This window comes from Capricornis sumatraensis, chromosome 7 (genome assembly GCF_032405125.1).
Source record: "Capricornis sumatraensis isolate serow.1 chromosome 7, serow.2, whole genome shotgun sequence".
In the NCBI taxonomy this organism is placed as follows: domain Eukaryota; kingdom Metazoa; phylum Chordata; class Mammalia; order Artiodactyla; family Bovidae; genus Capricornis; species Capricornis sumatraensis.
Window position 1 is genome coordinate 8,897,036 of NC_091075.1, and position 72,089 is coordinate 8,969,124.

Consider the following 72,089-nt stretch of genomic DNA (forward strand, 5'->3'; position numbering starts at 1 on the left):
ATGAAAAGCCTCTCTCCATCATTATTCTTTCTGTACAGGCTAATACAGTGGCACAGAGTACGCATCAATAAAGAGTTATTTGACACCTGAATCTGGATCTACAATATGTCACGGAATGAAAACTTAACAATAAGGCTTTTTCTTCTTTTTTTCTATAAAATTAAAATATGCAGTTACTGAGAGAACAGATTGAAGACACCTGCAAGGAAGTTGTCATCACTCAGAGTGTCTTCTGGAAGTCAGCTGGTCTGAGGTCAGTATTCAGATATGCTCCGCAAATACCCTTCCTTCCTAAGTAGCTTCTCACAATCAGAACCAAAAGTAGAATCATACTATGGCCAATTTAACTAATGTCTGTGAAGTAAAGAGAATCAGTCAGGAAGGAAAAAAAGAAACAAGGATGAATAGTACCAAAAATGATATAAAATTATTTGATCAAACTAAGAAGTTTAGAAGACCTAATGTTTTAATATGTGCATGTCTTTACAAAGCTATTTCAAAACTGTATTTAGAAGTACCTGGTTAATATACATTTTTTTTCAATTAAGAAAATATGTACTGTGGACATATATTGCTTTGTCCTTTCCTGCTTTTACCAGTAATAATAGATCCATACCACTTAACCCCAGAATGGGCATAACTCCATGTTGAGCATTTCATCATTTTCTGGCTCTGGTGATTCGAGTATGGGTGATTTGAGCTAATCAGTATTCTTTCTCAGGAAAGAATTTCTTTCTCAGTTTTCAAATTATTAATAGAGCTTACAGGAAAGATCCTTTTTTTTTCCTCTGTGTTCAAAGCTATAAAACTAAGCTCAGAAGTGCTTGTGGCAATGTGCCTTGTCATTTACAGTATCTGGTCTGAAAGAATAAGGCAGCTTTGGAGGAGAGGGGAAAGAGAAAAGTTCCTAAGGGTTCTCTAGCCTCTTATAAAATAGGTGATTCAGGAACTGAGTGTTCACTAAACTCCTTAAAGCTCTGCAGCATGACCTTTTGTTAAACATCAGAAGGTCAAATTCAGTATCCACAGCATCTTAGCCAGCTCTTCCTTAGGCAAAACTTTACTAGCCTTATATTCCAATCTTTCTTTTAGCCAGTTAACCACATTGAGTGCTTTAACCAGTAACCTCCTTAATTTTGCTGACTTATTGTCAGCTTAAGCAATTTCATTACCTCTGTTATTTCACTTTGAAACATCCTAATTTTCTTATCTGTAAAGTTGGGATGAGAAGTAATACTTATATATGATGTATTTTGATGTTCCCAGATAAAAGCAACTGTAAAGTCTTATACTGTGTTATTATGGCCATTAGTGTTGTTATTACAGTTACCAATACTGCTGTCATCAATGATAATATGTTGCTGTAAGAACCTGTATATTGTTTTTCTTGCTATAATATGTATTTTATTACAGTCTCAAAGATACACAAGGCTTTAGATTCCTTTTGGTCCAGCCTCCTAGTCACTGAAGGATTATCCCTGACAGTAGTTGTCCAACCTCTGTTCAAATATGGTAACAGCAGTAGAAAACTTGATGTTCTGTGAGACATCCTTTTCTTTTTAAGAATTCTTTAACCACTAAGAAATTTTCATCACGGTGAGTTGAAATTCACCTTCTAGTAATTTCTATACACAGATCTTATTTCTGTCCTTTACAGGAATGGAGATCTATGTTCTCTTTTCCATAAGACACTACTGAACTTTGAAAACATGTTTTGTGTTTTCTAGCTAAAAGTTCTCTCAAAAAATTTTTGAAGGCCTAGTAAAATATTAAACTAATCTGTTCATTCATTCATTCATTCATTCATTCTACTTCACCTTATCCCACAAAGATTTAAAGTAAATTCTAAAAAATAAAATAAATTCTAACATATAATATAAAACAATGGTCAAACATAAATAAGAAAAAGAATCAGAACCATGAGAAAGTAGAATATGAGTAGAATGTAAAGAGTGAGAATGAAAGAATAGAAATAAGCATGAGCCTGTGGCTTAAGTTTGTTTGAATCTGATCTGAAATTATAAGTGAATATGATATTTAAGTTATCAGTGACAGGAAACATTTTCCTGTCATCATCTAAAATGCTTTTTCCTGTACGTTGGCCTTCATCTAAGAAGGCTCTTACCTGTGTTCACTGACAATAGACTCATCCATATGTCCCTGGAAAATGCAGTTATAGGATTCATAATCCATGAAACTGACTTCAGGATGCAATTTTGTTGTCAACTTCTGCAAAAATATGGTGACCAAAAGAAAAAAACATACTTCTGCAATTAGCATGCTTATCAGTTCAGTTCAGTTGCTCAGTCGTGTCCGACTCTTTGCGACCCCATGGACTGCAGCACGCCAGGCTTCCCTGTCCATCACCAATTCCTGGAGCTTGCTCAATCTCATGTCCGTTGAGTCCATGATGCCATCCAACCATATCATCCTCTGTCATCCCCTTCTCCCCCTGCCTTCAATCTTTCCCAGCATCAGGGTCTTTTCCAATGAGTCAGTTCTTTGCATCAGGTGGCCAAAGTATTGGAGTTTCAGCTTCAACATCAGTGCTTCCAGTGAATATTCAGGACTGATTTCCTTGAGAATTGATGGTCTGATCTCCTTGCAGTCCAAGGGACTCTTAAGAGTCTTCTCCAACACCACAGTTCAAACGCATAAATTCTTTGGCACTCAGCTTTCTTTATAGTCCAAGTCTCATATCTATACATGACTACTGGAAAAACCATAGCTTTCACTAGATGGACCTTTGCTGGCAAAGTAATGTCTCTGCTTTTTAGTATGCTGTCTAGATTGGTCATGGCTTTTCTTCCAAGGAGCAAGCATCTTTTAATTTCATGGCTGCAGTCACCATCTGCAGTGATTTTGGAGCCCAAGAAAATAAAGTCTGTCACTCTTTCCATTGTTTCCCCATCTATTTGCCATGAAGTGATGGGACCGGATGCCATGATCTTAGTTTCTTGAATGTTGAGATTTAAGCCAGATTTTTCACTTTCCACTTTCACTTTCATCAAGAGGCTCTTTAGTTCCTCTTCACTTTCTGCCAGAAAGGTGGTATGATCTGCATGTCTGAGGTTATTTCTATTTCTCCTGGCAGTCTTGATTCTGGCTTGTGCTTTATCCAGCCGGGGAATTTTACATGTTGTACTCTCCACAGAAGTTAAATAAGTACGGTAACAATATACAGCCTTGATGTACTCCTTTCCCAATTTGGAACCAGTCTGTTGTTCCATGTCCGGTTCTAACTGTTGCTTCTTGACCTGCATACAGATTTTGCAGGAGGCAAGTCAGGTGGTCTAGTATTCCCATCTCTTGAAGCATTTTCCGCAGTTTGTTGTAATCTACATATTCAAAGGTTTTGGTGTTTTCAATAAAGCAGAAGTAGATATTTTTCTGGAATTCTCTTGCTTTTTCTATGATCCTACAGATGTTGGCAATTTGATCTCTGGTTCATCTGCCTTTTCTAAATCCAGCTTGAACATCTGGAAGTTCATGGTTCACATACTGTTGAAACCTGGCTTGGAGGATTTTCAGCATTACTTCGCTAGCATGTGAGATGAGTGCAACTGTGTGGTAGTTTGAACATTCTTGGCATTGCCTTTCATTGGGACTGAAATGAAAACTGACCTTTTCCAGTCCTGTGGCCACTGCTGAGTTTTCCAAATGTGCTGGCATATTGAGTGCAACACTTTCACAGCATCATCTTTCAGGATTTGAAATAGCTCAGCTGGAATTCCATCACCTCCACTAGCTTTGTTTGTAGTGATGCTTCATGAGGCCCACTTGACTTCACATTCCAGGATATCTGGCTCTAGGTGAGTGATCACACCATCATGGTTAGCTGGGTCCTGAAGATAATTTTGGTATAGTTCTTCTGTATATTCTTGCCACTTCTTCCTAATATCTTCTGCTTCTGTTAGGTCCATAGCATTTCTGTCCTTTATTGAGCCCATCTTTGCATAAAATGTTCCCATGGTATCTCTGATTTTCTTGAAGAGATGTCTACTCTTTCCCATTTTGTTGTTTTCATTTTTTTCTTTGCAATGATCACTGAGAAAGGCTTTCTTATCTCTCCTTGCTATTTGTTAGAACTCTGCATTCAAATCATTCTATATTTCCTTTTCTCCTTTGCCTTTATCTTCTCTTCTTTTCACAGCTGTTTGTAAGGCCTCCTCAGACAACCATTTTGCCATTTTGCATTTCTTTTTCTTAGGGATGGTCTTGCACCCTGCCTCCTGTACAATGTCACGAACCTCCATCCATAGTTCATCAGGCACTCTATCAGATCTAGTCCCTTAAATCTATTTCTCACTTCCACTGTATAATCGTTAGGGATTTGATTTAGGTCATACCTGAATGGTCCAGTGGTTTTCCCTACTTTCTTCAATTTCGGTATGAATTTGACAATAAGGAGTTCATGATCTGAGTCACAGTCAGCTCCCGATATTGTTTTTGCTGACTATATAGAGCTTCTCCATCTTTGGCTGCAAAGAATATAATCAATGTGATTTCAGTATTTACCACCTGGCGATGTCCATGTGTAGATTCGTCTCTTGTGTTGTTGGAAGAGGGTGTTTGCTTTGACCAGTGTGTTCTCTTGGGAAAACTCTGTTAGCCTTTGCCCTGGTTCATTTTGTTCTCTGAGGCCAAACTTGCCTGTTACTCCAGGTATCTCTCTTGACTTCCTACTTTTGCATTCCAGTCTCCTGTGATGAAAAGGACATCTTTTTTTTGGTGTTATTTCTGGAAGGTCTTGTAGGTCTTCATAGAACCATTCAATTTAGCTCTTTCAGCATTAATGGATGGGGCATAGACTTGGATTACTGTGATACTGACTGGTTTGCCTTGGAAACAAACAGAGATCATTCTGTCATTTTTGAGGTTGCACCCAAGTACTGCATTTCAGACTCTTATGTTGAATGTGATGGCTACTCCATTTCTTCTAAGGGATTCTTGCCCACAGTAGTAGATACAATGGTCATCTGAATTAAATTCGCCCATTCAAGGTAAATTAGAAGTGGTCAAACAGGAGATGTGAAGAGTGAACATTGACATTAGGCATCAATGAACTAAGGAGAAGGCAATGGCACCCCACTCCAGCACTCTTGCCTCGAAAATCCCATGGATGGAGGAGCCTGGAAGGCTGCAGTCCATGGGGTCGCTGAGGGTCAGACACGACTGAGCAACTTCACTTTCACTTTTCACTTTCATGCATTGGAGAAGGAAATGGCAACCCACTCCAGTGCTCTTGCCTGGAGAACCCCAGGGACGGGGGAGCCTGGTGAGCTGCCGTCTGTGGGGTCACACAGAGTCGGACACGACTGAAGTGACTTAGCAGCAGCAGCAGCAGCATCAGTGAACTAAAATGGACTGGAATGGGTGAATTTAATTCAGCATGATAATGGTTTGAGCAAATTATTTCATCTCTTGGTTCAGCAGTTTAAGTAAGATTGTTTTAAGGTATTTTGTAATGATGTCATTTCATTGGCCAATGTAAATTTGTGTCCAAAATACTAACTTTTTTGTTCCATTATTTGGTCGTTATGAATTGATATTAAGGCACGTTTCACAAATTTTAATGCCCTTAGTTTTTTGGGGCACAAATGCTTTTATTACTTCAGCACATCAGCATCTTCATCATCTGTTTCTTTCATTTCTTTAAAACATCCTATTATTTTTTGAAGTTTTAGTCCGTATTTCTTAAGATTTATATTCTTCCTCCGTTTTTATATTGCCAAAATTAATGACGTCTTATTTGTCTTCAGCTAAATCACTGAGGAAAATGTTGGTGAATGTTGGATCCTTGACATTCAGTTCCAGCCATAGCCCACATTAACCCCTAGTGGTAGCATTAAAATTATTTAGAAAGCTAAGTAGAGACCATGTTTAAGGGCAACAAGGTATCATAAAAAGTATGACCTTGGCACCCCACTCCAGTACTGTTGCCTGGAAAATCCCATGGACAGTGGAGCCTGGTAAGCTGCGGTCCATGGGGTCGCTAAGAGTCGGACACGACTGAGTGACTTCACTTTCACTTTTCACTTTCATGCATTGGAGAAGGAAATGGCGGCCCACTCCAGTGTTCTTGCCTGGAGAATCCTGGGGCCAGGGGAGCCTGGTGGGCTGCCATCTGTGGGGTCACACAGGGTCGGACACAACTGAATTGACTTAGCATGTAGCATGACCTTTAGATTTGGACAGACTTTAGGTTCAATGGCAGCCCACTCCAGTGTTCTTGCCTGGAGGATCCCAGCGACGGGGGAGCCTGGTGGGCTGCCGTCTATGGGGTCGCACAGAGTCGGACACGACTGAAGCGACTTGCAGCAGCAGCAAAAGCAGGTTCAAATCCTAACTTTACCGTTTTTTTGTGTGACCTTGAGCAGTTAGTAACTACTCTAAAGCCTAGTTTCCTCATCTGTACATAGCAATGTTTCCTAGCTAATCCCTAACTGGATTGCTGTTGACAGGCAGGCCACTGCTCTGGGCATATATTTGCTTGATTTTTTTTTTTTCTTGCAGTATTTTGTAATCTGAGGGAAAGAATGAAAAAAAAAACAGTGGAATTGCTTGCGTTCAAAAGGAACGTATATGATAGAAAGAATGGATAAAGAATTAGGGAACTCTCTTGCTCTCAAGTAGATGTGTGCTGTGGGGAGGTTAGTTTACTTCTTAACTTTTCTTGATCCTTAAAAGAAGAAATTGGACCACATGATTCTAAATTCTAAAGCTGTGAAATGAAGGAGTCTTTTCCCAGTTGTTACCTAATTACAGAATATGTCAGGAACTAAGTGGTTTATGCAGAGTATTTTATTTAACTTTCCTAACAACTGTAAAGTGTTAATATTTAGATATGATTAATATCCTGATTTTATTAGCATGTGAGAAGAGTGCAGTTATGCAGTAGTTTGAGCATTCTTTGGCATTGCCTTTCTTAGGGATTGTAATGAAAACTGACCTTTTCCAGTCCTGTGGCCACTGCTGAGTTTTCCATATTGAGTGCAGCACTTTCACAGCATCATCTTTCAGGATTTGAAATAGCTCAACTGGAATTCCATCACCTCCACTAGCTTTGTTTGTAGTGATGCTTTCTAAGGCCCACTTGACTTCCCATTCCAGGATGTCTGACCCTAGGTGAGTGATCACACCATCATGATTATCTTGGTCATGAAGCTCTTTTTTGTACAGTTCTTCTGTGTATTCTTGCCACCTCCTTAATATCTTCTGCTTCTGTTAGGTCCATACCATTTCTGTCCTTTATCAAGCCCATCTTTGCATGAAATGTTCCCTTGGTATCTCTAATTTTCTTGAAGAGATCTCTAGTCTATCCATTCTGTTGTTTTCCTCTATTTCTTTGCACTGATCGCTAAGGAAGCCTTTCTTATCTCTTCTTGCTATTCTTTGGAACTCTGCATTCAGATTCTTATATCTTTCCTTTTCTCCTTTGCTTTTCACTTCTCTTCTTTTGTAAGGCCTCCCCAGACAGCCATTTTACTTTTTTGCATTTCTTTTCCAGAGGGATGGTCTTTATCCCTGTCTCCTGTACAGTGTCACAAACCTCCATCCATAGTTCATCAGGCACTCTGTCTGTCAGATCTAGTCCCTTAAATCTATTTCTCACTTCCACTGTATAATCATAAGGGATTTGATTTAGGTCATACCTGAATAGTCTAGTGGTTTTCCCTCCCTTCTTCAATTTAAGTACAGATTTGGCAATAAGCAGTTCATGATCTGAGCCACAGTCAGCTCCCAGTCTTGTTTTTGCTGACTATATAGAGCTTCTCCATTTTTGGCTGCAAAGAATATAGTCAATCTGATTTCGGTGTTGACCATTTGGTGATGTCCATGTGTAGAGTCTTCTCTTGTGTTATTGAAGAGGATGTTTGCTTATGACCAGTGCAATCTGTTGGCAAAACTCTATTAGCCTTTGCCCTGCTTCATTCCGTATCCCAAGGCCAAATTTGCCTTTCACTCCAGGTGTTTCTTGACTTCCTACTTTTGCATTCCAGTCCCCTATAATGAAAAGGACATCTTTTTTGGTTGTTAGTTCCAAAAGGTCTTGTAGGTCTTCATAGAACCGTTCAACTTCAGCTTCTTCAGCGTTACTGGTCAGGGCATAGGCCTGGATTCCTGTGATACTGAATGGTTTTCCTTGGAAACGAACAGAGATCATTCTGTTGTTTTTGAGATTGCATCCAAGTACTGCATTTTGGACTCTTTTGTTGACCATGATGGCTACTCCATTTCTTCTAAGGGATTCTTGCCCGCAGTAGTATATATAATGGTCATCTCAGTTAAATTCACCCATTTCAGTCCATTTTAGTTCGCTGATTCCTAGAATATCGACATTCACTCTTGCCATCTCCTGTTTGACCACTTCCAGTTTGCCTTGATTCATGGACCTAACATTCCAGGTTCCTATGCAATACTGCTCTTTACAACACAGGACCTTGCTTCTATCACCAGTCACATCCTCAGCTGGGTATTGTTTTTGCTTTGGCTCCCTCCCCCAATTGCACTCATCTCCCACGCTAGTAGAGTAATGCTCAAAATTCTCCAAACCAGGCTTCAGCAATACATGAACCGTGAACTTCCAGATATTCAAGCTGGTTTTAGAAAAAGCAGAGGAACTAGAAATCAAATTGCCAGCATCTGCTGGATCATCAAAAAAGCAAGAGAGTTCCTGAAAAACATCTATTTCTGCTTTAGTGACTATGTCAAAGCCTTTGACTGTGTGGATCACAATAAACTGTGGAAAATTCTGAGAGAGATGGGAATACCAGACCACCTGACCTGCCTCCTGAGAAACCTGTATGCAGGTCAGGAAGCAACAGTTAGAACTGGACATGGAACAACAGACTGGTTCCAAATAGGGAAAGGAGTACGTCAAGGCTGTATATTGTCACCCTGCTTATTTAACTTATATGCAGAGTACATCATGAGAAACGCTGGGCTGGAAGAAACACAAGCTAGAATCAAGATTGCAGGGAAAAATATCAGTAGTTGGACACGACTGAGTGGCTTCACTTTCACTTTTCACTTTCACGCATTGGAGAAGGAAATGGAAACCCACTCCAGTGTCATTGCCTGGAGAATCCCAGGGATGGGAGAGCCTGGTGGGCTGCCACCTATGGGGTCACACAGAGTCAGACACGACTGAAGTGACTTAGCAGCAGCAGCATGCAGATGCCACCACCCAATGGCAGAACGTGAAGAGGAACTAAAAAGCCTCTCTTGATGAAAATGAAAGAGGAGAGTGAAAAGGTTGGCTCTAAGCTCAACATTCAGAAAACTAAGGTCATGGCATCTGGTCCCATCACTTCATGGGAAATAGATGGAGAAACAGTGGAAACAGTGTCAGACTTTATTTTGGAGGACTCCAAATTTACTGCAGATGGTGATTGCAGCCATGAAATTAAAAGACGCTTACTCCTTGGAAGGAAAGTTATGACCAACCTAGATAGCATATTGAAAGCAGAGACATTATTTTGTCAACAAAAGTATGTCTACTCAAGGCTATGGTTTTTCCAGTAGTCATGTATGGATGTGAGAGTTGGACTGTGAAGAAAGCTGAGCACCCAAGAATTGATGCTTTTGAACTATGTTGTTGGAGAAGACTCTTGAGAGTCCCTTGGACTGCAAGGAGATCCAACCAGTCCATTCTAAAGGAGATCAGTCCTTGGTGTTCTTTGGAAGGAATGATGCCAGAGCTGAAACTCCAGTACTTTGGCCACCTCATGCGAAGAGTTGACTCATTGGAAAAGACTCTGATGCTGGGAGGGATTGGGGACAGGAGGTAAAGGGGACAACAGAGGATGAGATGGCTGGATGGCATCACCAACTCGATGTTCATGAGTTTGAGTGAACTCCAGGAGATGGTGATGGACAGGGAGGCCTGGCGTGCTGCAATTCATGGGGTTGCAAAGAGTCGGACATGACTGATTGACTGAACTGAACTGAACTGAATATCCTGAGTTTAGAAACAGTGAAAGTTAGGTACTTAGCACAGTGTCTGCCATATAATAGCCACTCAGTAAACACACTGAATGATTTAATAAAAGAACTATCAGTTAAGTATGACATCAGGTTACAGCCAGGAAATATAGTCAGTCAAAATGAGGAAGGCAATGTGTGTCATACTAATAAATCCAGAAGTAAAGGCCAAAACCATCTAGGTTTTGTTTGAAAGCTAGTGCTAGGATTTTTGTGCGTGAATGTAATTTCTCTTTAATTTTTTGAAGCCAAGTTTTATAGCATGTTATATTTGTATAGTTCTTTAGAATCTTAGAGATGGAAAGGATCTGAGAGATTAGTTTGCCAAAATCCCTTATTTAACAGATGAAAGCACTTAAACTGAGGGACATGCTAGACACTGATAGAAGCAGGACTAAAATTCAATTTCTAGTCACTTGGAATTTGCCTAGTATAAAATATTTTCTGTGATATATTCTGAAATTTCACAGGAGATAGCACTCTTTTGTTCCTTAAAGTACAACCAAATTTCTTCCATATTCAAACACTGTTGATAAACAAAATTGACACTTTTGTCCCTTTCTGAAAGACAAGGGAAGGGAAACAAAAGAAAGAAGTCAAGAGCGTTTCACAGGTAAAGGTTATCTTTTTCTGAATTGTGATATCTGTAGTCGTATTCTGACTTTATGAAAAACAGTATGATGTTCAGAAATTTACCAAACTTAATTTCCTATCTCTTTGGAATGTAACAAATCTAAGTGTCTGTGATGTATATGTGTGCACATGCACACACATATGCCCACACACACATACTATTATATATCTTAGACTGACTTGTTTTTGATGTACTTCTTTAAGAAATACAATAGTGAAATAAGACCATGTCTTTCACTCATTGCATATTGGCTGAAGCCACAAACCCAAAGCAAGTTGCCCTGGAGAGCACTTTGCTTTGTAAAGATGGCAAAGATATTCAGGGCACCAGTGTTTTCAAGTTGAACTTCCTTGTTGAAATTCACTTCACAAAAGAAAATGTTTGTTTTTTAATACAGTAATAAAATTACTGGAAAATATTCAGTGATAGAAATATTACTAAATATTACTATACAAAGAATTATATGTAAAGGCAGAAATTTTAGAGTATTTAATTTCTTTATTTTGTAACTGTTAGTGGTCTTGAGTTTTCAGTCTCTTGTCTGGAAAACAAGCTCTCAAACTGAAATTGTGCTGGAGAAAAAAAACAAACTTTTGGCAGGTAATATCCCTGGAATGTCTTTTTGTAAATTTTTAAATCAAAGTTTCTAATTAAATTGTTTTCTACAAGTTTTGCTCTGCTACAGTTTCAGATTCTTTTAATTCTGAAGAACTCTATCAAATTAGTTATAATAGTTTTGATGTGGTGGAGAAAAGCAATTCCAATTACCAATAACAATGCTGACATTTCTGTTTTAAACAGTATTTAGTGATAGGTAGAGCAGTAATTTTCAAACATCTTAGACCGCAACCTAGAATAAGCAGTATATTTTACATTGTAATCCAGTTTACAAGAACACATATTAAAAAAATATAGTTTCCTGAAATAATACTGTTTCTAGTGGTATGCTCTGATATTTTCTTTTATTCTATTCTATTTCATTTGAAAAACTTCTAATCTATGTTAATTTTTACATCACCTAACAGGACACAATGATAATTTGAAAGACATGGACCAAGAGGTTTTTAGTGGAAGGAGCAACATTTACGCTTTCCTTTAATACTAAAGAGTATGGAATTTTACTCCCTTCTAGTTAGGAAGAATATTATTATATTAACATTTTTTTTTACTGTTTAAAGTAAAATTTTTTAACATTGTTTTCTTAAGAAAACTTTACTCTCTGTTTCTACATTTTACTGACATTATCCTGACTCACAGTTTTATTTCTTTGTGGCTAATAAATAATGTATACAAATTATATAAGCCTATATTTATATAGATGCAGATAAATATGAAATCATGTACAGTATGTTATGTCACAGAAGGTGTGTTGATTGTGCCCGTGTTCTGGATGATTGTGTTCTCCACTGAGATAGGAGATAGAATAAGATAGTGGGAGGAGTGTTATTAAAAGATCAGAAGCAGAACCCTTGGGTTCTAATTTTAGACATGCAATGTGAGACAGTGACAGTTTCTTCTCTGATCTAAGTTTATATTCCTTAAATGAGGGAATTGATATAAAATATTTCAAGATAGAGGCTAATTCTAAAGTGCCGTGGTTCTAAGTAAATGATTGTTTATTTAAACCAAAGAGAGTTAGTATTATGCTAGTAACAGTACTAGTGGCTTGTATTTGGTAAAAGAGTAACTGTTTTCACTATTCTAATTATATATTAATATCTAAAATATTAATATCCTTTTGGATTAATAAGAGGACACTTAAATAAACATCAGTGTATGGATTTGTACAAGCGGCATAGTCTAATACTTTCTGATAATTATGATCATTAGCCATAATTAATATTATATGTAAATGCATCTGAAAACATAATTCTTCTGTGTTGCTATGCATCTTAGTCTGTTCAGGGTACAATAACAGATTGAGTGCCTTATAGACAACAGAAATTTATTTCCCGTAGTTCTAGAATCTGGGAAGTCCAAGGGCAAGGTGCTGACAGATTGGTGTCTGGTATGAATCTACTTCCTGATTTGTATTTGGCCATTTTCTCTCTGTACTCACATGGGGAAAGGGACAAGAGAGCTTTGTGGAGTCTCTTTTATGAGATACTAATCCCATTCATGAGCACTACATGCTATCATTTAATTACCTCCAAAAGGCTCCACCTCCTAATACTAATTATATGGGAGTTAGGATTTCAACATATTGATTTTAGGGGTGCCATGCACCTTGTCTATAGTATTTTAAGTTTAATGTTTCTTTAATAGATTTTGATGAGTTCTTGATAAGTTTTTGATGAGTTTTGAGTTTTATTTTAATAATCATAAATTATATCCACATCCCTTTCTATGTATCAGAAGTAAAGAATGTTTCTTGAATAAATGTGGTCCGTGTTTGCATTTGACTTTATGTTCTGAAATAGCAGCCGAGCCTAGAGTGCTCAGCTGACCCAGAAGACAGCCTGGCGGGAGACCTGCACCTGAGGCAAGTTGGTTAGAGTCTTCATTAGCTCTAGTTTCTCATACAGGTAGAAGTAAGGTAAAATAGGTATTAGGTACTGAGTTTAAAGTTAAGCTTGGAAAGTAGTCCTGCTTTTTCAAGATAAGTTGGAAAAGAAGAAAAAGTTATTTCAGGTTGATTATATTTAGGTAAGTTTTCCATTATGTTAGCATCAGCTCGTAGAGGAATCAGCTCCTTTCCCTGTTTATTACTCTCAGATGCCTCAGTTCTTGAAGCAGCGTGGAGAAAGGACTTTGGGGTGAATGTTTTTATTCATTGTACTACAGAGATGACTGTGCCAAAACGTTAGAATTCAGGGGCGGCTATGTACTTCATGATTTGAAATATTCTAAACAGGTGTATGAATGAAAAGTCATTTTAGTTTTTTAAGAAAATGAAGGATTATGTAGCCATCTGTCCTTGGGAACTCCTTTCTGGTTGTATAATGTAGTTTCTAAAAGAGATAGGGTATACTGCTCAAGAGAAATATCCATCATATTGATTTTTTTAATTCTCAAGTGACCTACAAAGTATGTGAATGCTCACAAGAAATCGCGCTGTTCTAGCAAGATCCTAAAAAGTCTACCCTAACTGCAATTTTAAGTCTGAGAGCAGAGTTGGCATTAATGCTTATGCTAAAAAATAGTCAGGCCATGTTAGTGTTTCTGATTATACGTGTGTTTAATATACTCACTGCTCCAACATATTTTACTTCTAAATCAGGGTCAAATATATTTATCCCAAAGCAGTTCCAGTGTAACCTAATCTAACTTCATTCTAAATGTCTTTGCTTTCTTACTGTGTGGTCTTGATAATTTTTTGTTACTAATAATAGCTAATTATCCCCATAATTAAGATGAATTTATTTATGTAAAAATTTTTTTATTGTTCTTCACTATGTATCAGGCATAGAGGATACAGCAGCTAATAAAAAAGGCAGTCTCTATCCTCAGAGAGCATTCATTCCAGTGGGTGAGATAAATAATAAAGGAGTAAATATATTGTGTGTGGCAGCTACAACTTGTGGGTCTTAAACAACGTGGTTGACTGAGGGCCCCTTACTCTGAGTTGACTAAGTTCTCCTTACTCTGACTTCCATCAGTGCATTCGTGCTGAGTCTGTCTTTCACAGTATGCTCCCAGCCAGTGAGTAACCATGACAGTGACCTTAAGGCAGACATGTTGCTGAGAAACACTGGACCTCTTCTGCAGATGATGTTGGCTCGCAGATCTTCCAACAACCTTGCTGAATTTTCCCTGGACTCTCAGGCAGTCTAGAACATATCCATATACTTCCACCTGAGGTCCCTTGGGTCTCTCCCAGCCTTTCTTTGACCTGTCTCCCCATTTTCCTAATAAAATTGTTACAGATATAACTGCATCTTGGCTTCTGATTCTCAGAGGACCCAGACTAATACATTATGTTAGGAAGTAATAAGGGTTATAAAGAAAAACAAAAGCACAGTAAGGGGTTATATGTGTGCTCTCTTAAGTAAGGGTGGTCAGGGAAGGTCTTAAGCAGAAGTGGCCTGTGAAACAGAAATAGTTGGACAAAATTCCAGAGTAAAGTAAATTGCTTGAGATTATATTATTAATTAGTGATAAATCAGCAAATAGCTGGCACATTTAAATGCAACTGCTGTTTTATATGCAGTTTATAAGTAAGTGATGATAAGGAAAATGAATGAGAGTATCTATTTAGGTGACAGTTCATATTAGACAATTGATACACATAGAGCAAAACTGCTTCGGAAGGAGTGAGGAGAAAGCTCTAGAAACCATAGAATGATGCAATTATTTCTTTTCAGCCTACTTCATTCTGGCATTCCTTTCTTCCCCCTGTTCTTTTATTTTACTAGTGCTGCAGCTTCTATACCAATTCTTCTATACCAAATCAGCAGAATTTACCTTTTTTCTTTCTGACTTTTTCCGGTTCTGTTTCCTGAACTGTCTCCATCTCCTACACTGCCTAAGTTGTTGAAATGTGTTTCAAAATATTACACAATCCAGAATAATAAGCACATTCATTTTGAATCTGAACTATAACCTCTTAGAAATAGCTCCCCCACCACCTGCTCTTTGCCCATATGCACCAAATCTTCCTGTTGAAATCACATTACATTGACAAGTCAGGGAGGTTTGTATCCTGAGTTGAAATCTAGTTCTTTCATTTAAGGAATTTAAATAGGGACACACCTTTTTGTTTTTAATCTAATAATACATCATCTTCAGCTATTGAAATTCTTATACAATTTTACAATTTCGCTTTTTTCTTAGCTCTGAAAAGTTAAACTTTTTAAAGCATTATAATTTTCTAAAAATCCTTTTGTGTATTTGTGAAGTGCTTTGATCAGTTAGTTTGAAATAGATTCCCCTTGCTTGTTCTTTTGGCAAAAACCTGGCATTCTTCCACCTTTCATAGACAGTAAACTGCCCTTCTTCCTACAGAATAGAGCATGTGGAGGTCGAAAGTATTTTTCATAAGAAAAGGGGCATTCAGAGCAATACTTAGCTAAGCTTAATAAAAAGCAGTTGTGACTGAGAAATTGCAATGATGTCATGTAAGTTTTATCTTGCATAAGCAGCAGAGTGAGGAAATTCCAGAATTAATAAGTCTGCTGGTACAGCTGTGCCCTGAGTTGGAAAGTTCAGGATGTACTTTTCACTCTCACTGACTGGACATTTTGCTCCACATCAGCCTTTGTGAAAGTAATTGGCTCTTTCCGTTTCCAAGCTGCTAAAACATTTATAAATGAGTCTATTTAGAAAATGTGAAATTTTCAGTGGATGTAGTAAGTGATCATTTTGACAAAATTATTTTCCATATTTACCTTGATTTAATAATAACCAATAATTAGTTATTTTAAACTATCAAGTCCTTTCAAATATTGAGTTAAGAAATGGAGAAATGATTGAAGGGAGCAAAGAGTTAAAAGCCAAGAATGAGCACTGGTCTAGTTGTTAATGTAGCTCTAATATTATCCAGAAAGCAGCTGACCAACTGATCAACAAGAAATTGGCTAAATAAAATAGATATGATTTTATGACCCAGAATTCTATTGAACAGTATAATACAAATTCTTCTAAAGTTTTGAAAAGTAGAAAATATTTTCATTTAAATGAATGTGTTTGGTGTATGTTATTATACTAGATTTCATTCAGCCTTATGGGTATTAGTGTTCTGTATTTCTGTCCTCTTTATTTCCTCTTCTTTCAAGAGGGGGAAAAAAAAGATTACATGAACAGTCCATGGAATTACAAAAAGAGTTGGACACAACAACAACAACAAAAATTCATAATTAAGCATGCATATTGCTAGTTTGAAAATCTGAAAGTTTAGCTTTTCGTGATTATGAGTACCTGAATGACTTTAATGGATGACTAAAATTCTCAATTTATAGATATATTTTCACAAAGTTAAAATTAATATGATGGAGATTTTTTATTATTTTTTCTAGTAATAAAATAATTTTGAGGTTGAAGTTATTTCTGAAGGAGAAGTTATAAATTATGAGTTCTTAGAGCATATGTTTTAGATTCAGACTCACCAAGTTCTTCCACTTTGGAGCTAGTATTAAGCTAGTCACTCTAGTTCCCTGAGGCTCACTTTTCTAGCACAAAATGGAGATTATTTATAATACAGTTCTCACAGGATAATCACAAAAATAAAATGATGTTAAAAATACAGGGAATTCCCTAGCAGTCCAGTGGTTAGTACAAGGTGCTTTCACTGTGATGGGCTGGCTTCAGTCCCTAGTTGGGAACTAAGATCCTGCAAATCTGTGTGGTATGGTGCAGCCAAAATAAATAAATATAATATTTTAAAATACACATTAGCCTTTATTAGGCTTTTTTTTTTCAAAATACCCACTACACTGTTAAGTAGTGAGTATAGTGCCTGGCATTTAGTAGTCCATCAGCAAATGCTATTTTTATTCATTTTCTTTTAACTTTTTTAACCTTTTTTTCTCTTCTGTTTCATTTTCCATATGTACAAACGTGGGTGGAAAAAAATGCCAGTCTTTCGCTGTTCTGAAAAGGCTATCATATTTCTTCAGACTTAAAAAGATTTAGCTGCTTTTCAGGTCATTGAAAAACCCATTCAAAATTCCTTTCAAATTTTAATTGTGTAGCAACCAGAGTGTGAAATTTGGCATTTCTAAAGGTGTCAGACAGCTGAATTCGAATTAATAGACACTTCCCAGGAAAGGAAGAAATACAATAGTGAGCAGAGAGTTATTCCATTATTTTCTAACCAATTAAAAAAAATACTATAAAAAGTTAAAATTTTCCTTTATGAAATGGAGAATACTGTTCTATAGCTAACATATTTAATTGCTGGTCCCCTTTTGGTGATTGTCGGAGTGGTGACCCTGAGCATAGAGTTTAACTACTTTGAGATAATTATAATAACATAATAAAATTTCAGTGTAATGAAAAATAGCATTTTGAATTGCTAATAAAGAACTAAACCATTTCATCAAAATACATAATAGGACTAATTCTTTTTCTTTTTAAAAAGATTAAATTAAAAAAAAGCATGAAGGTTCTCTGATATCTAGAGTTTATTACAGATGCCAACACTGTTATTTTAAAACAGGTAAACGGGGAATTCCCTGGCAGTCCAATGGTTAGGAATCTGTGCTTTCTCTGCCAAGGGCCCAGTTTCAATCTCTGGTCAGAGAACTAAGATCGCACAAGCTTGCTTGGTGTGGCCAAAAAAATATAAGTGAAATGAGTAAACACCAACATAAAACTAAAATAACTTAAAGATATATTTTAAATAAAACTTTAATTCCCTACAATGATAATATGTATAAGATATATTGATATTGTTCCTTTCTAGAGATTGCATTTCTCATACGCATTTTTTTTTTTTTTTAATTTCTCTGCTTTCAAGATTGAAGATCATCAAAACAACTGTTGCAGGAAGGGGGACCCCTTCCAGGGCCTGAAACTGGACCCTTGTCTAACACTGAGAAATGAATTATCTGAGGAGACACATGTGCTGACAAAGCAAGAGATTTTATTGGGAAAGGACACTTGGGTGGAGAGCAGTAGGGTAAGGGAACCCAGGAGAACAGCTCTGCAGTTTAGGGTTTTATGGTGATGGGATTAGTTTCAGGGTGGTCTTTGGCCAATCATTCTAATTCAGAGTCTTTCCTGGTGGCGCAGGCAGCGCTCAGCCAAGATGGATGCTAGCCAGAGGGATTTTGGGAAGTGGATGGACATGCGGTGTCTCCTTTCGACCTTTCCTGAACTCTTCTGGTTGGTGGTGGCTTATTAGTTCCGTATTCCTTATCAAGATCTCTTGTCATAAACCAACTCATGCAAATGGTTACTATGGTGCCTGGCCAGGGTGGGTGGCGTGCACCACCAGGAAAGACTGAATTAGAATGATTGGGCAAAGACCACCCTGAAACTAATCCCATCACCATAAAACCCTAAACTGCAGAGCTGTTCTCCTGGGTTCCCTTACCCTACTGCTCTCCACCCGAGTGTCCTTTCCCAATAAAATCTCTTGCTTTGTCAGCACATGTGTCTCCTCGGACAATTCATTTCCGAGTGTTAGACAAGAGCCCAGTTTCGGGCCCTGGGAAGGGTCCCCTTCCTGCAACACAACCACCAATTTCAGCATTAAAGTCAAAGAAAGAAAGAAAGTGAAGTCACTCAGTCGTGTCCAACTCTGCGACCCCGTGGACTGTAGCCCGCCAGGCTCCTCTGTCTGTGGGATTCTCCAGGCAAGTACTGGAGTGGGTTGCCATTTCCTTCTCCAGGGGATCTTCCCAACCCAGGGATTGAACTTGGTTCTCCTGCATTGCAGGCAGATGCTTTATCCTCTGAGCCACCAGGGAATCCCATAAAGCCTACAGCACCCAGTATTCCCAGGCTGTCTCCCATCCAAGTACTAAACAGGCCCAACCCTGCTTAGCTTCCGAGATCAGACGAGATCGGGCGCGTTCAGGATTACATACTTTTATAAATATGTGATGTTGCTACATGGCATTTTCATTACTCTGTTGTGCACTTTCCTTCCAGTCTCCTAAATTTAATCTGGTAGGTAGTTTTCTGTGTATGAGACCTTTATTCTCTGATATAAACATCTACCACAGAACTTTTAACTGAATTGAAATGGGAAGAATTGGTATTTATTTCTTTCCAACTCCATGTTGTATATTCAATCATATTTTAAAATATACCTATAACTTTATATTAGAGTCTTTTATACTAATATTTTCATATATTTATGACAGAAATGTGCCGTATTACATTCAAATGCCCTTGTTTTCTTCCATTTCTTGCTTTTGTTTTATGGCATATACTCCCTAGAGCTTAAGGATTTGAGCAGAATTTAAAGATTCAGCAGAGAAAGCTGCTAATTCAAATTACGCACTTGTTCTCTCCTTCATATTCATACTTATTTATGTGTCTATTAGCATGTGTCTTGTTATTACTCTTCTAAAAATGTATTCATGAAGTTGAACCTAAACAACACACAACATTAGGATTTGCAGAACTTGAATTCCAAGTTTACCTTGGTCATGAAAACTACAATAGTACGACGTTCTTTGAGTCATTTTCTCTCCATATTGTTGATTTAATACTAGACAACAATAATAACCCAATTGAACTCTGGAGACTGTCATCTGGAATAATTATATGATGATTCAAAGCATGTTGAAAAATACAAAGCAGTTTCAAAGTTCTAAGAAATTTGAAATTTTAAGAAAGACTATTGAAAAGACTTCATCTAGACAAGTTATTTTATCATGGAAGCTTGTCAGAAAAGAAGAACCCAACCCTTTCTCCATCAATAATGCTTGTATATCAACTTCTATAGCTTTCATCCCTTAAATAAAACTCTGAATTAATCTAAATATTTTGTGCTGTATTTTGATTCTAGATCCATCTAAAAACTTTATTCAGGAATAGCTTATATTAAAGGCAACAAAGATGAAACCCTTTGTTGTCAGTAACTTTTCTGGATTTTCCCAGTGTGGAGACCGGATTGTTTAACCAAGCAGTAACAAGATTATGAGTAAAGACAAGTGAGTTAAAAGTTTTTGTTTCTTTTTTTTAATAAGATTTTGAATTGTTTATTAGATTTTGATCTGAGATTGAAATTAAATGCCATAAAAGGAAAATTGCTAAATTGCTATTAAATTATTGCTACTAATGAAGAGTGTTAGTGGCTTTGCCAGTGAGTAGAATAATAATACAGCAACATTTATATTCAGAGGTTTTTGTCGCACATACAACTTTCTTTTATAGGTCTTCTGATTCTGGTATGGTGTTATCCTCTGTAGGTTCAGTTGTTATAACTATAGGAATATTCTCAGATATCCATCCCTTTGGAGTCCTATTAAAGGACCGTCTGCCAGAAAGAGGATTGGTAAAGGCCATGAACCTGGGATCTGTTAGAAGTAGTAGGTCAAAATCTGGAACCTTGAATTTAACCATTTTTGATGCTTTTTCAAAACCTCCAAATGGGGTGGCAACTCTGTGAGGAGTGAAAAGAAAAAGAATAAATTAATATTCAAATTTATTTGCTAGAAAATAGAAAACAATTTAATGCATGATCTTATGGGGCGTGTTGTCATGTTACAGTCTTACTAGGGTTTCAATTTTTGGCCTCTGAAATAAGTGTTTCCATTCAAGGACCATGCCTTTATGATAAAACAGATATTTGATAATGAATTTGTGTAAAGACCTTTTGTATGTACGCTTAGTTTTGGACTGAACTATTCTGTTCCCTGGACGCTGAGTCATCACAAACATTTCTTGCCTTCCTGCTTTTGCTAACAATGTTATACTTGCTTATTTCCTCTGGGGGAGGAAAAGAAAAAAAAGGTATTTCCTCTGTGCCTCCTTTCCACCTGTATATATCCTGTGGCCTTTAAATTTTAACTTCCCCCTCGATCCCTGGGTCGGGAAGATCCCCTGGAGAAGGAAATGGCAACCCACTCCAGTACTCTTGCCAGGAGAATCTCATGGAGGGAGGAGCCTGGTAGGCTACAATCCATGGGGTCGCAAAGAGTCGAACACGACTGAGTGACTTCACTTCACTTCACTTAACTACCCCAAGCCCTCACTCCCTTTCTTAACCAAATTCCTATAGCATTGATTGTTTTATGTTAGTCTTATAGTGCATCTGTTAATAATATGGCATTTGGTATTGTCAGCTTCTATCTTTCAGAATATGATTTGGTTTCGGTCATCTGTGAATTATAAATTCTTTAAGGGTAAGAAATATATCTTTGCATTTTTCTGGTTGTGCCACAAAAACATCGAAATCCTACTCATCTGAAGAAAGTCCACCTTCCTTATCTTGGCATTCAAGATGTCATGTAACAGTCTAGCTTTTTTTGATTCAGCCATTAATTATTGATCCAGTGCCAGGCACATTTCTAAATGCTGAACATATGGCAGTGAGCAATGTAGTCAGAGTGTAAGGTTTTATATTTCTAGTGAAAGAGATAGACAAAAAATAAACATGTAAGTTAATTATACTTCAATAAAAATAATGATTTTTAATTTTTAATAAAATTTTTAATAAAACACTAAACATACAGACAAACATTCAGTAATAAGAGCTATGAGAAATTTAAAATAGGGTGATACGATAGAGCATAACTGAATGACTAGATAGGGAGAAAAGACTTCTCTGAAGAGGTGACATTTAAACTGCCATCTGAAGGTCAGAAGTTAGCCATGGACAATATAACAGAAGCACTTCAGCATTTCAGATAGAGTAGCTAATACAAAGAATCTAAGGCAGAAATAATGTTGACCTTTTCAGAAATGAGAGAAAGCCTGTGTTGCTAGACAGGTAAGTGAGTGGGATGGTAGAAGGGAGAGAGGACGGAGGGGTAGATTATGTGGAATTTTGGCCAATAAGGAACATGGATTTCATTCTAAGTGTGAAGGGAAGCCATTGAAAACTTAAAAAGGTCAGTTTTCATTCCATTCCCAAAGGCAATGCCAAAGAATGTTCAAACTACTGCACAATTGCGCTCATCTCACACGCTTGTAAAGTAATGCTCAAAATTCTCCAAGCCAGGCTTTAATAGTACATGAACCGTGAACTTCCAGATGTTCAAGCTGGATTTAGAAAAGACACAGGAACCAGAGATCAAATTGCCAACACTTGCTGGATCATAGAAAAATAGAGAATCTCAGAAAAACATCTAATTCTGTTTCATTGACTACACTAAAGCCTTTGACTGTGTGGATCACAACAAATTGTGGAATATTCTTCAAGAGATGGGAATACCAGACCACCTGACCTGCCTCCTGCAAAACCTGTATGCAGATTAAGAAACAACAGTTAGAACCGGATATGGAACAACAGACTGGTTCCCAGTTGGGAAAGGAGTACATCAAGGCTGTATATTGTCACCTTGCTTATGTAACTTATATGCATAGTACATCATGAGAAACGCTGGGCTGGATGAAGCACAGCCCAAATCAAGATTGCTGGGAGAAATATCAATAATCTCAGATATGCTGATGACACCAGCCTTATGGCAGAAAGCGAAGAGAAACTAAAGAGGCTCTTGCTGAAGGTGAAAGAGGAGAGTAAAAATGCTGGCTTAAAACTCAACCTTCAAAAAACAAAGATCATGGCATCTGGTCCCATAACTTCATGGCAAATAGATGGGGAAACAATGGAAACGGTGACAGACTTTATTTTCTTGGGTTCCAAAATCACTGCAGATGGTGACTGCAGCCATGAAATTAAAAGATGCTTGCTCCTTGGAAGAAAAACTATGACCAACCCGGACAGCATATTTAAAAGCAGAGACATTACTTTGCCAACAAAGGTCCATCTAGTTAAAGCTTTGGTTTTTCCTGTGGTCATGTATGAACGTGAGAGTTGGACCGTAAAGAAGGCTGAGAGCCAAAGAATTGATGCTTTTGAACTGTGGTGTTGAAGAAGACTCTTGAAAATCCCTTGGACTGCAAGAAAATCAAATCAGTCAATCCTCAAGGAAATCAGTCCTGAATAACCATTGACAGGACAGATGCTAAAGCTGAAACTCCAATACTTTGGCCACCTGATGCTCCAATACTTTGGCCACCTGATGTGAAGAGCCGACTAATTAGAAAAAGACCCTGATGCTGGGAATGATTGAAGGCAGGAACAGAAGGGAATAACAAGAGACGAGATGCTTGGATGGCATCACCAACTTAATGGACGTGAGTTTGAGCAAGCTCCAAGAGATGGTGAAAGACAGGGAATCCTGGCGTGCTGCAATCCATGGGGTCGCAAAGAATTGGATAAGACTGAGCAACTGAACAACAAAAACAGGAGCAGTATAACTTGAGAAAATTTTAATAAAGAATACTCTGGCACCTGTTACTGTGTGAACAAGTATAGGTGGACAAGAATGAAAGAAGAGATATGGTACCAATTCAGGTGAGAAATGATGATAGCTTAGATTTCATGTGTTTTCCTTGAAGAAGTGGGTGGTTTCAGGATGTGTTCTACAGGTAGGGTCAACAGGATATGCTGACAGATTGGATGAAAATTGTGAGGGAAATGTAAAAATCAATGATTATTCCATGGTTTAGAGTTTCAGTAGCTCACTGGTAGAAGGCAAGGAGAAACAGGTTTGGTATTTGTGTGTGTGGAAAAAAATGACTTTGACATTGTAGTGGAAAGGTCAGTCCTGCTAATTTTACCCTATACACTTTTGTTTAGTCTTTGTTCCAGTCAAACTGATATACTGCTTGCTCTTCACCTTGTTGGAGAAGGAAATGGCAACCCACTCCAGTGTTCTTGCCTGGAGAATCCCAGGGACAGAGGAGCCTGATGGGCTGCCATCAACGGGCTCCCACAGAGTCAGACACGACTGAAGCGACTTAGCAGCAGCAGCAGCTTCTCCCTCTGCTCTCCAACGTCATTGCGTTTACTCACTCATTTTTCTCTGCCTGGAGTGCTCTGACCATCATTACTGACATTTCTAAATCCCCTTTAAGTTTTAAGTATGTTCTTTAAGTAATTTATACTTAAGTAGGAAATGGCAGCCCACTCCAGTACTCTTGCCTGGAAAATCCCATGGAAGGAAGAGCCTGGTAGGCTACAGTCTATGGGGTCACAAAGAGTCGGACACAACTGAGCGACTTCACTTCACATTTGATATTTAATTTTATTCTTGAAGCTTTCCCTGATCTCCCACAGCCAGAACTAAACTCTTTCTCCCTAAGTTTCCATGAACTCTATTTTTACCTCCCTGTAACCTCATTTTCCTTCTTTCATTATATTCAATAGTCTGTCTGCCTAATTTCTTATCAGACTACACTCCAAGAAGACTGGAATTCTCTCTGATATATCTTTATATCTTGCTCAATATATGTAACTGTTTAATGTATTTTGCCTGGACGATCCTCATAAACATTTGGACAATGGAATTGGCAGGACTATAAATTCTCCAGTATTGTGGAGATCATTTTAAAGCCTAGAAGAGATCTGATTTTCTTTGACGCTCAATCACCTGTGATCTTTCTTGAATATCTTAATTTCTGGATGATAATAGTAAGGGACTATGGAGTCTAGTAAAGTAAGGCGGAAATGAATGATGGACTTTGAAAAATGAGATGGCTTTGATGTGTGGACCTGAAGCATGATTGAAATAAGTAATAAATGAAAAAATTAAAGATAAAATGTGGTAGTGAGATGCTTGAAATTTAGATTTTGAAGATGATGCAGATATTGGTCGGCTTCCCTGGTAGCTCAGTGGTAAAGAATCTGCCTGCAATGCAGGAGACCTGGGTTCGATCCCTGGGTTGGGAAGATCCCCTGGAGGAGGGTCTGGCAATCTACTCCAGCACTCTTGCCTGGAGAATTCCATGGACAGAGGAGCCTGGTGGGCTATAGTCCATGAAGTCACACAGAGTCAGACATGACTTGAAGTGACTAAGCAGCAGCAATAGCATAGATATTGGTAATGGCAAACTTTAAGGAAAGTCAGTAGTGACTAAGATGGGATTGAGAGAGAGATCCTTTAAAGCAATACAGTCAAGGACTTAAAAGGGCTGAGAATTCAGTGAATCATTTAACCCACCAAAAAGTGATAACAGGAATAGTCCTTGGGAAAAAGACTGAGACCCAGATAAAATCTTCAGTGTCCACAGGGTAGATAGGTGACCTCAATGATGGCTATAGCACATGTAACTGTGTCATGTATTGGACTGGCCAAAAATTTTGCTCCTTTAGGGTTTCCATAAGATGTTACAGAAAAACCTGAAAGAATGCAGGTTTTGGCCAATGCAGTAATAGTATAGAATCTCATGTCTTGCTATGTGTGATTAGTTGCTCAGTCGTGTCTGACTCGTTGCAACCCCTTGGACTGCAGCATGCCAGGCTCCTCTGTCTATGGGGATTCTCCAGCCAAGAATACTGGAGTGGGTTGCCATGCCCTCCTCCAGGGGATCTTCCCAACCTAGGGATCAAACCCATGTCTTCCACATTCCAGGCAAATTCTTTACCATAAGTGAAAGTGTCAGTCACTCAGTCATGTCTGCTGTTTTCTACCCCGTGGACTGTAGCCCACCAGGCTACTCTGTCAATGGAATTCTCCAGGCAAGAATACTAGAGTGGGTAGCTATTCCGTTATCCAGGGGATCTTCCTGAGCTGGGGACTGAACCAGGATCTCCTGCGTTGCAGGCAGATTCTTTGAGCCACCAGGGAAGTTCTCATGTCTTATTGGCCCATAATTTTCTTGTCTTCTAGTTGTTTTTTTTTCCTGAAGAACAGTATGTTTTACTTTCTGTTGCATCTTTTCTCAAGATGGCTGGCCTCTTAAAATATTTCCCCAAATCGCTGTGGAAAATATGGATAACAACAGATCAGTGAGTAATGCAGTAACCTCAGTCTAATGGAGGATTTCAGCAATCATATCAGTAGAGTCTTTCATGTCTAGGGCCTAAAACCATTACTCTGGGGGTGAGAGAGATTGGTTAGGAAAAGAACTTTAAGAATTTAAATGATCAGTCAGGTGCTTTGTGATCATTAAACTTCAGAAGACATAGTAATAATGAAAGCTAATACGTATCTACAGTGCTGTGCACCTGTTCTGTTAGTATGGAAATCACCTTGTGATCTTGTTAAGCTACAGATGCTAATTCAGTCAATCTAGTATGTGTCCTGAGATTCTTCATTTTTAACCAGTTCCCAGGTGATGCCAGCACAACTGGTCTCACCACACTTTGAGTACCAAGGCTTTACATGATTGTCTCATTAAATTCTCAAAACAACTATTTGAGTTGATTATTTTTCCATCCCCTTTTAATAGATGAAACTGAAACACAAATAGTTACATGAGTTACCCAATGTCACCCACCTAATAAGGTATAGAATCAGAATTTAAACCCAGGTTATTCAGACTCACTGAAGCCTGCTCTTCTATACTACCATTTGTTGTATCCCTTGGACATAATTCTTAAGGAGTATTGGGCCTTCTGAGATTGTTTCTAAGTAGAGAAGTATATTGAGGACTCACATCTGTGATATAAGTGAGTGATTTAATGTCCCACATTTTGTTATTTGATTTAGTGGATTGAAGTCATTAAGAGTCAAATTTGACTCACTGCACAAGTAAAACTTCATATTCTTGGATGTTCAAGATGTCCAAGACAATGTTTTGTCATTTTGGAAGTTTACCATTATAAACCTATAATTAGTTCATTTGTTGGTTCATTCGCTTACTCATATAAAAAAGTTGCATGTGTGTGTGCTCGGTTGCTTCAGTCGTGTCCGACTCTTTGTGACACTGTGGACGATAGCCCGCCAGGCTCCTCTGTCCGTGGGATTCTCCAGGCACAAATACTGGGAGTGGGTTGCCATTTCTTCCTCCAGGGGATCTTCCTGAGCCAGGGATCAAACCCACATATCCTGTGTCTTCTGCATTGACAGGCAGGTTCTTTACCACTAGCGCTACCTGGGAAGCCTGATTATATCTAGACACTCTGCTATATGCTATGAATTCAAAGATGGAAAGATTGTAGTAGGTCTTAATTTCAATGAACTCACAAACAAGAAAAGAGAGAAATATAAGCGGGCTGTGGGGGAACACGTCATGGACTAAGATAGTTACTTAGAGGGAACATTTTCCTGAATACAGAGGAACTTAAGGTAAAATTTAGAGCCTGGGATCTGATCTAAACACTTTTGTAGGGCACAGTGCAAAATGAAAACTTGGGACTCTTTGTTTAAAGCTTGTGAGGAATTTCAGACTTTAAAGCAAAAGTTTAAATCAGCTATGGCCTTTTTAATTGTGGGGCCCCCTGCAATTGCACAAGCCACACATCCAAGGGAGTATAAGAGTATATTGTTATCCATTGGATATAAGAGGCTGGAGTTGAATATTATCAGATTTAGGGTGAATTTGCTCAGTTAACCTTGTATTTGGAGAAGGCAATGACACCCCACTCCAGTACTCTTGCCTGGAAAATCCCATGGATGGAGGCGCCTGGTAGGTTGCAGTCCATGGGGTCACGAAGAGTCAGACACGACTGAGTGACTTCACTTTCACTTTTCACTTTCATGCATTGGAGAAGGAAATGGCAACCCACTCCAGTGTTCTTGCCTGGAGAATCCCAGGGACAGAGGAGTGGTGGGCTTCTGTCTATGGGGTCGCACAGAGTCGGACACGACTGAAGCGACTTAGCAGTAGCCACCTTATATTTATTAATTCCAAAAATCACTTTTATTCTTATATTTATTTTTTCTGAATTAAATGAAGAAAGAAATGTTCTTCTGCCACTGAAATCAAATATTTGAGTTTGGTATTTAGTTCATTAGCTTTTCCCTTTTCATTCAGTATGTTTTGTTTTTCCCTCTTAATTTTTGGGTCACTTTCTTCTGTAAATGAAAACATTCCCATCTATTTCATCACCCATCTCCTACCTCCTACCACTTATCCAGTGAAAGATTATTGTTTCAAAAGCAGAATTTTCTTTTCTTTGGCACCATTTGAGACTGTATCCTGTTTGTTTAAATTTTTATTGCCTTCGGACACAAAGTAAACTTTTTAACCGAAATGTTAAGCATTCAGAGTGTGAGAATATTTGTAAGATTTTTAAGATCTCTGAAAATAGTTTCAAGTTTTATTCAGTTAGAAAAGCAAAAAATTCCACTGAAAGATTTGGAATATTCTGCTAAAAAATAACTGTGCATCTCTGTAATTCCCATAATATAATTTCTTTGAACACAGATCTGACTTAAAATGATTTTTTACAGTTTGTCATCTATGTAGTGACTAACAAGATTGTTTGGAGCAACACATAAACTAATATCAACCTTCACATTAGAAATCAATATTAAAATTGCTTTTTAAAATGTTGGAGATGATCTTACAACAATGATAGTTTGTGATTCATAGCCTTCATTTTTATACTAAAAATGTACCATATTAGTAATACTGCAAAAAATGAGTCTTTGCCTAGGCAGAGATACTATATATTGCTTGTAGTTTTTCAGTTTTTTTTTTTTTTTTTCCCTACCAGGGGATTCAGTTCTCCATACTGTGATATAACAGCCTTTGTATTGCATGCTGAAGTATCATCCAGGGTAATTGAATTACCTGTTAAAGCTCCTGTAATCAGGCAATTCTGCCTTTCCTTCAGGCTTGAAAAATTTAGGGTATAAAGCTTCTAAAAGCTCCGGATCATTGCTAATGGCCTGTTCCCAGGGCGACTGGTAGTACTTAGGGACAGCTGTGGTGTTGAATCTTTCAGGAGGAATTTCCTTCAGTGGTCCAGAATATCCTTTGGAAAAATATTGCAAGAATAAGTAAACACAGAGTACCTGAGAGTTACTAAATTCCACCTAGCATTTTACCATGTTTAATTTTTCCTGCAGGGGTAAATTTATGAAGAATGCATTCTTTTTTGGAGAGGGCAATGGCACCCCACTCCAGTACTCTTGCCTGGGAAATCCCATGGATGGAGGAGCCTGGTAGGCTGCAGTCCATGGGGTCGCTAAGAGTCGGACACGACTGAGTGACTTCACTTTCACTTTTCACTTTCATGCATTGGAGAAGGAAATGGCAACCCACTCCAGTGTTCTTGCCTGGAGAATCCCAGGGACAGAGGAGTGTTGCGCTTCTGTCTATGGGGTCCCACAGAGTCAGACACGACTGACGCGACGCAGCAGCAGCCCCAGCAGCAGCATTCTTTTTATGATCTCTCAGAAAAGAGTAGTCTGACAGCGTTAGACATTTTTAAATCCCTTTAAATTTATGGAATTTTCAAAAGAAACCACTTAGTGTTTCATTTTACCAAATTATAAGTATATATTTGTTCAGTGAAGCTATTAATTGTGCACCTTACATTAATTTATACTAGACCTTATATACCACAGTTACTGCATTAATTTAGAAACTAGGTTCTGCAAAAATATCAATAAAGACAGATCTCTCTCCCCTGGGAGCTGATTCTTTATAGGTAGTGTTCAGGTGTTGACTATCTAAAATTGCTGCGTGCTTACATGTGGCTAAATTGCTTCAAGTCGTGTCTGACTCTTTGGACCTCAGCCCTCCAGACTCCTCTGTCCATGGAATTCTTTAGGCAAGAATACTAGAATGGGTTGCCATGTCTTCCTCCAGGGCATCTCGTGATCCAGGGATCAAATCCACAACTCTTATGCCTCTGCATTGGCAGGCAGGTTTTTTGTTTTGTTTTGTTTTTACCACTAGTGCCACCTGTGAAGCCCAATTTTTAATTTTTTTTTTTGTCCTTGCATGTGGGATCTTAGTCCCCAACCAGGGATCGAACCAGTGCCTGCTCCTTTGGAAGTGTGGAGTCTTAACCACTATTGTCAGGGAAGTTTCAGGAATACTGGAGTGGGTAACCATTCCCTTCTCCAGAGGAATCTTCCCAACCCAGGGATCGAACCCAGATCTCCCACATTGCAGATGGACTCTTCACCTTCTGAGCCATCAGGGAAGCCTGAAATTGCCGAGTGGCCTGTCAAATGTTCAAGCTTCAGAATGGTGAAGTAGCTCGTCTCCACTGTCTTCATCAGGCCCTTCTTATTCCCTGATGTGCCTATCCTTTGTTTATTTCATTCCTGAGGATTTCTAACCTAACTTTTCCGCTTCCAGTCTTATCTCCTCAATTTATTCTTCTCACATGAGCTAGAAGTTTTCTGAAAGTATCATTTAAATATCACACAATTCCTGGCATAACTGTGAAACCATTTTCACATACATTAAGTGACATTCTTCAGGTCTTCAAAGGCAGAACTGTTTACTTTCCAGCTACACTACCTTACTGCCTAGTTATCTCTTTTACACAGTTCTCTCTTCTGTCATATCAGAACTTCTGCTATGCAGTCACTCCTGCTTTTAGGTTTCCATGATGCTCTTTTCCTTCTCTAAAATGTTTTCTCTTTTATTATGTTAAACCATGCCTGACCTTTTTATACACTAAAAATTAGTTTCTCTTTCTCAAAAACTCTTGATTATTCCACATATAGGCAGCTATTTGTTTGTAGTAATTTAATTTTCTTCTGATTGTCTCCAGGATCAAATGGCAGTCTCTTCAGTAGGCTGCTTTACTCTGCTTAGGAAGTTTAATTTATATATTTGGCTTTAATTGTGACCTACATATTGATGATTCCAAGGTTTGTTTTTTTATCTTGATGCTCTTCTATTCAGCCACCTATTACACTCATCCAAATTACTATTCCCCTAACATCCTTTATAATCTGTCTAGACCTACATGCAGCTGTTTTCCGATACATTCTGCTTCTTTCTGTATATTGATCATAGCAAATGTTATCACTATTCTTAGATATCTAAGACAGAAGCACTGTCTTAAACAATCTTTCATTCCCACTAAAAATCACTAAGTATTACCAGCTATACTTAAGGATTTCTTAAATAAGCTTCTCAACTTTGCAGTTTCTGACTCACCATGGGCACCTACTGAAAATGTTGATAATGGATTCTTCCTTCCAGAGACAGGAGGTCTCAGATATGGCTTACACATTTAATGCAAGTGATTTGCAAACAGAACACTGGGAAGTAACTGTTCAAGCAAATTCTCTCTTTCCTTCTTCTCATTTCCATACCTGGTTCAGGCCCTGTACATATCTCGCCTAGGCTTTCATAGTAACCTTTGCTAAATTCGGATAATCTATAGTTTGTACTCTGAATTTGTTGTACTTTTCAACTCATCAACCAAGAAGGAAGGATCCATTACTCTTGCTTCATTGCAAGCCATCTGATAACCTTGAAACTCTCCCTTTTCTTAGTCTATATTGCAGACAAGCCCTAATATTTAATAATTGAATATTTAAACTTTAAGTAGCTATATGAATTTATACTTCCAAAATTTCTCTCTCTATATATATATATTAGAATATATGTATGTGTTTGTGTGTAAATATACATAGATTATTCCCGATAGTAAATAAAATATACATATGATATTGAAGTTTGTATGGCAGAGAGAAAATGAGACTACAGATATAGCATGGACATTTGTCCTGTGTCCCTGTCTATGAGTTCCTTGAGGGTAGAACTTTTTTATTCTTTTTGAAATTTCATAGTTTATAATCAGTTTAGTTGCTCAGTCATGTCCGACTCTGTGCGACCCCATGGACTGCAGCACGCCAGGCTTCCCTGTCCATCACCAGCTCCTGGAGCTTGATCAAATTTATGTCCCATCAAGTTGGTGATGCCATCCAACCATCTCATCCTCTGTCATCCCCTTCTCCTCCTGCCTTCAATCTTTCCCAGCATCCTGCCTTCAATCTTTCCCAGCATCCCTTTGCATCAGGTGGCCAAAGTATTGGAGATTCAGCTTTAGCATCAGCCCTTCCAATGAATATTCAGGACTGATTTTCCTTGAGGATTGACTGATTTGATCTCCTTGCTGTCCAAGGGACTCTCAAGAGTCTTCTTCAACAAAACGGTTCAAAAGCATCAATTCTTCAGCTCCCAGCCTTCTTTATGGTGCAACTCTCACATCCATACATGACTACTGAAAAAGCCATAGCTTTGACTAGATGTACCTTTGTCAGCAAAGTAATGTCTCTGCTTCTCAATATGCTGTCTAGGTTGGTCATAACTTCTCTTTCAAGGAGCAAGTGTCTTTTAATTTCACGGGTGCAGTCACCATATGCAGTAATTTCAGAGCCCAAGAAAATAAAGTCTGCCACTGTTTCCACTGTTTCCCCATCTATTTGCCATGAAGTGATGGGCCTGGATGCCATGATCTTAGTGTTTTAATGTTAAGTTTTAAGCCAGCTTTTTCACTTTCCTCTTTCACCTTCACCAGGAGGCTCTTTAGTTCCTCTTTGCTTTTTGCCATAAGAGTGTTGGCATCTGCATATTGGAGGTTATTGGTATTTCTCCTGGCAATCTTGATTCCAGCTTATGCTTCATCCAGCCGGGCGTTTCACATGATGTACTCTGCATATAAGTTTAATAGGCAGAATGACAGTATACAGCTTTGATGTACTCCTTTCTCAATTTTGAACCAGTCTGTTGTTCCATATCCGGTTCTAACTATTGGTTCTTGACCAGCATACAGATTTCTCAGGAAGCAGGTAAGGGGATCTGGTATGCCCATCTCTTTAAGAATTTTCCACAGTTTGTTATGATCCACACAAAGGCTTTAGAGGAGTCAATGGAGCAGAAGTAGATGTTTTTCTGGAATTGTCTTTTCTATGATCCAGCAAATGTTGCCAATTTGATCTCTGGTTCCTCTGCCTTTTCTAAATCCAACTTGACCATCTGGAAGTTCTTGGTTCATGTACTGTTGAAGCCGAGCTTGAAGAATTTTGAGCATTTCTTTGCTAGCATGTGAAATGAGAGCATTTGTGCAGGAGTTTGAACATTCTTTGGAATCACCTTTTTTGGGGAATGGAGCAAAAACTGACCTTTTCCAACCCTGTAGCCACTGCTGAGTTTTCCAAATTTGCTGGCATATTGAGTGCAGCACCTAACAGCTTCATCTTTTAGAATTTGAAATAGGTCAGCTGGAATTCCATCACCTCTAGTAGTTTTGTTCATAGTGATGCTTCCTAATGCCCACTTGACTTCACAATCCAGGATGCCTGGCTCTAGGTAAGTGATCACACCATCGATTCATAATAATCGATGATTATTGATTCATAATAAAACTTTTAACTTAGTAATGGAAGTACCATATTGAATCAACATAAACTTTTCTATATGTCTTCTCTTCCTATTAAAAAACCTTACCATTCCACACATTAGATAGCAGGAGGTTACAGTATAGTGGTTGGAGCTTAAAGAAAATATATATAGTCTATTATGTATTAGAATCGCTCAGTCATGTCCGACTCTTTGCGACCCCATGGACAGTAGCCTGCACCAGGCTCCTCCATCCATAGGATTTTCTAGGCAAGCTGGAGTGGGTTGCCATTTCCTTCTCCATGGAATCTTCCCGACCTAGGAATCAAACCCAGGTCTCCCACATTGTTAGATGCTTTACCATCTGAGCCACCAGGGGACCTATTATGTATTAGGTATATAAAGATGGGTAAGGAAAGGAAAAATTTTAACTCATTATTTTATTGTATATTAGGGACTACACTCACATTCTCACATTTAATTTTCACAACAACCATGTGCAGTGAGATTTATTTTCTTTATTTTACAGATTGAAGAAACAGACTCAAAGATATTTATTTTCTTTCTCAGCACAGTAGTAAAGTGGGCATGGATGAAAGGATCCAGCAGCTTTATTGCTGCTGTCCACAGTGGTGATGGGACTTACTTTTGCCTTACCTGATCACAAATTATGGGGGGACAGGATAAAAATTTATTATTTATTTAAATAAAAAGTAAGAATAATTTGATTTTGCTCATTTAAGAGCAAGGAAAAAATGATGGGATGTTGACTGTGTTTGGCACTCAGGACACCTCCGTGAAAGTCCTTGTTCTGCATGGCATCCATCAGCTTTTACCTTTCATCCTTCTTCACTTTTGCTTCTGAGCTTGGCTGTACAAACTTTCACTTTCATTTGATAATATAAATTCAATTAATTTTACCATTTGAGAGACTACTAGTAACTAAATACTAAAGGAGAGAGAACATTGAAGGAACACATGTTTTTGTTATGGAGTATTGAAAAAAAGGGTAAACTTCTGCCACTGTAGTATGTTTTTATTAAAAGAGGGCTTGATTAATTTAGATTCATTTAGAGATGGTTCATTTATTGGACTGTTTTCTTAAAATCCCAGCATACTGTCTTTAGTAACAGCTGTAATATGTTGAACCATTAATTTGGTTCAACCATAATTTCGGTTCAACCAAAAAATAATAATTTTTTTTCCTATTCTCAGTTGTCCGTGTATGCAGTCATATTAAAAGAAAAAAGGAGATCACAGGTTGAACCCAGACCCATCAGATTCTAAAGTTTGTTTTTGCCACATGACCTTAATGTTGTATGTGTAGAACCTGTTGCCTGCTCTTCTGTCATAAAAAAAGCTATATGAAAGCTATTTGAGAATTTTATTACAATGCTTTACTTCAGAATTCTATGTATTCTAATTGTGTATTTGGTTTCCTTCAATATTACTTTGTCTATCAATACATTTTCTCATTGTGTTCTGTAAGAATGTCCTAATAAATCTAAGCTCATCAGTGACTGACATTCAACTTACTTTTAAATAAGATTTAATATTATACAGTTATTTTACTTATATATTTTCAAAAACACTATGCTATTTGAGAAGGTTCATCAGAAGTACTCTTGATAAATTTACTATTTACAAAAATATGACACAGGCATTGCTAATTTCAGTATAAAAGTAGTTGAAAATTTTATAAATCTACTGTATACATTACTCCTGAGGAAAAACTTAAAGGTATTTACTTTAAGTTATTTTGGAAAGATATTGTCTAAGTAGAGCAGATAATTTTTCTGATTTAATATTTCAAAACCTAACAATATTTCAAATAGCATGTACTGGTTTGAATAAACATTTACTTATTTTTTGGACTTCCTCATAGCTCAGTTGGTAAAGCTCAGTTGCAACATAGGAGACCCCAGTTTGATCCCTGGATTGCCAAGATCCCCTGGAGAAGGAAAAGACTACCTACTCCAGGATTCTGGCCTGGAGAATTCCTGGACTATGTGTATATTCCATGGGGTCTCAAAGAGTCGGACACAACTGAGCAACTTTCACTTTCACTTTACTTATTTTTTAAGATAATAAACAAATATACAATATTAGAGGATTGCATTTAAAGCCCTGTGAGAGAGCAGAAAATAACAAAAGCAATCTCCACAAGGTCACTCACATGAGACATCTGTGAGTTTGGTATCAGAGCTGGATTTAATTCTTGATCAGTTAGTGTTGGCTTCTAGCTATTCACAACCTCAAGTTCTTAAATGAGGATTATAGTTGGTAAAATGAGGATTATAATAACTGTCATAATTATTACTAAATTAAAGAAGATAAATACATATAATAGTATTTCATAAATTACACAGTTCTATACAAATAGGATTTCAATATAATTACAAACAAACTTAATTTTTAGTATAATAAACAATTGCCAACAAAACCTTGGGCCATCTGAAAGAACATAAGACTCCTGTAAATGTGTTACTAAACTCGTCTAGGTCTAATCTTTACATTTGTCCTGAACTTATCTACAAAGTAGGTATATAATGTGAAAAGCTGTATCATTCAGACCCCATTTACTAAAGACTCCAAGTGACTTGAGTCATATTTATGTGCATAGCAGTTTTATTATTCTGTTTGTAAGGGGATTAATTACCTGGTGCAATGTTTTCTGGATTTGGGGGACTTCGTGGATCCGGGGTGTTAGGAGGAGTAAATGGTGCTTGCTGTGAACCACTTTCCAAGTTGATTCCATCCAGTTTCTCATTCTGCATGGCAATATTGTGCTGTATTTGATCAAAAGTAAACTCAACTGAAAACTCAAAAATGTACACTAATAGGACATATCATATGTGCAAGACGCCATTTGTATACTTGGAATTTAAATATAATGCCAATTCATTGTTACATACTGTCTTAATAATTTATATGGTACCGAGTTGAGTAATTGAATGAGAAATTTTACTGATATCAATCTAAACTGTTTTATGATGACAGTCTACTTAATAATAATTAATTAAACCTTACTGTGTGCCAGGCACTGTGTCCAGGGCTTTATATCAATTATCTAATTTACTATTCACAACATATCCATAAGATAAATCTATTTAGTTTTTAAGTCTTTACTGATTTAATATCATATAACATACTTGCCAAATACACAACTTAGTCATTGTTACATTATTAGTTTGCTTATAGTTGGGATTTAATTATATTCTTTAATATGACTTGTTTTAAAGTTAAATCTGAAATATGGACATCAGTCATGTATAACAAAAAATATTTTCATTTTAAGCTGTATAAACTTGTAGAAGGAAGAATTGGGGTTTCTAAAAAATAAAATATTTAAAAGAGCGTTTGTCTAAAGTTTTAGGTGAATTTGCTTTACTGTTATAATTTAGGATTTATTTTATGGCAATATAGCACTGTAAAAACAGTCAATTGATTTTTAACAGAGAAGAACAGACATTGTAATAGGTTATATCCTCAGATGTATAGCTAGGATTTACCTCTATAATAAAATATTGTTTTAATTATACATGAGAGATACATATGTTTTAAAAGAAGCCGATCTATTCAAGTGCATAAGGTCAAATCATCTTTTAACTTTATAAAGAAAAATTTACTGAAGGCCATAGCAAATAAACATCAATTTTGAGTTTTTCCTGTGTGAAATAAGCCAAACATATTTTAAAATATTTTTTATTTCTGTATTTATTTATAAAATGATAAAGTATACTTTTGCAATTTAATAATTATTTAACTTTATAGAAATGTGAATATTTCATACTAAAATCCAAATGCTTACAATAACTAAAGATCATAAATTAAGGCCTCACCTGACAAAATTATGAAAAGAATAAAGTTTATCCCATTTTCAGCCTTCACCCACCCACAGCCACTCTCCTTACATTCTCCTTACATTCTCCTTACATTCTCTCTTTTACATTCACCTTATTCTAGGCAGCACCCTGGTAAAGTTGCTGTGGAAATGAGCAGGGCAGTGTTGATAGTTGTAAGCTGACGTGGGGACATGAAAGAAGGCATGCAAGGTAACATTAACTAGGTGAGTATGGGTCTTGATTACTGGCCATAAGAGTTTGCATTTTATTCAATAGGCAAAAAGAAACAATTTCTAAAGATGAATAGTGCTGTACTCAAATACATCAGTTTTTAGTGTTTTGAATTTAGTTATTATCTTAAGTATTCAATTTAATTGACTTGGTTAATAACTTTTTTCACTTCTGAACCTTCACCACTTCTTAGAAAAAAAAAAGAAAGTCTTGCTAAGTTTAATTATAAATAAAAGCCAGCTGAGATACATATAGAAAGTTTAATTGTACCATGCATTAAAATTACTTTTTCTAAGTTACTGTCCATGAAATGAGTTTCACCTAAACTTATAAATCATTCTACCTACATTAATTTAAAAATTGTGATACTAACCTCCTTTACAGGAAAATCAACGTTTTCTAGCTAGTCATTAATTATCAGGAGACACTCAGTACCTCTGTTTGTCATTGTTAAGTATACAAGGAAAGCCTTATAATAGTTGGGTAGTGACTTATTTTAGTTATGATAGCCTTAAATGATTTTTATAATGTTATTTTTTGAACAAAATATATATTTTTTTGAACCTCACTGTATTTAGTTACATCTTATTTCAGAATTACTTTTTACAGTATATTTCCCCTTTTCCAATATTATATAAGATTTCTAAAGATTTTTTTAAGTCTTTATTGAATTTGTTACAATTTGCTTCTGTTGTTTATGTTCTGGTTTTTTGGTCGTGAAGCATGTGGGATTTAGCTCACCGACCAGAGATCTAACCCATGCCCCTTGCATTGGAAGGTGAAGTCTTAACCCCTGGGCCACCAGGGAAGTGCCTCCAAGGAATTTTAAAAGTGCTTAGTTACTGCAAACATATGTAGTTTTAACTGTAAACTGTGGATTTTTTTTTTCTTAGTTCCTTGACCAGAGATTGAGTCTCCTGCATTGGAAGGCAGATTCTTTTTTATTGACTGCTCTTCATTGCTTTTGCATGGGCTTTCTCTAGTGGTGGCAAGTGGTGGGCCAGGTCTGGGGAGGGGGGCGGCTACTGTTTGTTGCCCTGTGTGGGCTTCTCACTGCAGTGGCTTCTCTTGTTGCAGAGCACAGGCTCTAGGCATGTGGGCTTCAGTAGTTCAGCACACAGCCTTAGTAGTTGCTGCTCACAAGCTTGGTTGCTCCACAGGATGTGGAATCTTCCCAGACCAAGGATTGAACCCATGTCTCCTGCCTTGGCAGGCAGATTCTTATCCACTGTACCACCAGGGAAGTCTGTGGATTGTTTTGAATAATATCCTTTTGTGGTAACTTATAGAAAGGAATTTTAATTATGATGAATTTTCTCTTGTATGCTTATTTTCTTCATTCCTTTTTGTATGTGTATGTGTAAGAAGTTATCAGTTCATGAACTAGGACTTTGAAATTGGCATGTGTAGCAAGCAATGTATCTTCGTTTTATCTTAAAAATGCATGTTTTCTGTTGTTATTTGTATCATAAGAAGGTTTGTGTGGCTTGAATTTACTAGTTTCTCAGCAAGAGAATAAGCTGTGCTTATTTTTTTAATTATACTTAATATTTAAATAGATGGCATTGATTACCAAAGAGTTGGTTTATATTTTCATCTAATGATCTCCTGAAATTATAAGAAATACATAAATGTAAGTTAAATAATTATTTTGACAATATCTAAAGCTCAAGGGAAGCAGTAAAATATTATTTCAGAAAATGTAGTCAATAACATTAATTTGATATAAATCATATAAAGATGATTCAAGAACTAGATTCTAAGTAAATCATTGTTTTCTATTTATCAATGTTATTTTGTCCCTCCATCACTAGACAAGGGCTGTGTTAATTTATGTTTGAAATCCAAGCATAGTCTCTAGAGCATAGTAGGCAATCAATAAATTTTTGCTGTAAGTATAAATAAATGAATGGGAATAGACCCAAACCTAATATCATCTTCTAAATTTCTGTCATATTATTAATGCTTGCTCAAAGTTGCAGTCTAAAGCCTTGATAAAAGCAAATGTGTCATCAAATTTCATCAGACTTCAGAGTATATTGTGTAACTCAGTGACAGGTGACTTCATTCCCTATAATATTATTGTGTATTATTTTATGCTACTTATTAGTATTTAATTGTTTCAGTATATTCAGTATATGTTCAAATATTTCAGTACAGATGTTTGGGACTATTTAGTTCTCAATCTTCTAGGAATGCTGGAAAAATATTAAGACATATTCTTATATATTTTACCTATGACCAGAATGTTTGACCATAGATATATAAGATTATTGTCAATAATTTGAAATACTAGTGATAAGAGAATATGTTGTATTCTAATGGACATTTTAAATCTTATACCTTCTTTCAGAATTGTAATTAAAGCATTATACTTAGAGATATAAATGTTAGTTATGAAAACTGGATTTATTCAGATGTCTAGACTTGTAGATAACTTTTCAAAGAATTTCCATTAAGGCACTATATTTCATATTATTCTTCAAAGCTACCTCTCTATTGTCATTATCCATCAGATGAGCCAGAGGTTATTTTAGGTTCATACTGTATTTGCTGCAGACATTTTCTGATAAGAGGATACTGAGCTTAATTACAGGATACCATAGCATTACATTTATCCATGACTTCAAGTGAAAATCTTCCTTCATTAAATGTAAATACTATGGTTGAGTAAAATTTGATGTCTAACTGAATTCATAATTATAACTAGATTCAATTATGGATGTTGAAAGATGCTCATTAATGTTAAAAAAACTGTTTAAGATGTTCTCTAACCATTTATTGTTAAGCAGATCATAACAAGGGAAATAGAAATTTCAAGAATGAGTAAAATTTTAGGGTTTGTGAGTGCAAATGTTAGTTCTGTAGTGTGTTTTAGTAATTATGATAAAAGATCAGTGAAACTGGTCTGTTTGCTATAAAGAATTCAGCTGTTCATTCAAAACAGCTTACCAGTGATGGTAGTTGGAAAGCTTTCAGGTTTAAATTCATGAGTAAACTTTTCATAGCTATAGAAAGAAACCCTTAGTTAAAAAAAAAATATTGTTGTAGTCTCCACCATCTCCTATAGTGCAGTATTCCTTTTTGATTCTTCTTACTGGTATTTTATTTTTAAAATATTTTCCTGAAGCTAATCGTTTTTCAATTATGAACTTCTTCCTCTAAAATTTCTCTGAATGACAATTTAAAAGAATATGGTATTCATGCAATATGTAAAATATAATTTAATGAGTTTGTTTGTTTTAACTTTTGGTCGATGGGAACTGTTGTCCAAAGAGTTTTATCCACATCGATTTTATTGTCAGTGAGTACCAGACTTCTCTATACAACGTGGAATGGATACTTTGAAAGGAGATCAGCTGTGCCTAGTTCCCAGGCATCTTTCAATGCCAGGATGTTTTCAGCGAATAAAATGCTTCTACTTGCTTTATAGAGCACCGTGTGCTTTGGAATTGTTTCCATCCCAAACATTTAACCAGTGGTGATAAGATACGGAAACTTGTAGTTCCATCAGTCTCCACTCCCTCTCCCTCCTCTTAGCAGAACAGACCAGTTCTTCAGTGCCAAATCTACAAACATGCAGTGTCTCTACTGAACCAAAAAGACACTCATATCAGGCATAATATTCGTTTATCCACCTAAATTACTCATTATCATGAAAAAAAGTGTAACAGAATCAATGAAAAGAAAATTTGTAAAATACTCATTTGGGAATTTAATAATACATATACATTTAGAAATGCTGCCCGTTTATTTAGATAACCATATTATCAAGTTATACCTACGTTTATTTGTGCTTTAGTTTCATACCGGAAGTTTTCAAATGTGTATTTGTCAGATCTTCTTTGTCGCATCTTAAATAGTCTGGCACCACGGTTACTGAGATGGGATAATTCTTCCAACATGATGTCTCTGGGGATGCTGACTTTTTTGCCCAGGTGCATTACATCTACATCTGTAAAACAATATTCATGTGCATGAAAAACCCTAAGGTAAGCATTTTTAAATGCTCTGCTAAATTTCATAATTTACCATCTGTTATATGCTAAATAGGCTTCCCTGGTGGATCAATAGTAAAGAATCTGCCTGCCAATGCAGGCAGAGAAGGCAATGGCAACCCACTCCAGTACTCTTGCCTGGAAAATCCCATGGACGGTGGAGCCTGGTAGGCTGCAGTCCATGGGGTCGTGAAGAGTCAGATGCAACTGAGCGACTTCACTTTCACTTTTCATTTTTATGCATTGGAGAAGGAAATGGCAACCCACTCCAGTGTTCTTGCCTGGAGAATCCCAGGGACGGCGGAGCCTGGTGGGCTGCCGTCTATGGGGTCCCACAGAGTTGGATACGACTGAAGCGACTTAGCAGCAGCAGCAGCAGCCGCCAGTGCAGGAGACGCTGGTTCCATCCCTGTGTAGGAAAGATCCCCTGGAGAAGGAAATGGCAACCCACTCCAGTATTTCTGCCTGGAAAATTCCATGGACAGAGAAGCCTGACAGGCTACAGTCCATGGGGTCACAAAAGAGCCAACACAACTTGTTAACTAAACAACAATATGCTAGTATAGTGACTAAAATAGAGTCTCTTTACTCAGACTGCCTTGGGTTAAATCCTGGGTCTACTACTTTCTAACTGTATGATCATAGGTATGTTGCTTATTTTTTTGTAAACCTCAATTTTCTTATCTCTAAAGTGGGACTAATAATAATAATATTACTGCATAGGTTTTATGTAAGGATTAAATAAAATGTTTCTTATCAAACAGTATCATACCTGGCACATAAAAGAGTGAGTAAAGTTTAATGACACTATTAATTTATTCTTTTCTTATTTAGTGACTTATCAAACAGTACCACTCATAGTTCTGTTCATAAGCTCTGTTTGACTCCCAGCATTTTTATGTATCAGTTTGAACTGTCTCCATTACAAGAATGCTTATGCTTTGACTCCTGCCACCCATTTCTCTGTCAGAATACTATTAATTCTGTATCTTGCATCAAGGAGCCTAACATAAAGTAGGTAGGTGATAAGTATTGAATAATCCTTCTCAATCCAGTTTATGTGCCATTTCTGTCAATTCCTTCTCTAAAATTTCTATTCATAATTATTTATGCCTTTTCTGTATTCTCATAGCACTGAATCAATATTACTTGATTCCATTTTACTTATTCTGTGATTTGCATTTTCTTTATGTTTTTGTCTTTGTGTCCTCCATGCCTTAAATAGAGATGTTCAGTAAACAACTATTATTTTCTGTTTCTAGTACTGAAGGACTTTTCTGAAATCTCAAAGAACTAAAACCCCTCTACTTGCTCCTTTAATCAGAAATGCTTTTTTTTGTTAACACACAGAGTTCCTTTGCCACTGTGGACTGCTGTTAAATGCAGAGAAGAAAAATTGGACCATTTGTAAAATAAATATTCTGGAAGATTGGGACAACATTTTCTGATGTTACAAATTAACCCTAATAATTAGGCTTTTTGAGGTCTTTAGGGATAAAATGATAAAATTGCTTATAAATTTTCTCCCCATTTTGCTTTGAAGAAATCACTTTGCTTATATATCTTGATGTTACTAGAAGAGGCACTCTGCTAATTATAAAAATTGTAATATCAAGACTTCTGTTTCTGTGAAGATAGAATAGATCTACTTTTCCCTGTACATTTACTAAGTAAAACTAAAAATCCTGGACATTAGTATAAAATAAACATAAGACTAAAAGTTGGAGGGAAGAAGGCAGCTAGGGACCTCCGGACCAAGGAACAACACGGTACTAATTCTTTGGGTTTCTTTTGGCCCGACATATCCCAGACTTGGAGCTGAAAATGCTTTTAACTGAGAAACATGCGGCAGGTGCAGCCAAAAACCTACAGCAAGATTGTTCTCACTAGCCAAGACCAGGAAAGGAGCAACCTACAAAGACAAGAAACTTTTAGACAATAGCTACTCTACTTTAGCCAAATGCCACAGAAAAAACCTAGCCTCACCCATACCAACAAATTTCAAGTGTAGAGCCCAGGATTTTACCCTTGCAAAGCTATAACGAGGTACCCCAGTGCACCCTTATATAAGGGTGGTATCTGAGAGGCCAAGGAGAAAGCTGGGACTTTGTCCCTGTTAGCCAGTAACAACCCTCAACCCCTGCAGAGTTAGTAGAGACTAGGTGGAGATTCTGAACTCCCACCACCTAATAGTAACTAAGTGACCCTCCTCAAGTTTCACTGTGGGCCAACTGAGACTTCTTATTTCTACCTGGCAGTGGTGAATGAGGTGCCACTCTCCTTCCCCTGCTGAAGCAATGTCAGACAAGTATAGATAAAATTGAAGGCTTAAATAAGAGCAAGATTCTTAGAATATAATATGAAAATGTGCACGCTCAAATAAAAAACTCATTTGTCATACCAAGAAACAAGAAGATCTCAAACTAAATGGGAAAAAAGATACATGCCAGCGTGAGAAGACTGAGATATTAAAATTATATAACAAAGATTTTAAAGTGGCCATGATAAAAATGCTTCAAAGAGCAATTACAAAGTTTCTGGAAACAAATGGAAAATTTTAGAAAACTTTAGCAAAGGAAAAAAAATCATGACTGAAATAAAAGTTATAAAGACCCAAATGGAAACTTCAGAACTGAAAAAATAGCCCAAATAAAAAGTTCAGTGGATGGATTCAGTAGCAGAATGGAGGGGATAAAGGAAAGAATCAGTGAACTGGGAGACAGAGTAATGGAAATTACCTAATACGAACAACAGAGGAAAAAAATAGGAAAAAAAGTAAAGAAAGCCTTACGGATCAGTGTGACTGGAACAAAAGATACAGCATTTGTATCACTGAAGTCCCAGAAGGAGAGGAGGTATTTGGGGTTGGAAAAGTACACAAAGAAATAATGACTGAAAACATCCCAAATTTGGCAAGAGTTATAAACCTACAGACTCAGGAAGCAAAAGTATTCTATAAAAGATAAATCTATAGAACTCTACAACAAGACATATCATAAACTTCTGAAAATGAAAGACAAAGGGAAAATCTTGAAAGCAGCCAGAGAAAAATGACAACTTACCTATAGGGAGAAAAAAATGAGAATGACAGTAGATTTCTCATCACAAACCATGAAGACCAGAAGGAAGTGGCACAAAAATGCTGAAAGAAAAGAAATGTCAACCCAGAATCTGATACCAAGTGAAAATATTCTTTAGAAATAAAGGGGAATTTGAGACATCTCCAGATGAAGGACTTCTCTGGTGGCTCAGACGGTAAAGCGTCTGTCTACAATGCGGGAGACCTGGGTTCGAGCCCTGGGTTGGGAAGATCCCCTGGAGAAGGAAATGGCAATCCACTCCAGTACTGTTGCCTGGAAAATCCCATGGACAGAGGAGCCTGGTAGGCTACAGTCTATGGAGTTGCAAAGAGTTGGGCACAACTGAGAGCGACTTCACTTCAGATGAAGGAAAAGTAGGAGATTATTTTTCCTGGAGACCTACCCTAAAAGAATTGATTCATGCTATTATCACAAAACATCCAAGACTGGTGACTTATAAACAGCAAAAAATGTATTTCTTATAGATCTGGAGGCTGGAAGTGTGAGATATGGGTACCAGCATAGTTGGTTCAGTTGAAGTCATTCTTCTGAGTTGCAGACTGCCTACTTCTCACTTTGTTTTCATGTAATGGAAGAGACATGGTAGCTCTCTTGGGCTTCTTTTATAAAGATGTTAATATCATTCATGAAGACTCCACTCTCATGGCCTAATCACCTCCCAAAGGCCTCATCTCCCAACACCATCAGGGGCACTAGAATTTCAATATATGAATTCTAGGGGGACACAAATATTCAGACCATAGCAAATAACTAAATGAAGTTCTTTAAACAAAATGCAAACAAAATAAGGAAACTTAGAACATCAAGAATGAGAAAAGATTACAGTAAGCAAAAATGTGGATAAATACAATAAGTTTTCCTTTCCCTCTTGAGTTTTCTAAATTATGTTTGACTCTAGAAGCAAAAATTATAAACCTCTCAGATATAATTATAAATGTATGTAGAAAATAGTTAACAGTTATAAACAGTAACAGTTATAAACAGAAAGAGGTAAATAGACATAAAGATAGGTAGGTTTTCTGCACTTAAACTGATAAAATGACATCAGTAGACTTTGATAAATTAAACATATATAATGTAATAGAACTACTACTAAAAACTATAAATATATACTTGAAAAACTAGAGGTAAATAAAAATTTAATTCTGAAATATAGGCAAGAAACCCCATAGGAAACTAAGAAAAAGAAAACAGAAGTAAAAAACAGAAAGCAAAAAATAAAATGATAGACTTAAGGTCTACTATGTCAATAATTTTACATTAAATATAAATGCTAAAAATATACTAATTAGAGGATAGAGACTAGTGATTGGATTTAAAAACATGACCCAAATATAAATTGTCTAGAAGAAACCCACTTCAAAAATAAGTACCTTTAGCAATATAGGCAAATTGAAAGTAACAGGATAGAAAAAGATATCAAACAAATATTAATCAATGGGAAGTAGAAGTGGTTATATTAATAGCAGATAAAGTGGACTTCAGAACAAAGGAAATAACCAGAGACAGAGAATGTTATATAATGATTAAAGTGTCAGTCCACTAAGAAGACCTAAAACTACTAAATGTGTATTCATCAGAAAACAGAGCTGCAAATGGAGCAAAAATTAATAGAACTAAAAGGAGAAATAGATAAATCCACAATTATAGTTGGAGACTTCAATATCCCTTTCTCAACAAATGATAGGGCAACAGAGAGAAAATGAGCAAGGATATAAAAGAAGTCAATGACACTATCAACCAGTAGGATGTAAATGTTTGTAAAATACTCTACTGAACAGCAAAAGTTACACATTCTTTCCAGGTGCACATAGAGTATACACCAAGATAGACCATTTCCTGTACCATATAATAAGCTTTGACAAATTCAAAAGAGTGAAAATTATACACAGTATGATCTTTGATCACAGTGGAATCACACTAGAAATCAGTAACAGAACGATTACAAGAAAATCTCCAAATATTTGGAAACAACAAGAAAAAAATACTTCTAAGCAATCTGTGGGTCAAAGAAGTCTCAAAGGAAATAAAAAATTCATTGAACTAAGTGAAATGGAAAATAGAATTCATCAGCAATACTGGGCATTTATTCTAGTGAAATGAAAGTTTTATATTCACACAAAAACTTATACACAAATGTTCACAGCTTTATTCTTAATATAAGAAAAGAGTCAAGTGTACTTTAATGAGTAATGGTTAAAAGGGGCTTCCCAAGTAAAGAATTCTACAATGCAAGAGACGTGGATGCAATCTCTGGTTTGGAAAGAGTTCCTGGAAAAGCAAATGACAACCCACTCCAGTATTCTTGCCTGGGAAATCCCATGGACAGAGGAACCTGGTGGGCTACAGTCCATAGGGTCTCAAGAAAGTTGGACACAACTTAGCTACTAAACAACAACAAATGGTTAAAAACGCTATGATCCATCCATGGCATGGTACTCAGCAATAAAAGCAAACAAACTATTGAAACATACAGCTGGATCTACCTCCAGGGAACTACACTGAGTGAGAAAAGCTATCCTCAAAGGTTACATAATGTATGATTCCATTTTACAGCATCTTAAAATGAAAAAAAAAAATATATATATATATATAGGAGATAGATTACTGATTGATAGGAGTCTCTTGACTGCATAAATGTCAATATTCTCGTTGTGATATTGTCAATATTCTCGTTGTGATATTGTACCATGGTTTTGAAGATGTTGATATTGGGGGAAACTGGGAAAACATACCAGGTTTGCTCTGTATTCTTACATGCATCTGTACTCAGTCACTCAGCTCAGTTGTGTCCAACTCTGCCACCCCACGGACTATAGCCTGTCAGGCTCCTGTCCATGGAATTCTCCAGGCAAGAATACTGGATTGGGTAGCCATTCCCTTCTCCAGCGAATCTTCCTGACTCAGGGATCAAACTCTTGTCTCCTGCATTGGCAGGCGGATTCTTTACCACTGAGCCACCTGGGAAGCCTATTCATTCTTACAGCTGCATGTAAACTTTTATCTCAAAATCAAAAGTTTAATTAAGAGCTATCAACCATGAAAAGACATGAAGGATCCTTAAATGTATATTGCTAAGTGAAAGAAGCCAGTATGTAATGGGTTACTGTGTGACTCCAACTTCTGAAAAAGACACAACTTTGTAAGAAAGGAAAAGAATCAGTGGTTGTCAAGCGCCTATGGGGAGGGAGTGCACATGAAGATGTTGAGCACAGAGGACTTTTAGGGCAGGGAGACTGTTCTGCATGATATTATAATGGCAGGTACATGACAGTGTGCATTCACTTGAAACCCACTGAACAATATAAGCCAGTGTGAACCCTGACATAAACTATGGACTTCAATTAATAATACTATATCAATATTGATTTATCAATCACAGCAAGTATAATACACTATGATGTCAGTAATAGGAGAGACTATATATTAGAAGAAGAAGGGTATATAGGAACACTACTTAACTTTGTGTTCAATTTTTCTGTAAACTGCTCCAAAAAATTAAGTCTATTCTAATTAACATGTTCAATTTAAAATTTTTTCATAGCACTTCCTAATGAATGCAGAATGGCATTGTCTGTTAAGATGGAAAAAATAATAATAATTCTGTGCTTTACAGTCCCTGGGATGACAGAAGTAGCTTATGGAAGAGGAATGAAGGCCAACAGCAGAGTGAGTGAGACTATTTTATAGTTTCCTGGGGCTTGTTTGCTAGCTCTCTGAGTTCTACAAGGAATACTCACTTCTTCTTATTTGCAAGTGTTTGGAGTTTCTATTATTGTGTGCTTGCCACATGGAAGGAGGAACTGGGTTATTTTTTGGTATGTCTATATCCCTCAATATTCTAGAAAGTGTGACAGGAGTGAACTATTTCAGCTTTTTTATTCCGGAATCAAAATAAGTTCCCTTTAGATCACAAATGATAAAAAAGCCACAATAATGCTTATAGTAATTTGGTACAATATTAGGGCTTCCCTGATAGCTCAGTTGATTCTCCACCTGCAATGCAGGAGGCCCCAGTTCAATTCCTAGGTCCAGAAGATCCCCTGGAGAAGGGATAGGCTACCCACTGCAGTATTCTTGGGTTTTCCCTGTGGCTCAGCTGGTAAAGAATCCGTCTGCATTGTGGGAGACCTGGGTTCAATCCTGGGTTGGGAAGAACTCCTGGAGAAGAGAAAGGCTACCCACTCCAGTATTCTGGCCTAGTGAATTCCATGGGCTATAGTCCATGGGGTCAAAGAGTTAGGACATGACTGAGCTACTTTGACTTCACGTCACAATACTAGGGGGTGGAGGGGAAATCTCCTTTAAATGCTTCTTGAAAGAATTCAATTAGCAATGCAAGACAGAGAAGATAAAAAGAATTACAGAAAATTGAAATCCATAGGAATACATATTCTGTTTAACAATTATATATTACAAGTAATGTTTTTAAAGAAATTTAGATTTTTCCTGAAAAACCTTTCAACTGGGACATTTTCAAGAACTAAAAAAATGCCCCATACCAGACAACCACTAGAAAATGCAAAGATGACAGTCTTTATAGTACAGTATGCCCCCTATATGTGAAAGAGTTCCATTCAAAGAGTGCATCCATAAAGTCCAGTGAAGTTACCCTAGGTACCCAACTAACACAATCAGCCATATAGCACCATACTGTAATAATTTCACACAAATAATACATAAAAACCATTTATAATCTTACAGTATCTTGAAAAGTACAGTAGTACAGTACAAGAGCTGGCATGCAGGCATCTTTGAAAGCTTCCAACCTGACAGTTCATAGGTAGGGGACTTAACTATTATGGAATCTTTCTTCTTACAATTAATGCTATAAAGGTTTTCCATAAGGAAACCGAAACAAGGATGCAGCTTCTCTCTTTCTCCTCTTTACCAGTTTGAGTCATTATAAACAGTTAAATGAAAATAGAGTCTAGAAAAAGGAAATAGTGTATTATTATTTTCTAAAAGTTCTAAATTTCAAGCTATGGCATAAGTTTAATTTGGGGACTCCAAGACAAGGATTTGAGAAAACTTTTCTCTCATTTTCCTCTTCCTAATGACCACTGATTACACCAATGTTTCTGAAATAACCACATGACCTAAGTGAATCCTATCCCACTAGCCCCTTAGATTTACAATAGTCCTCTGAGGTATATTTGACAGGAATTATTACCTTTGTGATTGATACAGGAACAGGTGTGTAATGACTTAGGCCAGTGAGAGAAAATACCAGGACTTTTCTTTGTGTACACTGTGCCAAAGATACTTTCTTTTCCTGCTACATATAAGCATGGATGCATATTGTCCCGTAAACTGTTGATATGTACTTGATAAAATGATAGAGTCAGACATGAGGTGAAGCTTACCCCAAGGAAATCAGAGCAGAGGCAGAGAAAGAAACTGGTCCTTAATAACATACTTGAGGTGCCAGATGAAGATTTATTGAATCACCTCTGAACTTTTCAGTTATATTAGGCAGTAAATTCCCTTTATTTTTCAATCTAGTTGGTTTCTGATTTTCTGCTATTTTCAACTTAAAAAGCATGCTAACTGATATGGTCATTCTCTTCAGATCTTCATCTCACTGATATAGGTCCAAAAAGTTTATTAAGATTGGAGTCACAAGAAAGAGTAAAGAAGGATAGCCAAGAAACCCGTAAGTGGGAGTCTCGAAGAAGAAAGGGAAAAAAGAGCAGAGGTATAAACTATACCTCTGGCCAGACTTGTTTGGACTCATAAAAAACATTCACTCCTTTTTAGCAAAATACAATAATTATCACTCAAGCTGCTGCAAGGAATAGATGTATAGCAAGAGCCATGAGGAACTTACCTACCCTCAATAATCAGCTGGTGCAATCCATTATTACAGTAAATTTATATCACAATAGAGAAATAAGAGACAAAAAAGAAAGAGGAGAAGGCACACGTAATTGACCAACTCTCAACTCTCTTTTCTTATTCTTCATACTTACTTTTGTTAAGCCTAAATTATCTCTCTTACTCTATAAGTAACAGACAAGGAATTCATTGGCTTTGAATGACCATCTAAAGGTACTGTGGATCTCTGGGATGAGATAACTTCATGAGAAGTCTACTGGTATCTGAAGCAGGCTTGTCCTGGCTCACAAAGAGTCAATAAATTTTCAGAAATTCTGTGATCTAGTAGTTAAAGTCAATGAACATAGCCACTATTACAATTAAATTATATAAACTTAATGATTAGATAAATTGTATTAAAAAGAAAGCAATAGATACTCAGAAATATCACTTTATAATTCTTTTTGCTATTATCAATGCTCTTGATGTTTTCTTATATCTATTATATCTGTATGGTGGAAATACTTTAGTATTGTATTACTACACACCTCTTCCCAACTCTGCATTCAGTTTCTCCTTGATGGTAGCTCAAACTTGTTTATAGCAAGAGAATTTTGCAAACTCTACAAACAGGCATTCCCCACCTAAAAAACCAGTTAAATATTCACTAACATACTAATAGACATAGGAACATTTAAAGTCAACATGTTTTGCATAAACAAACAATAAAAGACATAACCAAATTTTCCAAGGTTTTTTTTTTTCCCCCTTCCTTTCCAGTAGTTGAGTTTATGATGTCACTGGAGCTCGAGTTCCAGACCATCTATGAGTTGGGAAATCTAACGTATGAACACTCATTTATTTAAATTTTCAGAGTGAAGAATTCTCTCAACTGAGCAGACAGAATCCAAGTTCAGCTGTTCCCTGCTCTTTATTGCAAACCTCTGTGCAGGGTCTTAACAGTGTGTTTTATCTGGATGCCTGATAAATGATATAACTTATTCAGGGTTCATATCCTTGCCCTGATGGATTAGAAGGTTGTCTTTGTGGCATTAGATCATCTATTGAAAATAATATTGCTAGACATACTTTCCTGTTGATGTCATTCATAGTGACCCAGAATTTTCCATTTATTCTTTAAAGATCTTATAGGACTTAATCCATTATAGCTTGCTGCTATTTTAGGGAGATCAGTGGTTATTTTGGATTAAATATCCAATTATAAAAAATATTAAAATATACCTTTAGGGTCTTGACCATAAGAAAATTAATTTCCACAAAAAACTCCACATTTTCCAATCTACTAGAGATATTAAATAATTGTAACTAATATTTTTTATCAGATGCATTTTTTCTAGTTAGATTAAGATTTTAAATCTTACATTAAAAAGTTCAAAATTTTGATTTTTGAGTGTGCTTTTCTTCCACTTCAGCCACGTTACTATGAGTACTGGAAACCAATTGAAAAAATGCATTTTGGTGGGAGAGGTGTCAGTGGTCTTTGAAAATGTGATCTATTTCTTTTTCAAACCTTTCTTCAATATGTAGTCTTATGAGCAGACCCTGGATCTAAATTCTTACAAAAGGAAACATTCTTTTTTTCACATTTATTTCATAGGTTAACATTCTGAAACTTAGTCAGCAAGGATTTATGGATGCACAGATAGTTCTGTTTGTATTTTGAAAATTTTATCCTGCCAGTGTTATATATTTAGTTAGATCAGTGAGTCCAATTCACAGTTTATAAAGATATTCAAATAATTGTAGTAAGACAAAAATCTTTTACAACTGTTTCCCTACAAAATTTACTAGCAGCTGCAATTCTGGTAGAATGGGCAAAGTCACAGACTGGGAGATAATTGAATCTGATTTACTTGAGAGTGGTCCTATCAATTTAGTTAAAAGCCTGCTTAAATCCAAGAGATCTCTGTATTTATACAGGACTCTTCGCCCTGCTTACAGTTAACCTATGTGCACTGAATAATAATCCATAAATATACATCATTGCATACTGAAATATGCATATATACATGCTATATAAAAAAGTTAATAGTCCAGACTGATTTTGATTTTGAATAGTGCTTTAAAAGTCTACATTTGGTTAAAAGTTCACTACTAATTTCTAATAGTTTTCTCTACATGAAAAAAGTTGGTTTTGAAACTCATCTGGAATTGCATATTTTCCTACTTTGTATCTCTTTGCCTTGATTTGAATTCTAAACTATAAAGTTTTCAAAACTTTACTGTTAAAAGTATTGCCACTTATAAACTGTGTAAATCTATAAACATTTAAAAAATGAGATTACCAATGTATTAAAGTATGCAAATTGAATTACACTAACCAGTAATTCAACCAGAACTGTTTATAGGATGTACATCTAGAGTATGTTAGAGTGAAAAAGACAATAAAGAAATTAGAATGATGAAATTATGGCTAGAATTAAACATTATTATTTCAACTTTGGTATAAACTGGAATTTAGCCTGGTTCTCTGCTGCTACTTTTCTGGAAGGCCTTATTAGAGGTTTAGAAATCTATGGCAGATTTAGAAATATCCACGATTTTATAACATATTACTGCACACTGATTTTCAAAATAATGCATGATTTTTCTCATGAGAATGCTAATGTGAAATTTTAAACCAAAGAAAACTCTCAAACTTGTACATTGAAGCGTTAGGGTAAGTTCTTTTTCTCCCCCAGACTTTTTATATTTGATCTGTGGTATTTAAGGCCTTCCTTGTGTCCTCATTTTTATACCAGTAACTTGATCAATTATAGTTTGAGATATGCCTGTATAGGAAAAGTAAAAGGGTTCCTCACCTTAGTCTTCCATCTGAAAGTTAAGACATCATGATTATGTGTCCCTGCAATTTGTGTCAGTATTATCATTGCCTTTGCTATTGGTGGGGAAACTCAAACACACATAGCTCAATACATTAGAGTCATGACATTTTAAAAGTAGATGTCTCAACAAACCCAACCTCTTCAGTCTCAGGTGAGGAATTAGATGTCTGGTCTGGAACCCAGGGCTCCTGGTACCATATCAACAACAGCACTCCATTTAGAACCTGGCTTCCTATTTTCAGACCACAGACTAACCTCTTTTCCTGAAATCACAAAAAGTATCTGCTCAGTCTTCTTCTGTGTACTGTTACTGTTCACCAGCTGTTCACCAGTCATGAGGGAAAACAAACAAACAAAAAACATACCAAAAAAGCCCTCACAAAACCAGCTGAGAAAACTGTAGGGTCACTGAAACAGTAGTCTTTCTATTTCTGAAAGCTCTACTTCTTACGTGTATTTGTGCTTAAAATCAGGGGCCAGCATACTCCCAGTTCTTGCATAATTTTAATTCCTTTTCCCCACCATTTCTGACAGAAGCCAGTTGTTCTAATGTGCCTCTCCTTCTTCCATTCTCATTCCCCCTTCTCTTTCTCTTTCAACTTATTGCTTACTATTCATTTATCCCACCCCCTACCCTTCCTGGGTCTCAAATGAGTTCCTGAGAGAGAAACACGATCACCACTGGAGAATGGGTACAGCTTCAGGAGAAATAGCACAGGATTGGTGGGCATTACCCACCATTATAAGCAGTCTTTTCTTGTCTCCATAACTAATTCATGCACCAATAATGGCAAAATATTTCTGTGTTTTTGTCTTTTAGAATAGCACTTGTTAGATGGTAACAGCATGGCTCTGATATTTCTGTTTAATACTTATAGGTTTTGTATCACAGCTGTAGCACCAAACAGTTACTACCATCAGCTCTAACACTTCTGATACTGATGGTGATGACCATGATGATGATCATCTGGATGTGATGATGAGGACGGTCTGCCTTAGTATTAAGGGATACTTTCTATTAATTACTTTTGAGAGTGTAGTATTTTTGCTTCTGGTACATAATTTGACACCAAATCATGATGGCTCCATAATGAGTGAACATTTTGGGGTTTGTTAGAGGCGGGGTCATCTTCATTTTTACTCAGGCAATCCAGTTCAATGTATTCTAGTCTGTATGGATAGGATTTTCCTGTGATTCTTTGAGGTTATTTCTCCTTAAGATTAAGTGAGTGCTGTGATGAAAAACTCTTCTTTTGATTCTTATATTTTTCTATTGGCAGATCTCAAGGCTCACTAACTATAGTCTCTCTCCCCACAACAAGAACCGGAATGAACTTCTAGTTCAGGTTTAGAAAGCAACCCATTTAGCCATCTCATTGTCACATTTCATTCTCCTCCTGGCTCTATGTTTCTGAAAAGTAATATAAAAAATAAATGAATTATAATACTGCAAAAAAAAATCTTGATGCACAAGGGGAAGAGGGGATGGAAGAAGGATGTAGACTGGGAGAAGAACTTCTCTGATCGTGTTTATAAAGGACAATTCAGTCCAAGTTTTACTTATTTAGTCTTAGAATTAAGATCAAGACTGTGGTATGCTTCATCATACATTATCCAGGTTTTTACTGGTGTGAAGTGTTTGAAAATTTGGAGGATTGTTCCTAAAAATGTTTTCTGTGCAGTCCACATCTCATTTCTGCCTCCTTAGGAAAAATGATGCCCATCTAATTCCACATCTCTAAACAATATGACATATCCAAATAGTAAAGTTCCATGTAATATGTCAGAGGAAATAAAAGAGGGAGATTATTTAAATTACTTCCTAAAGTACTACAGCTATTTTAGTTGAGATGAGTTAAGAAAGAGTCTGTGATTATCCGTGTGTTATCTGTAGTACTTGACCTCCAAACTAAGGCAGAGCATGTGACCCTACTTAAGGGACTGGAAATCTACCCGTGATTTGGGAGGGAGGCTTTAGCAGACTTTACATGGCCAAGACCTGTTGGTGATGAGATAGTAGTTTTGAGAATTTTTTTTATCCCTTGAGATATAATTGTATTTTTTTTATATTTCATTTTAAAAGTTATGTTACAAAAAAAGAAAAAGATACTCTTTATAGGTCTATATCAGCAATAGAGTAGAATTCAAAACATGATTTAAACTGGAAATAAATTAAAATGATGGACTGATTAATGATTATGACATAATTAGAAAATCATAAATTATCCCAAGCCTAGTTTGAAAGTAAGTAAGTTTAGTTACAAACTCAAATGATTATCTGATTTTTGCCTTCCTGATCAGGGAAGCTGTTAAAACAATTTCAAGTAAACAACATGAAGCAGGAGGTACAAAGAAGCATAAAAAAATGAAAAGAAGCATGAATTTTGGAACCTTACATTGGTACAAATTTAGTTCTGGGGTCTGATTCAGAATTATCTTCACTTTATTCTAAGCTAACTCAAAATGATAGTAAAACACAGAACTAAGTTGAATCTGCTATTTTATATTGGATGATTTTATATTACAGAAAATGAAAACAAAATAACAGAATCCTTAAATATGACTACATTATGGGGGAAGCATCTAACACAATCTCTGATTGGTTCTATTCAGCTCACATTATGGAAGGTGAAGTATGAAAATGCTACACTTTGTACACCTGAAACTAACACGGCATTATAAATCAGCTATACTCCAATACAAATTTAAAAGAGAGAAAGAAAAAAATGCTACCCTTACGCCTGCTCTCAGCTGCCTTCACCAGATCTCATTTCTTTAGGTTTCAGTATTGTTCAGGTAAAAGATCATATTCCTTGTCAATAGAAGGGAAGTAAGGAGATGCCCTGAAAACTCCACAGATACATTCTGGAATGGCTCAAATTAGCCCTTAAAGGAATCTAGATATTCTACTTATTTGCTTTTAAAATTGACACTATCCTTTGCTCAGTTTCTTTTATTCTTTTAGTCGAAGTTGAATTTCCATTACAACAATCAAAATGCAATATATAAAGTACTAGAGTCTAGAATTTTTACTAGAACTTAGAGAAAAGAATGACGTATCACCTTACATCTTACATTTAAATTGTTTTGAGTTGTATGTTTTGAGACTATAGGAAATCTGTATTTTCCTAGAAATTATAAATAGTAGATTTCCACACAAAATGTCTTGGTAAATCAGTTACTAAATATGAAGACTATTTCAGTGTTAAAGAAGTTCACAATTAATATGAATTCTAATTTAACAACATTTTTTTTTCCTAAAGGGATAGTAGAACAGATTTTGAATAATTTATGGTAAAAGAAATCAATATAGATCTTGTGGGATGGACAACGAACACAAGATTTCATGAGACCTGTCTGAAAAAAAACAGAAAAAGAAAAAAATAAATGATCTGAGAGTGGTGATATTAACTTATAATGTGAAGAGTGAAAGGCAAGCCAAGCAGAATGTACATCAGCTGTCAGATTGCTTCATTCCTTTAGAGCAGTTGTTCATCTGAAAATAGCTTTCAAATGAGAAAGGATGACTACAAAAGGATTAGTTACCATAGGCTTTTCCACACCCCCTGGAGCTCCAGGTTTGTTATGACAGAATAGCAAGAATTTACAGAAAGTAAACTATAGAATATTAAATAACATCAGGAAGGGTCTACATTAGTGCTGAGCTGTGATAATGCTATGAAGGATTGTCACTGATACCATTTCCATGGATTTCCTTCATGATGGCTGATGCTTGCTCTTTCCTCTGCTTCACCATGGTATTATGTGATAGCATGATTTTTTTTGTTCCCTGTTAAAAATAAAGAAACATTATTGAGGCAATGTGAAGAACTCATTTGCAATATTTTATAATCATCCTTTTGAAGGAGAGCATCTTTGTTCTTTATTATTGCTTTCCTTTGAAAGGCTTTAATACCATTCCTTGTTTGGTGACAGAGTATGCTATTCATTGACAGGCAATGTCACAGTGAACAGAGGCTGATTCTCAGTTTCAGGCCATCTTATCTATATACTAGTACAATCATTATTGGGCAATGAGAAGCAATGAAAGAGCTGGCTTCCTTTCCCCTTCCTTTCTCACTTTCACAGTTTATTTTAACCTGTCATTGCTTCCTTACTGGCCTTCAGTTCCAGCAAACTGTAAGAATGAAGACAGGACACCAGATTAAATAAGAACTCTTTGGTGGTAGCATTTTAATATTGGCATCAACCGCTGTCCTTTAAAGCAAAGAAAGCCCACTAATGAGTCACAGCTCTGAACTTCCTTGGACAATTGACTAATACAACATTTTAGGAAACGATATACTCACCTTGCTTTTCAGGAAGGAGGAATCCCAATTTGTGGAGGAAAGACTGGAGATGGACTATGGATGGCACTTGGGCCCGATGGTTTTTATCCTTGAGCCTGGGACGGCATGGTCCCTAGTTCTGACTCAAACTGGAGAGTGAGCCTTTCTGAAGAGACTGGCATCCAGCTGACATCAACTGACTATATATAGCACCAAATACTTCAGCTACTCATATCTTCCTGGCGAAAGGGAGGAACCAAGAAAGATTAGGTTCTCTCCATTGTGTTTCTATCTTGTGAGATGGTTGAATGAGCATACAGAAGGTTTCTATGGACCACCTTCTGTTTGAAGAGCTAGTAGCCCAAAGAGATTTTTTTAAATTTTGAAGATATAAGTCTTACATTTCATCCTAATCGAGGTGGCAAAAGATACGTACTTGAATTAGAACAGAATGATGGATTATTAACAAATTAAAGTGGAAGCACTGACAATAGTGTCTGAGGAGTTTCAAGAAGAAAGAAAGCAATATAGGGCAGAGCTATCCCTTAAATAATGCCATCCCTTAAGCAAGAGTGAGAACCTATGCTAACTTCAGAAAAATGGGTGATACTTGGGTGAAGTGGAGAAGCTTTTTGTAATGGTATTAAAAGTTAAACCTTGAATCTGAGTAAAAGTTTAGACTCGTAGCTGAGTCATGAGTCTTCCTGAAGAGACTCTGTAGAGAACAGTGCCTGCAAAATTGCCTGATCTCTTCAAGGTCTGGAGTCAAGTATTCCTGTTTGAGAATCAGGATAAGAAGTTGAGAATGTAGGCCATCTTGGCTACCTTGCTGATCTTTGAACACAGAAGCATGTTCCTCCTGTATCCTTTTTCTTTTGCTATGTCCCACTTCCTGGAATACTCTCTCCTGCTATCACTTGGCTTACTCACGCATTTAGAACTCCTCCCAACTATTGATTCCTCAAAGTCCTTCCTCAGTCACCCTTTAATCACCCTCAGTCTAAAATACTACACAGAGCCACACTCTTGTCCCTTACTCTGCTTTATCTTTAAAATATTTTTGTATTAGTTTAGATTAAAATTCTAATGCATGTGACAGAGAACCCTAAAAACAGAAATTTCAAAAAGATGGAGATGTTTGTTTTTCTCACACATGAACTCTTCCCAGAGATAATTAATCTAGAGTTGATGTGATTGACATATTTATCAGGGGCTCAGTCACCTCTAACTTCTTTCTCCCTTGTCCCCAAAATGAAAACCCTTGGGCCTAAATTACTGCTTCAGCTCTAGTCAGCATGCTCTTATTTCAGCCAATGGGAAAAATTAAAAAGGAATGATATCTTTCAAACATAGCCTGATATGGCTCAGATCTCTTTTGTTTACATCCCGTTGGCAGGACTTAGTCACATAACCATACACAGCTCAAGAGAGGTTGGGAAATGTAAATTTTATGCTGGGTGGCCATGGACCCAGTTAAATTCAGAGTTTAACTTACTGACAAAGACGATAATGATTATTGGGTGACAACTCTCAGTTTTTGCCACAAGGACATATCCGCATTATTTTATCTCTATCAATCTATCTACCTATCATCCTTTTATCAATCTGTCTCTCGTATCTCTTTTTCCTATTAAAATATGAACTTCCTAAGGACTTAGGTTTTAAATCTTCAGCAGCAAGAATTGTGTCTAATATATTGGTGGACATTCAATATTCATTTAATGAATGAATAAATGAGTGGTTTGGAGATTAATTGTAGAATGCATTTAAGGTTTGGCATCAGTTTGGAATTCTTTTCCTGTTATGTCAAACACTTGGGGAAATAGAATTGTAATAAACAAACAGTCACTTGATTATAAGATGATTGTGGCTACTAAAGGGAGAGGTTTGTTATGTATGCAGCTGAAGTAGGTGGCTGATCATAGGCTTGACAGTTCAAGGTAGTAAATGGTAGGTTTCAGTTCAGTGGCTCAGTCGTGTCCAACTCTTTGTGACCCCATGGATTGCAGCACACCAGGCCTCACTGTCCATCACCAACTCCCGGAGTTCACTCAAACTCATGTCCATCGAATCGGTAATGCCATCCAGCCATCTCATCCTCTATCATCCCCTTCTCCTCCTGCCCCCAATCCCTCCCAGCATCAGTCTTTTCCAGTGAGTCAACTGTTCACATGAGGTGGCCAAACTATAGGAGTTTCAGCTTTAGCATCAGTTTTTCCAAAAAACACCTAGGACTGATCTTTAGAATGGACTGGTGGGATTCCTTGCAGTCCAAGGGACTCTCAAGAGTCTTCTCCAACAACACCACAGTGCGAAAACATCAATTCTTCGGCGCTCAGCTTTCTTCACAGTCCAACTCTCACATCCATACATGACCACTGGAAAAACCATAGCCTTGACTAGACGGACCTTTGTTGACGAAGGTCTCTGCTTTTGAATATGCTATCTAGGTTGGTCATAACTTTTCTTCCAAGGAGTAAGCGTCTTTTATTTTTTTTTTTTTTATTTTTTATTTTTTTAATTTTAAAATCTTTAATTTTTGCATGTGTTCCCAAACATGAACCCCCCTCCCATCTCCCTCCCCATAACATCTCAGTGAGTCATCCCCATGCACCAACCCCAAGCGTCTTTTAATTTCATGGCTGCAGTCACCATCTGCAGTGATTTTGGAGCCCAAAAATATAAAGTCTGACACTGTTTCCACTGTTTTCACATCTATTTGCCATGAAGTGATGGGACCAGATGCCATTATCTTCGTTTTCTGAATGTTGAGCTTTAAGCCAACTTTTTCACTCTCCTCTTTCACTTTCATCAAGAGGCTTTTGAGTTCCTCTTCACTTTCTGCCATAAGGGTGGTGTCATCTGCATATCTGAGGTTATTGATATTTCTCTCGGCAATCTTGATTCCAGCTTGTGTTTCTTCCAGTCCAGCATTTCTCATGATGTACTCTGCATAGAAGTTAACTAAGCAGGGTGACAATATACAGCCTTGACGTACTCCTTTTCCTATTTGGAACCAGTCTGTTGTTCCATGTCCAGTTCTAACTGTTGCTTCCTGACCTGCTTCTCAAGAGGCAGGTCAGGTGGTCTGGTATTCCCATCTCTCTCAGAATTTTCCACAGTTTATTGTGATCCACACAGTCAAAGGCTTTGGCATAGTCAATAAAGCAGAAATAGATGTTTTTTCTGGAACTCTCTTGCTTTTTTGATGATCCAGCAGATATTGGCAATTTGATCTCTGGTTTCTCTGCCTTTCCTAAAACCAGCTTGAACATCTGGAAGTTCACGGTTCACGTATTGCTGAAGCCTGGCTTGGAGAATTTTGAGCATTACTTTACTAGCATGTGAGATGAGTGCAATTGTGCAATAGTTTGAGCATTCTTTGGCATTGCCTTTCTTTGGGATTGGAATGAAAACTGACCTGTTCCAGTCCTGTGGCCACTGCTGAGTTTTCCAAATTTGTTGGCATATTGAGTGCAGCACTTTCACAGCATCATCTTCCAGGATTTGAAATAGCTCAACTGGAATTCCATCACCTCCACTAGCTTTGTTCATAGTGATGCTTTCTAAGGCCCACTTGACTTCACATTCCAAGATGTCTGGCTCTAGGTGAGTGATCACACCATCGTGATTATCTGGGTCATGAAGATCTTCTCTGTACAGTTCTTCTGTGTATTCTTGCAACCTCTTCTTAATATCTTCTGCTTCTGTTAGAAGCTTTCTGTCCTTTATCAAGCCCGTCTTTGCATGAAATGTTCCCTTGGTATCTCTAATTTTCTTGAAGAGATCTCTAGTCCATCCTATTCTGTTGTTTTCCTCTATTTCTGCATTGATCGCTGAGGAAGGCTTTCTTATCTCTTCTTGCTATTCTTTGGAACTTTGCATTCAGATGCTTATATCTTTCCTTTTCTCCTTTGATTTTCGCCTCTCTTCTTTTCACAGCTATTTGTAAGGCCTCCCCAGACAGCCCCTTTGCTTTTTTGCATTTCTTTTCTATAGGGATGGTCTTGGTCCCTGTCTCCTGTACAGTGTCACGAACCTCCATCCATAGTTCATCAGGCACTCTGTCTAGATCTAGGCCCTTAAATCTATTTCTCATTTCCACTGTATAATCATAAGGAATTTGATTTAGGTCATACCTGAATGGTCTAGTGGTTTTCCCTACTTTCTTCAATTTAAGTCTGAATTTGGTAATAAGGAGTTCATGATCTGAGCCACAGTCAGCTCCCGGTCTTGTTTTTGCTGACTGTAGAGCTTCTCCATCTTTTGCTGCAAAGAATATAATCAATCTGATTTTGGTGTTGACCATCTGATGATGTCCATGTGTAGAGTCGGACCACAGCCTTTTCTAACTCAATGGAACTAAGCCATGCTATGTGGGGCCACCCAAGAGGGGTGGGTCATGGTAGAGAGGTCTGACAGAATGTGGTCCACTGGAGAAGGGAATGGCAAACCACTTCAGTATTCTTGCCTTGAGAACCCTATGAACAATATGAAAAGGGATACTGAAAGAGGAACTCCCCAGGTCGGTAGGAGCCCAGTGTACTCCTGAACATCACTGGAGAAATAACTCCAGAAAGAATTAAGGGATGAAGCCAAAGCAAAAACAATACCCAGCTGTGGATGTGACTGGTGATAGAAGCAAGGTCCAAAGCTGTAAAGAGCAATATTGCATAGGAACCTGGAATGTTAGGTCCATGAATCAAGGCAAATTGGAAGTAGTCGAACAGGAGATGGCAAGAGTGAGTGTCGACATTCTAGGAGTCAGCGAACTAAAATGGACTGGAATGGGTGAATTTAACTCAGATGACCCTTATATCTACTACTGTGGCAGGAATCCCTTAGAAGAAATGGAGTAGCCATCATGGTCAACAAAAGAGTCCAAAATGCAGTACTTGGATGCAATCTCAAAAACGACAGAATGATCTCTGTTCGTTTCCAAGGAAAACCATTCAATATCACAGTAATCCAGGTCTATGCCCCAACCAGTAATGCTGAAGAAGCTGAAGAAGCTGAAATTGAACAGTTTTATGAAGACCTACAAGACCTTTTGGAACTAACACCCTTTTCATTATAGGGGACTGGAATGCAAAAGTAGGAAGTCAAGAAACACCCGGGGTAACAGGCAAATTTGGCCTTGGAGTATGGAATGAAGCAGGGCGAAGGCTAATAGAGTTTTGCCAAGAGAACGCACTCGTCATAGCAAACACCCTCTTCCAACAACACAAGAGAAGGTTTAAGTTAACTTATTGCAATTGCTTCTAAGTAAATGTTTGCACTGAACTTATTAATTAAGTACCAATGAGAAACAGTTAATCGAGTCATTGAATTTAAATTTCTTCTCAAGATCTCTCAACTGCTTATATATTCCTGGCTTTAGCATTTACAGTGGTGTGACATTCATCAAGTCTCTCAAGCTGTGTTTTTTCATTTGTAAAATGAAGGTTACAATATCTATCACATAGAACCATGGGCATTTTACATGTAACAATTTTAGAAATTCTTGATACTTAATAAAAGTTGAGTGTTAATTTTTCCTTTTACTATTTTATTCCTGCAATATGAAAGGATTTAAAACCTTAAAACAGTCAACTGCATTATTCAATAAAAAATTAAAATATATTTAGAAAGATGGTTTTCTTACTTGGTGACCTTTATATGTTCCCAATTTTGTGTTATATACAGTTTAAAGGTTGAAATGGTGTCCCAAAAAGACAATAATTACTATGTTGATTATGGTTTCCAAAATGAAAAGTGTTTATTTTAAAAGATTTTAAAAGCTTTGAAGGATATAACTTAACTTGTTTTTGTTTATTTCTCAGTGACACCTAAAATTGTTTTGCCTTATATTTTAAAGTCATTTGTACATATCTCTGATAGCTTTCTGGTTTTTAACTTATTATTTGTTCTGAAAAGAAGAAAGAATTAGTCACTAGTATTGTAGCTTTAAGACAGTTATACTATCCGATTGCTTTATGACACAACAGCTAAATTTTAAAAAGACCTTTAATGGTTATTATACTGCATTTTTAAATGGTCCATGCTGAAAGCCAGTGCATTTGAATTTTAAATCAAGTCACAGTTAATATAATTCTGTTTCATCTACACAGAGGTCTGGCTCTAGATTACACTTTGCTCAGGTTTGTCATATTGCCATCTTTCTTTGTCTGCAGGCCCCACCTCCTCACCTCTGGACCCAGGACTGTCTCCCTCCTTGGCTATCCCCACCACCCCTATGCATACTGTACACTGGGAAAGAGTCTCTCCTACCCCCTGGGATCTCAGCACCTACACTGGCCCTACTCATCATCCCTGTCCTTGAAGTGTCTCCCTAATCCCAATTTAAACAGAGTAGTACGTTATTGTCCTCTCAAGGCCTAAATAGTTTGATCTAATTGGTGGTAAAGATAATGATAGACTCTTCTATTGTAGGCAAAATAATGGGATTCCAAAATCACTACAGATGGTGATTGCAGCCATGAAATTAAAAGATGCTTACTCCTGGGAAGGAAAGTTATGACCAACCTAGATAGCATATTCAAAAGCAGAGACATTACTTTGCCAACAAAGGTCCATCTAGTCAAGGCTATGTTTTTTCCAGTGGTCATGTATGGATGTGAAAGTTGGACTGTGAAGAAAGCTGAGCGCCCAAGAATTGATGCTTTTGAACTGTGGTGTTGGAGAAGACTCTTGAGAGTCCCTTGGATTGTAAGGAGATCCAACCAGTCCATTCTAAAGGAGATCAGTCCTGGGTATTCTTTGGAAGGAATGATGCTAAAGCTGAAACTCCAGTGCTTTGGCCACCTCATGCGAAGAGTTGACTCATTGGAAAAGACTCTGATGCTAGGAGGGATTGGGGGCAGGAGGAGAAGGGGACGACAGGATGAGATGGCTGGATGGCATCACTGACTCGATGGACGTGAGTTTGAGTGAACTCTGGGAGTTGGTGGATAGACAGGGAGGCCTGGCGTGCTGCAGTTCATGGGGTCACAAAGAGTCGGACACGACTGAGCGACTGAACTGAACTGAATGGTAAAATTTGGTGCCTTAGGAGGCTAGTTAAGGAAGAAGTTCTTGGTGGAGATTTTCAACGCCCCTATAACCAAATTCTTTCCATTTCTGGGCCTGCCACAGTTGCATTTCCAACTCTTTTAGCACCTGCTAAAAGACAAAAAAGATTAAGTTAATCTTAAAAAATAAGATGAATTTTACTGCCCATATACCACCCAGCAAAAATCTGCACCATGAGGACCCATGAAAGACAACCTTATTCAGCCAGTGGTAAACATGAGCCCTTTTAGAGTGGTAAACAAGGTCTACATTCATTTTCCTCTGACTGAGCACTTTTTTTTTTTTAATCCTGTGTTTCTCCTTGTCCCATATTAGGTCTGTATTAGGTGGCTGTGGACAGTTGGAGATTAGGGCAGGATCCAGGGGAGGGGGAGGGAGCCCAGGATCTGAGGGCTGACTGTCTGCTAGGTGGGCCGACAGCACATTACCATTACTGAGGCTCAATTCTGAATTAATGCACACAGAACCCAAACAGGGTAACCCCCAGGCTAGTGTTGAATGACATATCTAAGAGGATGATCAGTTCTTTACCAGCCTTCATTGTCTCAAACATGGTGGTAACCCTGGGAGGAAAGAATCTATTTGAAAGGATAAAAATGTGTAAAAACTCACAGCTGATGAGGCTGTCTATGGAAACATGGGCTTATGTTTCTGCAAAAAGGTATGGGGACGGAGGTGGGAGGGGGGTTCAGGATGGGGAACAGGTGTACACCCATGGCAGATTCATCTTCATGTATGGGAAAACCAATACAATATTGTAAAGTAATTAGCCTCCAATTTAAATAAATAAATTTAAAATTTTAAAAAATCCCTGTGAAGTGAAAGTCTCTCTGTCATATTCAACTCTTCACAACCCCATGGTCTATGCAGTCCATGGAGTTCTCAGGCCAGAATACTGGGATAGGTAGCCTTTCCCTTCTCCAAGGGGTCTTCCCGACCCAGGAATCGAACCAGGGTCTCCTGCATTGCAGGTGGATTCTTTACCAAGTGAGCTATCAGAGAAGCCAGAAATCTGACACTTGTAGCTTATTTCCTCCTGCTGCTTGACAGAGAGATAAAAAATGTCGGACACTTGCAGCCTATTTCCTCCATTTGGAGACCCCTAGCCTTCCTTTCTGTTACCCTCTCATTCCCTCCTTTTCTTTTAGAAGAATTATGTTGCCTAGGGAAAGGGGTGGAGAAGGAAATGCCAACCCACTCCAGTGTTCTTGCCTGGAGAATCCCAGGGATGGGGGAGCCAGGGCTGCCGTCTATGGGGTCGCACAGAGTCGGACACGACTGAGGCGATTTAGCAGCAGAAGCAGCAACAGGGAAAGGGGAGTTATCCCTAAATTGGTGAGGCAACATATTCTCCTAACCCTAATATTGAGGGTCTCTGATCCAGGGGCCCCAAGTAGTAGTTGGAGGAAACTGCCACAGTGGCAGGAGTTTGAGCAACCATTTGTAACTTAAAAACCTTCATGTAGCTGGAAACAAATCCAGTCACACAGTCACAGATGCAGGGAGCAAACAGCAAAAACAGAACAATCAGCAAAGGCAAAAGTCACGTTATGTCCACAGTTAGGGTACAAAGTGTTGCACAAGTCTGTTTTAGGATTGTTAGATACCATCAGATTAAGAAGAGGCATGACATATGATTGTTGTCGAAGGTATTCATAGATTTGGAGAAAGTCCTTTACTTGAAGTGGAGATGCCCATCATGGGAAGCTTTCCACTGATGAAGAGGGGAGCACTCCACAGGCCTAGCAGTAGACTGATGATGAAATGCAGCATAGGAGTTGTCTGTAGTCCATAGACTTCTCCCTTTCCCTTCTCCAGGGGATCTTCAGAACCCAAGGATTGAACCCAGGTCTCCCCCATTGCAGGCGGATTTGTTACCAGCTGAGCCACCAGGGAAACCCAAGAATACCGGAGTGGGTAGCCTATCCCTTCTCCAGCGGATCTTCCACATCCAGGAATCAAAATGGAGTCTCCTGCACTGCAGGTGGATTTTGTACCAGCTGAGCTACCAGGGAAGCACAAGTTGCTCAGTCCTGTCTGACTCTTTGCAACCCCATACAGTCCAGGGAATCCTCCAGGCCAGAATTCTGGAGTGGATAGCCTTTCCCTTCTCCAGGAGATCTTCCCAACCCAGGGATTGAACCCAGGTCTCCCATATTGCAAGCGGATTCTTTATCAGCTGATCCACCAGGGAAGCCCAAAAGCCCTGTGCATTCTCCTTAATAGCTAATTGGCTTTCCATGCCTTCCATGGTTTCTATTTTCCTATAATGAATAAGATCCAGCTTATAATTGATCTCCCTACAGGCCCAAAGCAAGGGCAGTGGAGATTATAAACAAAGCTGTGGTGATTATCCTACTAGCTAAAATGAGATATTGCAAGGCAAATAAAGGCCTAAGGGCACCAACTAATAGTAAAAGGAACTGTTACAAATTCTTTTTAGTTAATATTTGCTAGGTATTTCTTTTGTTTTGCAGATGAGGAAATTGAGGTTCTGAGAGATTAAAGTCCCCCATGTATCATAAGTTACAAAGATGAAATTAAAAGGTGTTTCTCTCTCATGTAAAGCCTTTTGTGTTTTCACTATATTGTGGAGAAATCTCCAACTTCCTGTCTCTGAATATCTCTGTATTGATACCTTCATGATAAAAATAAAAAAATAGAGTTAACAATTGTCAAAATAATCATTTCATTTTGCTCCTTATTGACTCCTTTTGGAATTTAGTATCCCAGTACTAGGTTTATCTTGGCTGAGGTACTTTTTGCTTATTAACATTTATGGCTCTTTCCCAACTCATGTTTTTCTGGTTAGCAAACTTCTAGAGTTCCTCATGGTGTCTATCCTCAGGGTGCCTTCCTTTCCTTCAGCTGTGCAAATACTAATGTTATTAAAATGCTGAACATAAACAATGGAAATGTGCCATTTGCTATGCAGACCTCTCCTTCCTTTCCTGGCCAGTGTACCACACACGTCACTGCCAAAATAAGGATCAAATCCAATTCTATCAAAATAATCCATTTACAGGCAAGCTCAAGTGTTTTACCTGTCTTCCTCTGCGATTTTGTTGTTGTTGTTGTTTTACTTAAGCATTTCCTTCTAGGCTTTTAAATTAAGCCTTAAGGTAAACTGGGGAGAACAGGAGAGGTAAACAGGGCTCAGCGACCAAGCTTGTCAAGGACAGAAGCTAACGTAATAGGGTTGGGAACTTGGAAAGAAAGAAAGATTCATATACAGGAATATTAAGAAAGAAGTTGCCAAACAAAACCTGCAAATCATTTTTTTCCTTTGCTTGCATAATCCCAGCATTTATTTAGAACCTTGTCCTATTTCCTTTCACAGTTGTAGCCAACCTGTATTTTTCCTATCATCTACAGAAGCATTTTCTTTGACAGTTCTCTCACCTGCAAGAATTTATCTCTGTTTTTATATACAAATTTAGCATGACCTAATTAAATAAGAGTTAATTAAAGAGAACATTATGTTTTTAAGAACAATGTATAGTCAAGGATGTTAGTGATAGAGTCTAGACTTCACAGCCATGTCTCACATGCTAGAGTCTCAGTAGCATGATTATAAAATAAGGACAATCACAATATCAATATCATAAGGCTGTTGCATGATATAGTACTTATCACAATGCCTGGCTCATATTAAGTGTGTGATAAATGTTAGCCATTATTATCATCAAAAAGATTGACTTTAGCATAAACATGTAAATGGATGACAATCAAAATGTGTTGTCACCTTAAAAAATAGCAGCTTAATACTTATTTGCAGACAAGACACAGGGAGGTTAAATCACATTTTGAAGATCACATAGATAGAAAAAGTCGAAAAGTTACTTAACTGAGAAAGATATGAAGATGAATGAGCTGTTGGACTAATATACGTAAATAAAGCATGTGTAGGTCAGAAGAGGGAATGCTAAGAAATAAAATAGAAAAGAACAGTGAAGGGTCTGGTGTACTTGATAAGTATGAGTATGTATATCCTATGTGGGAGTGATTTACCAGCACATCAGAACCTAATATCATTGCACAAAATCTGAATTGTATGAATAACTCTCCTTATTCTTATTCTATGCTCCCATGCAAACCTCCATTAATCTATTAGTTTCCCATGAGTTTGTGTGAATCCAAACCCATCTACTTTATCTCACATATTATGACACATTTTAAGAGTTAAAAAACTCAGTGTCTAGTATTTGTTGAATGAGTGAGTAAATGAAAGGATGAATCAGAAAAAGTTAAAGAAATTGGGGAGAAAAAAAAAAACAGGAGAGCAAAGTTCAAGAGAAGAGAGAAATTTAAGGCACTGTCAAATTCTACACTGAGATTATAAAGGATGACATATGAGAAAAGGTCATTGGATTTAGCAAGAAGTAGGTCACTGGCAGAATTTAGAGACATTTTTTCATGTGGTCTTAACAGAACCCAAATAGAAAGGATTTAAGGCAAAAAAGAGTGGATGGGAAGTGTAAACTGCAAATGGAAACTATTTAAAAGATCTGGCTGTGACCTAAAGAGGAGAGAGTGTTCAGTAGCTAATAGAAAAGCAATTTGTGTGTATGCATGTGTGTTTTGAAAGAGAAAACTTGAACATGTTTGGAGATAAGTGAAACAAATTATGACGTGTAAACAGTAACAACTCTGATAATTTCATATTTGGCTGGTTCACTTAATGATAGATGTTAAGTCTTGGATGGTTGACCATTGGGGAGAAATCCTGGTAGGAGGGAAGAAGTATGTGCATGGAGGTTTGGCATCTGGGCCAAAAGGTGCCATCAGAAGGCCTTGTAACATGCCATCATTGGGGTAAGTTTTCCAGGGACCAGGTGCTGAACAGGTCCAGACTTGCCAAGTTCCCAATTTGATTACTCTTAGGCTGTGCCCCATCACTTCATTGAAATTACTTTTGAGATGAGTGATCTCCTAGATGGCAGATCCTAACCTATCTCCTGGCCTCTTAACTGGATTCCAAGTTGCAACTAGAAACGTCATTTTAGTGCTACACAAACACCTCAAAATTAACATCCCCCAAACTGGGCTTATCTTCCTCTTATATAAGCTCCTTGTCCTAAATCTTCAAACTCAGACAATATACTCATTGCTCTCTACACAGTAGACCAAACCAGAAATCACCCAGAATCCTCTTTTCTTCCTTTTCCCTCTTATAATCTAATCAAGCTCTTAAGTCATGTTTAGGTTAGGGGAATGGAAGTCTACCTCAACCCCATCCCTCTTACCCAACGAAGTAAAGGAGACAGTAACCTGATTTTTGACTCCTAAGGCACACATCTGGTTAGGCTGAGTGGTGCTGTAGTCAAATGTTTTGAGAGGATATACAACTAAGTATTGTTTCATTCTTTGCTGTCTATTCCAAGCAAGCAACAGATGAAATCAACTCCAGTCCCAGGCTTCTTGTTCTTCTCTCCTGTTTCTAATTTTATATGACTGATAAGATTGTATTAAAGCTTGGGGTTTGTAGGCTCTTGTTTGGGCTTGGGGTTGGTAGGCTCTTAGGTTTCTACTGATGTTCATTGTTTGAAACTTTAAAGTTTTACAAACAATAGTTTTTCCCTCTACCTGTTGCGTTCCCTTATTTGGTTATTCTCCACTGATTTTTTTCTGTGGTCTCCTTCTACAAACTTCTCTATCTCCTTGAAACCTCCTCTGACCTTCCTAAGCAGAGTTTATGTTTGCTCTTGGGTTACTTGCTCTTCTGGGCTTATGTTGTGTTATGTTGGTATGTGCAACACATCGACTCTATTATTATATTCATTCTCTTTCATCTAACGAAGTTCTAATGTTTTATTTCCTGACATATCAGGGAATTGAGTCACTTTGGAATTCTAGTACTTAAAATACTGCTGGCTTATGGTAAGCATGTGGTAAATATTTGTTAGATGACATAGCATAATGATTAGCACATAGCAGGAATATAATGTGTATTAGTTCCTTTTACCACCATCAGCTAAACCATCCGTTCTTCATTCTTAGCCCCTGATTCCATGATATGCGGCAGTGGGTCCAGAAGTGGCATTGGTCAGTGGACCTTCGCTCCCTTATTTTGATTCAAAACTGTCGATGCCAAAATGGTGTCCATGTCATACTGACATGACTTCAGGACATCTCAAATAAAAACATGCATCTCAAGTAAACAATGCATCAGTGTTACCTTTTTCTCTTGAAAAGTTTTGTTTTCTCATTCCAGCAAACTTTATAATCCTGGTTTTTCCTCCTCTCTTCCTTCCTAGTTTATTCACTCAACAAGTATTTACTGACCAGCTATCATATATTAGTTACTATTCTAGGTACTGCTGCTGCTGCTGCTAAACTGCTTCAGTCATGTCCAACTCTGTGTGACCCCAGAGACGGCAGCCCACCAGCCTCCCCCGTCTCTGGAATTCTGCAGGCAAGAACACTGGAGTGGGTTGCCATTGCCTTCTCCTCTAAGTACTGAGTAGGAAATAAAAACTTTTAAATCCTCACCATCATGGAGCTTACTTTCTAGTGGGAGAAGTTGGCATGGAGCAAGATAAACAAGTGAAATATACTGTATGTTAGATAAGGGAAACAAGTCGGGGAAACACACAGCATTGTTGGGAGTAGGGATTGTGGTTCTAGGTAGAATGACTGAGGAAGACCTCATTGAGAAGATGACACTCAGCTAAAGATCTGAAGGAGATGGAAGAGGAAGCCAGAATATATTAGGAGAAGAACATCCCAGCAAGAAGGAACAAGTACATAGGCCCTGAGGTGGTAACATGTCTAGTATATTTGAGAAAAGTACAGAGACTAGTGTGACTAGGATAAAGTAAGGGAGGGAGAGGTTAGGAGATTGGTCAGAGATAATGTAAACCTCAACAGCCATCATAAGGACTTTAGTTTTCCTCTAGGATGGGAAGCTATTGGAGGGTCTTACCCAGAGTTATGACTGTAGTTCTGATATGGCCTCTCTGATTGCTCTATGGAGAATAGTGTATAGAGGAGCAAGGACAGACCTCTCAGGAAAGCTATTGCAATAATCTAGGCAAGAGACGGTGGTGACTTGGTCCAGGGTGGCGAGCAGTAGAGGTTGTGAGAAGTGGTCTGTTTCTGGATATACCTTGAAAGTAGAACCAACAGAATTTGCAGGTGAATTGGATATAAGATATGAAAGGCAGAAGTGACTCCCAACTTTGAGGACCTAGCCAATGGGAAGAATAGAGTTTCCATTCCCTGAGATTTCAAAGACTGAGAAGATTGTATTTGGAGGAGAATATCAAAAGTTCAAATTTGAAAGTGTTAGCTTTGAGATGTCTGCTAGACATCCCAGGGGAAAATCTGGGGTAGAAATATGAATTTGAGAACTGTCAGTGCTTATATGATAGTTATTGTCATATAAATAAGACATGATATCAGTGAAAGTGAAGTTGTTCAGTCGTGTCTGACTTTTTGCGACACCATGGACTGTAGCTTATCAGGCTTCTCCATCCATGGGATTTTCCAGGCAAGAGTACTGAAGTGGGTTGCCATTTCCTTCTCCAGTGGATCTTCCTGACCCAGGGATCAAACCCAGGTCTCCTGCATGGCAGGCAGACGCTTTACCCTCTGAGCCGCCAGGGAAGCCCCTGGCACATATGATATTGTCAGTGCTTATATATTTAAGGCCTTGAGACT

At 37.4% G+C, this 72,089-nt stretch overlaps 1 protein-coding gene across 1 annotated transcript; it reads right to left on the reverse strand.

Annotated features, from left to right (window-relative positions):
• Positions 1-20,383: 20,383 nt before the first annotated feature.
• MYOZ2 (myozenin 2) lies at positions 20,384-56,842 on the reverse strand. Its single transcript, XM_068975633.1, has 5 exons — positions 56,767-56,842; positions 41,091-41,260; positions 35,889-36,018; positions 28,706-28,889; positions 20,384-20,618 (listed from the first exon to the last, which is right to left on the reverse strand). The coding sequence occupies exons 1-5, from the start codon at positions 56,840-56,842 to the stop codon at positions 20,384-20,386; spliced, it is 795 nt and encodes a 264-aa protein (XP_068831734.1).
• Between the last annotated feature and the right edge of the window lie 15,247 nt (positions 56,843-72,089).

What these genes read in the sequence shown, in the direction of transcription:
- MYOZ2 (XM_068975633.1), bottom strand. Translation starts at nt 56,842, where the DNA reads ATGCTATCACATAATACCATGGTGAAGCAGAGGAAAGAGCAAGCATCA. An exon ending in AAACTAAAGCACAAATAAAC is followed by an intron (nt 36,019 to 41,090) that starts GTAGGTATAACT and finishes GATCAAATACAG; the next exon opens with CACAATATTGCCATGCAGAA. An exon ending in GATTACAGGAGCTTTAACAG is followed by an intron (nt 20,619 to 28,705) that starts GTAATTCAATTA and finishes CACTCCTCACAG; the next exon opens with AGTTGCCACCCCATTTGGAG.